The following is a 72089-nucleotide window of genomic DNA, read 5'->3' on the forward strand; positions in this document are numbered from 1 at the left end:
CTTCCTTCCCCTCCCTCCCCTTTGCCCTATCTAAAGCTTCTCCATTTTTCCTATGCTCCTCCCCCATCACCATTATGAGTTAGCATCCTCATATCAAAGAAAACATTCGGCCTTTGTTTTTTGGGGGTTGGCTTGCTTCACTTAGCATTATCTTCTCCAACACCATCCATTTACCTGCAAGTGCCATAATTTTATTCTCTTTTAATGCTGAGTAAAATTTTATTGGGTTATAAATACCATATTTTATTTATCATTCATCTACTGAAGGGCATCTAAGTTGGTTCCACAATTTAGCTTTTGTGAATTGTGCTGCTATAAACATTGATATTGCTGTGTCCCTGTAGTATGCTGTTTTTAAGTTCTTTGAGTATAAACTGAGGAATGGGATAGCTGGGTCAAATGGTGGTACCATTACAAGTTTTCCAAGGAATCTCCATACTGCTTTCCATATTGGATGCACCAATTTACAGTCCCACCAGCAGTGTATGATTGTGCCTTTCCCCCCCCACATCCTCTCCAACATATATTGTTGTTTGTATTCTTGATAGCTGCCATTCTGACTAGAATGAGATAAAATCTTAGAGTAATTTTGATTTGCATTTATCTAATTTCTAGAGATGTTGAACATTTTTCATGTTTGTTCAATGATTTTATATCCTCTTCTGAGAAGTATCTGTTCAGTTCCTTGGCCCATTTATTGATTGGGTTATTTGTTTTTTTTTTTTTTTTGGTGTTAATGTTTTTGAGTGCTTTATATATCCTAGAGATTAGTGCTGTATCTGATATGCTTCTAGTAAAGATTTGCTCCCATTCTGTAGGCTTTCTTCACTTCATGATTGTTTATTTTGCCAAGAAGAAGCTCTTTAGTTTGAATCCATCCCATTTATTGATTCTTGGTTTTAATCTTGGGCTATAGGAGTCTTATTAAGAAAGATGGGGGGCTGGGGATGTGGCTCAAGCAGTAATGCTCTTGCCTGGCATGTGCGGGGTGCTGGGTTCGATCCTCAGCACCACATAAAATAAAATATTGTATCCACCGAAAACTAAAAAATAAATATATAAAAAATTCTCTCTCTCTCTCTCTCTCTCTCTCTCTCTCTCTCTCTCTTCTCCCTCTCTCTCTCTTTAAAAAAAAAAAGGAAAGTTGAGGCCTAATCCAACATGATGAATATTTGGGCCTAGTTTTTCTTCCATTAGGCACAAGGTCTCTGGTTTAAGTCCTAGGTCCTTGATCCACTCTGAGTTGAGTCTTGTGCATGGTGAGAGATAGAAGTTTAATTTCATTTTGTTACATGAGGATTTCCAGTTTTCCCAGCACCATTTGTTGAAAAGGCTATCTTTTCTCCAATGTATGTTTTTGGTGCCTTTGTCTAATATAAGATAACTTATATGGGTTAGACTCTGTGTCCTCTATTCTATACCATTGGTCTACCAGTCTATTTTGGTGCCAATACCATGCTGTTTTTGTTACTATTGCTCTGTAGTATAGTTTAAGGTTTGTTATAGTGATGCACCTGCTTCACTCTTCCTGCTAAGGATTGCTTTGGCTATTCTGGGTCTCTTATTTTTCCAGATGAATTTCATCATTGCTTTTTCTATTTCTATAAGGAATGTCATTGGGCCTGCCCTTGCTTTCTAAAATTACTTCCTGTGCCTTGTGATTTCTTCACCGCCTTTTTTTCCCTTGGCTTTATTTTGCAGCCAGCCTACTCCACCAAAGAGAAACCTTCACATCTATCACTTGCGGGGCATGTGGACAGGAAACTAGTAACAAAGGGTCTCAATAGTAAATATGATTTAGAAAAAAATCAGTGGATTTGAAGATTACTGGATGCAGATTATGCAATCTAAATGACAGAGGGAGAGGGAAAAGTGAAAAACAAACAGAGCTACAATAAAACATGGAAGCCATTTAACACATTAATATAACCTTAACAGAAGTAGTCTGAACAGAAAGAATAGAGAGGGAAAGGAACAGGAAAACATCAATCAAAAATAGTATTTTGTCACTACAAAGTCATATATAGTCATATAGGTAGAGTTATTAGATTAAAAGTCCTTTAAAAATTGATAAAATGAGTCTCCAGAGACTTTCCATGAATAAAACTCACAAGGAGGCTGGGCGTGGTGGCACATGCCTATAATCCCAGCTGCTTGGGAGGCTGAGGCAGAAGGATTGTGAGTTCAAAGCCAGCTTCAGCAATTTAGCAAGGCCCTAAGCAATTTAGTGAGACCCTGTCTCAATAAGTAAGGAAGGAAGTAAATAAATAAATAAATAAAAATTAGAAAAAGAGCTGGGGAAGTGGCTCAGTGGTTAAGTGCCCCTAGGTTCAATCCCTAGTACTAAAACTCAAAATGAAAATGACTAGCACTGCTAGTTTATTTTATGTGTAAACTTGACAGAGCTGCAGGGTGCCCAGATTAAATATGATTTTAAATGTGTTTGTTGAGGTTATTTCTGGACAAGATTAACATTTGATATCTTTGAGAATCAGTTGACTGTTTATGGTTGTATTTATTTTTGGGATCTCTATTCTGTTCCATTGGTCTTTGTATCTATTTTTAATTAAATACCAGAGTATTTTGAATACACTTCACTGTCAAGTTGGGACATCACATCCCATCTTCTCCTGCCTCAAAATAAGATTTATATCATCACTCTGCTGTTTCTCAGGACTTCAGACAGAATTATACCAGCAGGTTCCCTGTGTCTCTTGCTTTCAGATGGCACATTGTGAGACTTTCTTGGTCTCCATAATCATGTAAATCAATCCCTTGAAGATACCAATTTATGACTCTCTCTCTCTCTCTCTCTCTCTCTCTCTCTCTCTCTCTTTCTCTCTCTCTGTTTGTTTGTGTGTGTGTGTGGAGAGATTATGAGGATTTGTGATCACAAACCCTCATAGATTTCTATTACTCTCTCCTCCTTCTCTCTCCTTCTCCAGTTGTGCTCACTGGTACCTGCAGAGCATTACTGGTTGTAGGACTCCTTTTGAATACCAAATTCTGCAGAAGCTTAATTAAGTCCCTTATATAAAAGAACATAATATTTGTATCTAACATGAACACATGCTCTCATATACTTTACATCTTCTCTAGATTACTTATAATAGCTAATATGATGTAAATTCTATGTAAATAATCATCATCAGATAGAAAATTGGTGATACAGAAAAAGAAAATGAAAAAAAACCTACATTGGAATACAGGAAACACCTATGAACCTTTGAAATGCAAATCAAAGTTCTAAGCAAACTGTCCATGTCCTTGGCCAGAAAACTTGCCCTCAGAAAGTAGCATAATATGGGTCATACACAAGTACAAGGAAAACTGGCTTGAAATTGAATAACTCTAGACCTCATTTGCTAGCAATTCTCTAGCTAAATATTAATAGACAAGACCAAAGAGTTGCTGTCTCTTCTGGAGATGGCCCCTATTCTCCCTTAAAAGTGAGTTCCAAGCTATACCAAAGCTTCTCTTTCTCAAGATGTGTATTTCTTGCTTTACCCCAAAAGATGTCTATTGAGAGAGCACACATTCTACCTTGAATTGTGTATTTGCTTTCCTAAGTAAATCTAGTTTTGTCTCTGACTCATGGTGCTGAAATTATTTTCCTTCACATATTCCAAGGACCTCACTAGTCTTCAGTCAAGGGCCCCTTCTTTGGGAACTCTTCCAGTGATAATCATGCTTTATTTTTTAGTGAATCAAGGATGCAAAATCTGCACATGTTCAGAACAGATGCTTCCCCCCAGCCCTAATATTTGTGATACATACTTGGATTGAATTTGTGAATGAAGAATGCAGATTTGCTTTTAATCTAAAAAAAAAAAGTCCTGGAACTGAGCTGTTTGTTGTTTTCTACAATAAAATATATCAGGCACTAAATTTATGGTTTGTTTTTAGGGTCTCCGTTCAATTTCTAAAACTCTGTCAACATTATTCATTCTTTGTGGGTTAAATGTTTCAAAAATTGAACACGTTAATTTTTTTCATGCATAATCTAACATAACTTTATACATGTTCTTTATTGGGATGACATTCTGTTAGGAATACTCCATTGTTTTGAAATTTTACAATTATTATTTAGTAGTATTTCTTTGTGATACCAGTTATTGAAATCAGGGGCATTCTACCATTGAGGTGCTTCTCCAGCCTCTTATTTTCTGAGAGAAGGTCTAGCTTGCCCATTCTAGCTCTGAATTTGCCATTTCCTGGCTCAGGCTCCCCAGTTGTTGGGGTTACAGTCCTGTGTCACTGGCCTGGCATACGTTTATTATATTCAAAAAATACTCTTAATCATGGCATTGTACTTCCTTGAAGCAGGTGCCAAACTATTTTAATGCAGCAATATTTTACATATTGCTATTTCTTAGGGTTTTTTTTTGGGGGGGGGTGTTAAAATATACTCGTTGTTAATTCAGGTTTTTGTTTAACACTGATGAAGTTGACAATGCTTTTGTAATGTCCACAATACACTAAGGAGAGAGAAAAACACATTTTGAGATTTTTATTGGAATTTTTTCAACGAATAGTCTTCCTATTAATTTCAGTATCGCAGAGGTACGAATCTGTACTATTTATTTTCTTCTTTCGCATGTGCTCGTTTTTTTTTTTTGATTTAGCTTCCATTTGCCTTTGAGTGATTTTGATAAGCTAGGTTTCTTATTCTGCTACCACTTTTTTCCTCCCAGACACAATCTCTGATGGTGTCAGATGAGTTTTTTATTGTATGGATTTATCTACTTTCCAGTTTCTAAAAAGTGAGATTGACAGACGGCTTTCCTTTCCTTGACAGTTCTGCGTGTAAACTGCACACAAGCCACACAAGGAACTAAGAATCCGTAGGGGAACCAGGAATGGTTGCTTGAGACACCCACACGGACCGCAAACCCTAGAGCTAAATCCACAGTTCCCCGCAATTCCTAAGAATTGGTCCCGGGGCCTCATGGGAAAGGTAGTTTTTCATTATTGCGCCGGGCTCTGCACCGCGTTTTGCGCATGCCTCATTTCGTCTGCTGCCTCTGGGACTCCGTCTTCCCTGGTTTTATTCAACTCCCCAGTTGGTCGGGTAGCAGAGTCTTCCTACTCTTCTGTGGTCAGTGCGACACGGCGGGGGATGGACCAGTGAACCCTGAAAGGCTGGGCAAGGAACGAGGGGCCCCGAGAGCGGTCAGCGGCCGGTATGCGGCGGTAGTAAGGAACCTCGTGACCCTGGGACTGCGGGGTCTTTGTCAGGATGTGAGGCCCCGTCACTACAGGTTTCAGGGGCGTGCTTGTGGAAGTTGTGTGTGGGGCCGCGAAAGGAGGAGGTGTGCACATGCGCGAAGTTTACTAGGAGCTCCTGGAGAGGGGGCGATGCTGCAGGGAGAGCCTGCGTGAGAGCTAAGGGTTCTTCCAACGCCTTGCGTGGGAGTTTGGACTCGTTAGTCACTACGGATTTCTTATCAACTTTGTTTAGGCAAGTTCTTTTTCCTTGGTTCTCCATTCTTTAGAGATTATGAACTGCTTCTCTATTATGTTCATCACTGCATCTTGATACGTGCTATTTTTCTGTCTTAATTCTCCTAAAGTTTAGGAAGGATCTACAAGAATTATCTTTTTATTTCATTTGAAAAGGAATAAGAAAAAAATCCTAAAGGTTTTTGCATCTCAGGATCATACTTTGTTAGTGGCCAAAACTATTTTGAGATCTCCTGACTCCCAAGCCAATCCTTTCTACTTTGTCATTTAAGTGAAAGGAAGTTTCTTATTAAACACATTTTGAGTAACAGCAACAAAGTTAAATTTAGAATTTTTTTTTTCTTCGTGAAGCATGGCTTTTTGTGGAGTCACTAATCAAAGGTTAAATAACACTAGTAGGAAAACTGATAGATATCAGTCCAGAGTATTATTTTACAACTGTGAAATGTTGATGTTACTTCATTAGATGTAGTAACGTAATTGACCAGTATTATTGTTTTAATTTTTTTTGTGAATCCTTAGTATTCACAAGAGAATTCTGTTGAGATCCATAGGAAGCAAATATTAACTTTCATTCAGAAAAAAAAAAATTGTGCACATGAGCTACATGATTATATTAGAGTCAGGTGGTCTTTCATCATTCCCCCTGATTATTCTGAAGGGTCAGTGGAGTGTTGGCATTATTCTAGGTTATTATTCATTAGGTCACTGGCATCAGTAGTACATTATTATTCATTGTGTCATTAGGCAGGTTACAGAGTTAGCAACATTATACAGCTACATGTTACTTCTCAGTTACATGTTATAGTTACAGTGTGCAATGTTAGGACTTTTGTGAAGCTCTTAAGAAAGTCCATTGTTTAAAGTTACTGTTTTGTGGACAGGTTCAGGCTTAGTGGAGCTTGGTAAAACATTGTGGTTGTCTAACAAGAGAGTTCCATTATTCCTAGGAGCTGTGTGCCTGAGATCAATTCTCCCACAGGAATCATTTTATCTAGTGAATGAGTGTAGTTTTTTAGGGCAGGAGAATTCATGAGCTGCTGAGCAGGCCAGATCTTTTATGATCCCATTCCTCTTCTGCTAACTAGCTGTGTCTTCAGAGTTGTCTACATCTTTCCAAGAACAGCACAAGATGAACAAGGTAAGTTGTATGTTTATTTGTCCTTCATGTTATTTTACAACGGATTTTGAAAGATTTGTAAGAATCAATGTGAAGATGAGAAAATTATAATAGATAAAAATCCAATTTTGCAGAAAATATAAACCAATAGATAGGTTGTCACATTGGTATGTTGATATATACTGACTATATAACCTTAAAATCACTCAGGTGAGCTGCAAAATGTCTCTTGGGTTTTCAACCATCAGGGCAGGTGAGTTTTGCAGCAGAAGACTGAATCCTATGAAAACAATGGTATCTTTCTGAAAGATACCTTTTGTTTTTATTGTTTGTTTATAACAAAGATACATAGTGAATACCTTCCAATAATAGCATTATATTAATGCAGTCTATTTCCTTAAACTGTTCTTCAGCAGTGTCATTAGGCAGGTTACAGGCATGGTTCAAGACATGGTTCAAATAGTGTCAATTTTCTGAATGGTCTTTTATGATTCTGGCATAAAACTAGAATGTTGAGAGGAAGAAATGGCCTGTTATGTATACCTGTAACATAAACTTTACATAGCTATCTTATAGTAGCCAGGTTTTGTATATAGGTTATGTAGCATACATTTCAAAGTTAACATTCTGGTAAATGTTTCTGAGTCTTAGTCACATTTCCTCTCATAGTATGTAGTATTGTTTCTACACTTTTTTTTTGGAGTTTATCTAAATAAAGGTCAATCAATGACTAGATTGTGGTTGCCTCCCTTGAATAAGTGCTACATTATCCTACTGATTTTTATCCTTGGATGACTCCTCTGTCGGTATCTGATACATTCTTTTGATGCTTTTTTCCTGGAGTCTTCCTTATCATGTTCAGTTCCAAGTTTTCATACTTTGTCTTATAGTCTTGTTTTGTTGAAATACGTACATTAAAAACATATAGCTGGTGGAGCAATACTGTTTATTATTTTGAGTGCTTTTAAGTGTCTTCAAGCTTAGATGACACACATTTTTCCTCCCACTTCACCAGTAGCTGTTAAGAAAACAAAAGGGGACAGAAGAAAGTTGCAAAGGCAGAATGAATGCCAGAATAGCAGGATGGCAGAATGGCAGAAAGGCAGAAAGCCCCTTATCCAAGATGCCAGCTTTATTTATATCAATAGGTTATATTAGGTCACTGGCATCAGTAATACATTATTATTCATTGTGTCATTAGGCAGGTTACAGAGTTAGCAACATTATACAGTTTATTTCTCAGTTACATACTACAGTTACAGTGTGCAATGTTAGAACCTTTGTGAAGCTCTCAAGAAAGTCCATTGTTTAAAGTTACTGTTTTGTGGATAGGTTCAGGTTCAGTGGAGATTGGTGAAACATTGTGGTTGTCTAACAAGAGAGTTCCTTTATTCCTAGGAGCTATGTGCCTGAGGTCAAGATTGAGGCTGATAAGACTCTAGCACAGAGCCTCCTCAGGAAGGGCATTGCCATAGCAGCTAGGCACTGCATATACTAGTTATCTTACTAGTTCCTGGGAGAAACTGCAGAATATTCCAAATGTGGAAATCAGGGTGCCTGTTACCCCCCAGGAGTTTGCTCACCAGAGGAACGCTGTCCTGTACATTTCCACAGCCAGAATCCTTACTAATAATTTCAGATCTGCCCATGTGTAGTTTATTGTTTCTTGTATTTTATCAATGTTGTGATTTTTGTACTTTAGTTGCCCCCTGCCTTTCTTGAAAAGATTGGTTCTATAAATGAAAACCTGATCATATAATATGCTCCTCTCTCTTCATTGGCTCTCCTCTTCCATAGCAGTATTTCCTAAAATAAAGAAATGATCCCTAGAGATATCCAAATCAATCCATTTGGATATTTTCTACTGAATATCCTACAGATGTTATAATAGATCCTAAATCTTCCCATTTTCTGCACATCCTAATTATAGTCTACATCTTGAAGGGTTAGAACCTGGAATATGTATTGCAGTGAAGTAAAATGTTAGACATTCAAATTTGTGTGTGTATGTGTGTGTGTGTGTGTGTGTGTGTGTGTTACCCCTGGGATTAAACTCCAAGAGCATTCTTCCTCCGAGTTACATTCTCACCCCTTTTAAAAATTTTGGGACTCATCCTCCCAAGTAACTGGGATTATAGGTGTGCACCATTACATCTGGCTATCTTTCTACATTTTAAAACCTAAATGAGAATTAAAGTGAAATTCATAAGAAATGAATTGACAGTTTCTGTAATTTGTGTTAATTGGTAGTGCTCAAAAATATTCTTGCAATGGTCATATACTGTGGAGACTATTAGTCTAAAATTACTTCATAATGAATTCCTTGAATACTTCCATGGCAGTATCTCATGACAGCACCAGACCATGTTCTCATGTCTTCCTCTGCCATTTGCCCTGTTGCTGATTTCTTCAGTGTGTAAAGTTCCCTGCCTTTGCTTGTGCCATGTCTTGTAAAGAATACTGTATTACTCTTCAGCCAAAAGCTGTGCTTCAAAATAGAACTCATCTTGCTCCCAATTTATATTAGTCTATCTTGTATGTACTTTCACTTTCACATTTACAACATATTCTGTATATATGTTTTTTTTTTAAAAATCAGGTTGTATGGTTCTTAAATACAAGAAGATTTTAAAAATTTTTTCTATTTCCAGCCACTATAATAGTTCCAGGTACATTGTGAGAACTTGCTAATTTTTTTCGCACATCAATTCATACCTTAATGCAATAGTAGAATATTCCTATTATTGTTTCTCTTTTCCTCCTGATATATAAAGCAAAAACAAATATTCTGTAAATCATCTTGGTAATTTGTAATCAATAAACACAGTGAGGATCAGTTCCATATGTCTTTTTCCATGTCAACTAATTATGATCATTTCAGGTTGAACAGAAATTCCAGGAGTTAGTGTCATTTAACGACGTGACTGTGGGCTTTACCCAGGAAGAATGGCAGCACTTGGACCCTAGCCAGAGGTCCCTGTATAGAGAGGTGATGCTGGAGAACTACAGTCACCTTGTCTCTGTGGGTAAGACCTATTTACTTACTGTGTAATTCCAAATAGCATTTATTTATTTCTTTAATTATGAAATATATGGGAATTCTATTTAGTTTAATAATATTTGAGATTGGAATTCAGAAACCAGTGTTGATTGATCACTTATGGGGCATCGAGGATAGTTGTGTTCATCTCTCTAGTAAAATGTTACAGTGGCAGTGGGTTTCCCTCTCTGTCAGAGGCCCTGACATCTAGGCTGCCAGCCAAGTCCATAATTATTTCCTGTTGATAGGGTATTGTGTGACCAAGCCAGAGGTGATCTTCAGGCTAGAGCAAGGAGAGGAACCATGGATATTGGAGGCAGAATTCCCAAGCCAGAGCTTCCCAGGTAAGTTAATCTCTATTGTATAGAGAAACATCAAGAGATTTATTATTTTCTTGTAGTTAATTCAGGGGTTGGCAATTGTGGAACATTTTTTAGAGGATTTAATCCTTACTGATTCTTAATTCAAACCTCCAAACACCATTCTCAAGTATTTTTTGATTAATTTAAAAACTAATTTCTATTTTTAGACCTGCCCATTGTCTAGTCTTTGCTTGTCTTATGTTTACTGTTGTTTTTCTTGGTTACTTTGTGCTTCTCAAAGCAGTTTCAGTTGCCCACTTTAACTTCCATTGTTCTATATTCCTTCTGTTGTCACACATTCTTTAATATACTCATTTTTTGACTCAACAAATATTGAATTCTTGCTATGTGTTACTCATTTTCTAAGAACTCAGTATATAGTAGTGAAAAAAACAACGTCTAAATGAATTTATACAAGTAGCACTAAACAAAAACAGATACTTATGTATAGTCAGTGTTCTGTGGTGATCAGAGGAAACCTTAGTGCAGTTAAAGTTAAAGCAAAAACTTTAATGAAATGATTATATGAGCTATGAAGACTGCGTTTTTTTTTTTTCAGTAAGGTGAAATAATAGCTGCTGAGCCCACGAACAGGAATGTGCTTATGTGTTTCTGAGGAATAATAAAAAGTCACAAGGACTTTGGGAAGTGATTGATGGAAGGAGAAATAGCTGATGATGTCACAGAGGTAGTCACTATATAAAAGATGAGAGAAACATAAACTCTGTTAAGTAATTTAATTTTATTGATGATTTTCTGCAGATGAGCAATGTGTGAAATATATTGTGTAAGATCTCTCTCAACTCTATAGAGAAAACATTGATATAGACACAAGGACAAAGAAAGTTCATTAGTTCAAAGTTCTCCTTATGAGTAATTATGGTGACTTAGACTAAATTGGAAGGCATGGAAGTAAGAAGTAATTTGATTCTCTTGATATATAGAAAGAGAGGCAACAGAAAAAGACCTCACAGTTGTAACAGTAACAGATGGAGAAGAGAGAGGTATTTAAAGTATTTGAGGAAGAAATGACTGAAATCTTCTCAGATTTAACAAAACCATAAAATTTTTCATTCAAGAATCTGAATAATATCAAATAAGATAAATCCGAAGAAATGCATGCTGAAGGCACATGATGATCAAAGTATAATTATTAATCATACTTAATTTATTAATCATAGTTAAATCCAAAGGAGAATTACCTGTAGGAAGTGACAGCATATTTCTCATCTGACACCATAGTGACTAGAAGAAAGTAGTATCTTTTTAAGTACTGAAAGAGAATAAATCAAACAAATATTCTGTCTTGTGAAATGGAACTGAAGGCATTATTAGACAAAAGCTAGCAAATCTACCTTTAAGAAAATGGCTAGTTTTCTAAATAGAAAGCAATGAGACTTGAACCTTCAGAAAAGAAATTGAAAGTTGGCAAAGATAGGGGTAAATGTAATAGAGTAACCCTCTCTTGAATTTCTGAAATTATATTTGAAGATTAAAGCAAAATTTATAGTCTCACATGATTCAGTGCTCTCTGTAGAAGAAATATGTAAGACAGTTATATTTAAGACATGGGGAGGGTGAAGTATTTTAAATGAAATTGAGTTTTCTACATTTCATATGAGATGATAAAATATTGATGCTGTTAAAAAGTTACATAGGTAACTAGATCAACTAACTACTAAGAAAAACTATAGAACATGAAATACTTAGTAACACCAAAAATGCATTGATGGAATATAAGAAAACAAGAGGAACAAATATGAGAAATATAGAAACCAAATAAAATAGGAGTCAAGTGACAAAATTTGTCTTAAATATCAATGATTAATATATATTAGAAAAAATACATATTGACGGTAAAGAAAACAAGAAGCGAGGGAAGGAAGATGGCGGTGAAGGGAGTGCATCATCCCAGTGCGCCGCGTTACTGAGTGGGAGAAAAACGAGGTGAAACGGCTGAAGGCTAGCTTGTTGGGAATTTCCAGTGAAATTGAGGTGCTCCAGAATCTAGTGGACGGATTTTCATTGCACGAGGTTCGGCTGCCGGAGCCCAGTCGAGGGCAATTTCTCCGCACGGAGGGTCGCATTGCCGGATCAGGGGAACGCCCTGCAGCTGGAGTCTGCGGCGCACGTGGGGAAGTGGCGAGGTGCCGGACCGGGGGTGCAGCGATGCGGATCAATGATAAAAGAAGGAAGGAAAAATCATGCATCACTTGGAGAATGAACAATAGGTTACTGAATGATCAATGGGTTTTAGAAGACATCAAGGAGGAAATTAAAAACTTCTTAGAGTTAAATGAAAACACAGACAGAACATATCGGAATCTATGGGACACATTGAAAGCAGTTCTAAGAGGAAAATTCATTGCTTGGAGTTCATTCCTTAAAAAAAGAAAAAACCAACAAATAAATGATCTCATACTTCATCTCAAAATCCTGGAAAAAGAAGAGCAAAACAACAGCAAAAGAAGTAGAAGGCAAGAAATAATTAAAATCAGAGCTGAAATTAATGAAATCGAAACAAAAGAAACAATTGAAAAAATTGACAAAACTAAAAGTTGGTTCTTTGAAAAAATAAATAAAATCGACAGACCCTTAGCCATGCTAATAAAGAGAAGAAGAGAGAGAACCCAAATTACTAGCATACGGGATGAAAAAGGCAATATCACAACAGACACTTCAGAAATACAGAAGATAATCAGAAATTATTTTGAATCCTTATATTCCAATAAAATAGAAGATAGTGAAGGCATAGATAAATTTCTTAAGTCTTATGATCTGCCCAGATTGAGTCAGGAGGATATAGACAACCTAAACAGACCAATAACAATAGAGGAAATAGAAGAAACCATCAAAAGACTACCAACTAAGAAAAGCCCAGGACCGGATGGGTATAGAGCAGAGTTTTACAAAACCTTTAAAGAGGAACTAACATCAATACTTTTCAAGCTATTTCAGGAAATAGAAAAAGAGGGAGAACTTCCAAGTACATTCTACGAGGCCAACATCACCCTGATGCCCAAACCAGACAAAGACACTTCAAAGAAAGAAAACTACAGACCAATATCTCTAATGAACCTAGATGCAAAAATCCTCAATAAAATTCTGGCGAATCGGATTCAAAAACATATCAAAAAAATTATATACCATGATCAAGTAGGATTCATCCCTGGGATGCAAGGCTGGTTCAATATACGGAAATCAATAAATGTGATTCACCACATCAATAGACTTAAAAATAAGAACCATATGATCATCTCGATAGATGCAGAAAAAGCATTTGACAAAGTACAGCATCCCTTTATGTTTAAAACTCTAGAAAAATTAGGGATAACAGGATCATACCTCAACATAGTAAAAGCAATCTATGATAAGCCACAGGCCAGCATCATTCTGAATGGAGAAGTATTGAAGGCATTCCCTCTAAAATCTGGTACAAGACAGGGATGCCCTCTCTCACCACTTCTGTTCAACATAGTCCTCGAAACACTGGCCAGAGCAATTAGACAGATGAAAGAAATTAAAGGCATAAAAATAGGAAAAGAAGAACTTAAATTATCACTATTTGCAGATGACATGATTCTATACCTAGCAGACCCAAAAGGGTCTACAAAGAAACTATCAGAGCTAATAAATGAATTCAGCAAAGTGGCAGGATATAAGATCAACACTTATAACACAGCACAACAGGATATAAATCAAATGCATTCCTGTATATCAGCGACAAATCCTCTGAAACGGAAATGAGGACAACTACTCCATTCACAATATCCCCCCCAAAATTAAAATACTTGGGAATCAACCTAACAAAAGAGGTGAAAGACTTATACAATGAAAACTACAGAACCCTAAAGAGAGAGATTGAAGAAGACCTTAGAAGATGGAAAAATATACCCTGTTCATGGATAGGCAGAACTAACATCATCAAAATGGCGATATTACCAAAAGTCCTCTATAAGTTCAATGCAATGCCAATCAAAATCCCAACAGAATTTCTTGTAGAAATAGATAAAACAATCATGAAATTCATATGGAATAATAAAAGACCCAGAATAGCAAAAACAATGCTAAGCAGGAAGTGTGAATCAGGCGGTATAGCAATACCAGACTTCAAAATATACTACAGAGCAATAGTAACAAAAACAGCATGGTACTGGTACCAAAACAGGCGGGTGGACCAATGGTACAGAATAGAGGACACAATAACCAATCCACAAAACTACAACTATCTTATATTTGATAAAGGGGCTAAAAGCATGCAATGGAGGAAGGATAGCATCTTCAACAAATGGTGCTGGGAAAACTGGAAATCCATTTGCATCAAAATGAAGCTGAATCCCTTTCTCTCGCCATGCACGAACGTTAACTCAAAATGGATCAAGGAGCTTGATATTAAATCAGAGACACGGTGTCTGATAGAAGAAAAAGTTGGCTATGATCTACATACTGTGGGGTCGGGCTCCAAATTCCTCAATAGGACACCCATCAATAAATGGGCCAAGGACCTGAACAGACACTTCTCAGAGGAGGATATACAATCAATCAACAAGTACATGAAAAAATGCTCACCATCTCTAGCAGTCAAAGAAATGCAAATCAAAACCACCCTAAGATACCATCTCACTCCAGTAAGATTGCCAGCCATTGTGAAGTCCAACAACAACAAGTGCTGGAGAGAATGCGGGGAAAAGGGTACACTTGTTCATTGTTGGTGGGACTGCAAATTGGTGCAGCCAATTTGGAAAGCAGTATGGAGATTTCTTGGAAAGCTGGGAATGGAACCACCATTTGACCCAGCTATTCCCCTTCTCGGTCTATTCCCTAAAGACCTAATAAGAGCATGCTACAGGGACACTGCTACATCGATGTTCATAGCAGCACAATTCACGATAGCAAGATTGTGGAACCAACCTAGATGCCCTTCAATAGATGAATGGATAAAAAAAATGTGGCATTTATACACAATGGAGTATTACTCTGCATTAAAAAATGACAAAATCATAGAGTTCGGAGGGAAATGGATGGCATTAGAGCAGATTATGCTAAGTGAAGCTAGCCAATCTTTAAAAAACAAATGCCAAATGACTCCTTTGATATAAGGGGAGTAACCAAGGACAGGGTAGGGACGAAGAGCTTGAGAAGAAGATTAACATTAAACAGGGATGAGAGGTGGGAGGGAAAGGGAGTCAGAAGGGAAATCGCATGGAAATGGAAGGTGATCCTCAGGGTTATACAAAATTACATATAAGAGGAAAGGAGGGGTAAAACAAGATAATACAAGTGGAAGAAATGATTTACAGTAGAGCGGGTAGAGAGAGAAAAGGGGAGGGGAGGGGAGGAGAGGGGGGATAGTAGAGAATAGGATAGACAGCAGAATACATCAGTCACTAGAACGGCAATATGTAAATCAATGGAAGGGTAACTGATGTGATACAGCAATCTGTATATGGGGTAAAATTGGGAGTTCATAACCCACTTGAATCAAACTGTGAAATATGATATATTAAGAACTATGTAATGTTTTGAACGACCAACAATAAAAAAATATAAAAAAAAAGAAAACAAGAAACATTACTATAAAATATGTTATCTGTAGAAAACTCATAGCATAGTTACCAACATAGTTTGGTTAAGATCTTGAAAAAATAAGTTATACAAAATTAATCAAAACAAAGTAAGAACGGTTCTGTAAATTTCAGATATAGTAAACTTCAAAATCTTTCTTCCTAATGGATGCCTTTATTTCCTTTTCTTTATTATTTTCACTGGCTAGATGTTATTCTACAATGTTGACTAGCATTGGTGAAAGTGGGAATCCTTGTCTTAGGAGGATATCCTTTATTAAGTTGTGGAACTTCTATAAATGCCCATTATCATGCTTAAGAAGTTGTCTTGTATTCCATGTTTCTTAGTATGTACCATGAAAGGGATTGCATTTTGTCAAAGCCTTTTCAGCATCAATCAAGATGATCATGTGTTTTTTTTTTTTTGTTTGTTTCTATTAGTGTAGTCTATAACATTCATTTTTTTGTGTGTGTGTTAAAATACATTTCTGGGGTAAGACCCATGTAGTTATAGGATATAATCCTTTAAATATATAGCTAAATGTATGGTTGAATTTATTTTGCTGGCATGTGGGTATGTGTGTGTGTGTGTGTGTATGTGTGTGTGTGTGTGTGTGTGTGTGTGTGTGTGTGTCGTTTTGAGGATGGATTGTATGTCCTTTAATTAAATGACCTAAAAGCAGCTAAACAATGAGAAATAACATGTTGCATATTTTCTTTCTTATAGGCTTTAGCAAAGATAAATCTAGAATAAGTATCTACAATTACATGCGCATAACATTGTTTACCAAATTGAGGAATATGAGTTACATCCATTTGCCATAATTAATTTGGCTTTAATCCATGGGGATTTACCCCAGATGGTAAAGATGGAGTGTGTATAACATACTGGGGGCAGTGATGTACAATTTGACAAGCTTGTTCTCTAGTAATATTAAATTTTTTATGTAAGCTTAAAACATTTTGATGATGTAAAGAATGCGAAGCTTGTGCATAGTCATACAAAAACATTTGCTGACAAACAGCAACTAATTTATCAGTCTTATCATTACCTGATGTCAGAGGCCCTGGAAGATTAGTGTGGGCCCACATGTGGCCTATAAAACATGGGTGCTTTCTCATTTACAACGTCCTTTGTAGGGTATAAAACAAATTGAATAACTCTTGTGATGACGTATATACAATAACTGAAGTTTCAATATTTTTTGATAACTCAAATTGCATATAAGCTGTCAGAATAAATATTAATAGGCTCATTTGTAAAATAGCTTAAAGCACAGATGAGAGCTTGTCGTTCTGCTCGTTGAGCAGAAGCATATGAGGTTTGTATTACCTCTGTATGGACATTATTATAAAAACCTGCTTTATCTGAACTTGAGCTATCAGTGAATACTGTTAGAGCACCATGCAGAAATTGGAATGATTATAATATTAGGTTCTGATCCAACTAGTTGTAAAATTCTTGTTTTGCCCTCCATCACTAATTGAGCAACAAAATCATGAAAAGGAGTTAATGACTTTTGAGGAGAGTGGGCTAAACTCCCAGTGTTTGCCATATTGCCCCTGTAGGAGCATGAGCAGTTGGAAATATCAATAAATATGTAGGCTCTTAAGGATTAATTATAGTAAGTTGAGCATTTTTAATAGCAATTTCAACTTTCCTTAAAGCTGTCTTTGCCTCTGCTGTGAGATGATGAGAAGAAGTTGAAGAAGGATCTCCCTGTAATATCTGGAATAAAGGACTTAAATTTGAAGTAGTTAGCTTTAAAGATGGCCTTAGCCAATTAATATCTCCTAATAATTTTTGAAAAATCATTAAGGGTGTCAAGTCCTTGACTCTTATTTGTAAGTTTTGAGGACAGATTGTGTGTCCTTCAATTACGTGACCTAAATATTGAAAAGGAGATATTTCTTTTGCACCTTATGAGTTGAAATGCCCAAACCCATTGCTGAGTGAAGTCTCTAATGGGCAAAAATTTTTAAAAGTACATTTGAATTAGCATGAGCTAAAAGTATGTCATCCATGAAATGAATAATATATGCATTGGGAAATTTTTCCCTTATAGGTGTGATAGCTTGTGCCACAAATTTTTGACATAGGGTTGGACTATTACGCATTCCCTGAGGCAACACCTTCTAGCAAAACCTTTTGACTGATTCTTTGAAATTAATTGCTGGGACACTAAAGGCAAACTTTTTACAGTCATCTGGATGCAAAGATATAGAGAAAAAACAATCTTTTAGATCTATTACTATCAAACTATATAATTCAAAGGAATAGTTGTAGGAGAAGGAAGCCCAGATTGTAGAGCTCCCATAGGTTGAATTGCACAATTTATTGCCATTAGGTTCTGTAATAACCTCCAATTACCAGATTTTTTTTCTTAATTACAAAAATGTGTGTGTTCCAAGGCCTGAGCATAGGCTCTAAATGATCGGCTTGGAGCTGCTCTTCAACTAATATATGAGCTATCTTAAGTTTTTCCCCTGTTAGAGGCCACTGACTAACCCAAATTGACTCTTTTGTGAGCCAATTGATCTTTTCTGCTGTCTTTTGGGCCACGGAAAAGGTCAGGGCCCTTCAAAAAATTTTGGTTTGGTGCATTAATTAATCTCTGTCGAGGAGATTGATTCATAAGTAGTAGGTGTATTCATCCTGTAAGTTTCTCTTAATATCCCTAGGAGTAAACCCTTGATTAAATTTCTCAAATGACCTGATAGAATTTGGAGATGCTAATAATAATCTTAAACTGCTTAGGATATCTCTTCCCCATAAATTTACAGGTAAAGTGTCTAAAACATAAATTATTTCCATCTTGGTCCTCTCAGCGAAGATATTGGGCACTCTGGGCAGCCTGAGAAATCTGCCCTATGCCTTCTAAATTGGTTTTGGTGCAGGATGTAGAGGCCAGGTTTTGGGCCAAAATCTGTGAGATAAAAAAGATTTTTCTGCCCCAGTATCTATAATTCCCTGAAATTTTTTTATGATCTATTTTAAGTTCCAGTAGGGGTGCTCATGCTGGACTAATTCGGCCCAGTACGCTCTGTGTGGCGACTTAGATATCGACATTTTTTTTTTTTTAAAAAGAGAGAGGGAGAGAGAAATTTTTAATATTTATTTTTTAATTTTCGTGGACACTACATCTTATTTTTATGTGGTGCTGAGGATCGAACCCAGCTCCCCATGCATGTCAGGCGAGCATGCTACCGCTTCAGCCACATCCTCAGCCCACGATATCAAAGTTTTAATTGGATTGTCCACAGAGCTGCAGGGTAAAAGTATTAATTGGGCTAGCATGCTTTAGTAGAAAGCCAAATGGCATATTCTGATTCTACAGTGAATGTTAGCTCACCTCTGAAATAGGATTAATAATTCCTGGATTGGATTGTCTCTTTAAAATTATTCCATCCCCAAATTAAGCCTATAGTGCCTGGGGGTAATGGCCCATGGATCCGATAGGAATCCGCTGGGGTCCTATTTCAGGTGTTAAATCAATTACCATGGCTGGTCTAAAAGTACTGTCTGGGTGATACTGGCCGATAAAAATGTTGGTCTGCCATGGTCAGCTATGATGACATCAGAGCCTAGGACTGTAAGTCATTCTCCCTATCTATTTGGTGGGCCTGGGGAAAGGCCCTCCCCTTGTGTTTTGGCACCAACGAAGGCAGAAGTGAAGGAAAAAATGGAAGTGGGCAGACTCCATATTGATTTACTTCTCCTCTTGCCGTATGGCCTCTTGCCCTGCAATGTCACCACACAAACTGGGAAAAGTTTCTGCCCAGTTGTGCAGGGACTTGAAGTCTCACACCATGTGGCCGTTTCTCCCACAATTAAAACACCACCTTCAAGAATGATGTCTCTGGGATTGGGGTTGAAGTACCTGCTTTAACGCCACAGCGAGCATAAATGCTTGCAATTGGATCAGGCTGATGTCTGCACAAAGGCAAACAAATTCTGAGACGGTCGGTCCCCTTTTTCTTAAGAGGCCAGAGGATGTCCTGGCCAACCTTATTTACGTTCTCAAATGCTAACTGCTTAACAATAAACTCACAGGCACCTGAGTCCCCAGTTGACCTGTTAGCTGCTGGGTACAAGCACACAACAAAGTTGAAGAACAGTTCTTCTGAGCCCTGTTTTATCTTAGCCAAAACTAGATTAGACTGATCCTGGGAAGAGATCTACTGCCATGCCTTCTTTGCACGTGAAGTAATCTGATTATAAACTCTCATATCTGATTATAAACTCATATCTGATTATAATCTGATTATAAACTCCTCTCTAAATCTGCGAATTCACCCGTTCCCATCAACATCTCCAAAGGGGTCTCAAAATTTTGTCTCCTGTTTCTCTCAGCCTGCTCAGTACAGAAATCAGTCCAGTAAGACCACCAGAGAAGGTAATCAAATTAAGACAAGCTCTGGTCATAGACACTCAGTCATTGGGTGGAAGAGATTTTGGGAAAACCAAGTTGAGCAACCTTTGTACAAATGGCAAATGAATTAGAGCCGTAACTACCACAAGCATTTTTTAATTCTTTTAAGGTTTTAAAAGGAATTATAGCATGCATGCAGATATGCTGGTTTTGCTTTTAAACCTGTTCAAAAACTGGAAAAAGCTGAAAGCCTGTAATATCTTCCCCCACTTCCTGTGCCCTCCTGAGTCCAAGTCGTAAGGGCGTAAGCATAGCTATGGCCAATTCAGAGTACTGATTAAAGCTTTTCTCCCATCTGAAAGTGGCTGAATTTGGATGGCGGGTACTGGTCCAGCGCAACCTAGCAAAATTCTTCTCCATTTCCTCTTCACCATTGGACTGAGTCCCCTTCGACTAGGACTCTTTGTCTGTCTTTTGCCCATACTGTTCCTTTCAATTTTGAATTTGCCTCACAGAGTTTCGCTCAGGACTTGTTTCCTCTCTGGAACATGCCCCTCAGTGCTCCTCTGAATTACTGATCTGTTCTGGTTCAGCTGAAACTTAACTCTTGGTTTTAGGTCTCTCCCTGAGGTGGTCTGCCTGCTGGATGGCAGATTGAGTGAAATTTGAATCCACTCTCAGCCATGATATGGAAAGAAAAAATTTTTTCGAAAAAACAGCCTGTTTTTCCTGCTTTATGTTCTTAACTGCTCTCTGAAGTCCTTTTAAAAGGTCTTCTGGGGGCCATTGACCTTGATCTAGATCATCAAAAAGACAGATTTCTACTGTACTCCAGACCTTCTGAACACTGTCTGTTGTACTTCTAGACTGTTCGGTAGAGAGGCAGCCTTTATACAGTTTTCTTCCTAGTCTCTCCCAACTATGTAAATCCGATAAATCTTGCTGGTAAAAACACGGACAAACCTTGCTAACTGTTCTCAGGAACTGGGCTAGCTGACTCTTTTTCACTTGCTTTCCTTTCTGGTTAATTATAGTTCCAAAATTGTTAAATACATCTCTTTATCTAAAGACATGGAACTGCCCATGATATTTCTTTAATGTCCTTGGCTCTAAAACTCTCTGCTTCCTCTGTGACCCTTCAAAAAATTTCATGGTCCAATAAGTTTCTATAGCATGCTTCCTCAATCAACCTGGAAATTTCCCTTGAGTAGCCCAACGTTCTGGGTGCCAATTACTGCTCCGGCCAGCGCAGGCAGCCAAACTAGGGTCGCTTAAGTGAATTTCCTAAGGTACCAGATAAAACACAGACACACAATTTACCTTTAATTCAAGCCCCGGGATGGCGCCTCTGCCCTCAGTCTTAAGCTCCCCAAATGGCAGAGTGAGGAATGTCATGAGAGGCTGGTGAGAGAGAGCTAGCATATTTGGGAGTGGCCTTTTATTGGGGGGAGCTCTCATTTTTTAGAAATTTCCAAGTTCAAGAGGGGCAGGGTAAGGACAGGTAAGGTAACTCGACCCCTGGGGCTGTAGGAAGGCATGCCTATGCATGAAGACACGTTTTGTGACATTTTACAACTTTCAAGATTGGGGTCGCTGTCTAGGGCCACTTTGATGTGACCAGATCATGGAAAGTGACTACAATTTACTACAATCATTTCAGAGCAAAGCCACATACATACTAATCAACCTTAGGAAAAATAGAAATTTATTGAAAAATATTACCCACTGTTCCTTTAATCCATGTATAAACTTATAGGAATGTTCGGGAATAGGTTGAAAAATTAGTTATTAAAGAGAGTGAAATTAGGCTGGGGTTGTGGCTCACTGGTAGAGCACTTGCTTAGCATGTATAAGGCACTGAGTTCTATCTTCAGAACCATATTAAAAAATTAATAAAATAAAGGTATTGTGTCCATCTACAACTAATTTTTTTTTTTAAAAAAGAGTGAAATTGCTATTATATTATCCAGGGTCTGAAAATGGAAGGAGAGAAAAATTAGGCAGAAAAAGAAATAGTAATATAAACCAAGATAAAAAGAAGAAAAGATGGATGGTAGATGGATTTGAGGAAGTATCAGGTAATATAAGAGAGCAAGTCAAAATATGAGCTAAGAAAACAAAAAATGATTTCAATTAAAGTTCAAAACATCTTGGGCTGGGGATGTGGCTCAAGTGGTAGCGCGCTCGCCTGGCATGCGTGCAGCCCGGGTTCGATCCTCAGCACCACATACAAACAAAGATGTTGTGTCCACCAAGAACTAAAAAATAAATATTAAAAAATTCTCTCTCTCTCTCTCTTTAAAAAAAACATTAGAAGAAATATGATCAAATGGGTCAGTGATATAATATCGAATATTAGGGTAACAACTATCCAATCAAAATGAAGAATTGTATATGTATATATGTATATATAAAATCAAAATTTACATTAGAGCTATTTATATATAGTCAATCATGCCAAGTAAGAGAAAATCCTTATTTGAGTCTTCCTGGTTTGGGTTTTATCAGGACTTGGGACCTTTAGAAGAGTCTGTGACTTTTCAGCTTTGGATCTTCCTAGATATGCTGGGGCACAGGAGCTACTTCCATGGTTGCTGTGGATTTCTCAGCAATCTGTTCTTGTTCCTTAACCCAGAAATAAGGGCATGAGGCTGAGTGTTTGGAGGATTCTAAGTGCTGTGTTTCATCTGCTGGCTGTTTCTTTTGGGTACAGGAGGATATGATGCTGTCGCTGTGACTGCTGTGGGGGTTGCTGTGTATTTACTTTCCTCCACAGGGCTGCCTTAAAAGTGGCAGACTGGTGGCTGTCTGCAAGTATGAGATTTGTGATTGCAGGCTTTCTGTGTGTGGTTAGTGGTGCAGAATTGTACCCCCCGATTGGTGTAGATTGCTGGGGTACCATAGCCGTGATCGAGAAAGAGAGTCAGATGGGTCACCTATGTCTGAGTCCTCATGCTTTACAATCTGAATTGTGGATGTTGGCTCCCACCTTTGCCTGAACACCTTGTAGCGGCACTGCCCCTTTGTTTTAGTTAGTTTTTTCACTGCTGTGACCAAAAGACCTGACAAGAACAGTTTTAGAGGAGGAAAAGTTTATTTTGGGGCTCACTGTTTCAGAGGACTTAATCCATAGATAAGTCCTCCTTTGCTCTGACCAAGGTGTGGTAGAACAAAAGAGTGTGGCAAAGGAAAGTGACAAAGGACATGGTACCAGAAAGCAGAGAGAGTTCTAAGGGACAACATATACTCCAAGGTCCCGTCCCCAATGATCTACTTTGTCTAGCCACACCATACCTTCCTTCATTGGGGAAGGTTCTCATAACCCAATCATTTCACCTGTAAACCTTCTTGCATTGACTTACACATGAGCTTTTGGAGGATACCTCACATCAAAACCATAATCTGTTGCTGAGAGCCATAGCCAAGTAGGAATGACGCATGGCAATTTCCTTGTCAGCCTACCCAATGTTGCTTAGAGGGAGGACTCTCCATTGTGGAAATGGGCTTGCCTTGGACCCAGGTCATTTGCAGTGACATTGCATGAATGTTTGAGAGTTTTGTTTTGAAAGATGATCTTGCTCAGGGATTAGGGCGGATCTGGGTTTAGGGTGGATCTGGGTTTAGGGAGGATCCTGCTGGTTTAGGGCAGTTCCAGGTTTAAGGTGTATCCTGCTAGGAACAGGGTGTATCCTGCTGCCTCCAGGCGCCCGCTCCTTGAGTTCCCGTTGAGTACTTGCGGGATTCAGAGAGTATTTAGGATGCAAAGCCTGGTGGAGGTAGAGAATTCTCCCAGAACGTGTGTGTAGAGTCCTGGTGTAATTTCCCCAGAATGTGCGTGGAGGGTGCTGGTGAGAGTTCGGGAATAAAGAGTTGCTGTTTGAATCTACAAGGTTTTTGTGGTGGCTCATGATTTCGTGCCCAGCCAGACTGTGGCAATCTGTAAATTCAGAACATCATATGCCTATTAGGTTAGAAGAATCATGGCTCATTTCTCTTGGAGACTTGGACCACCTTAGGTACTCTGAAAGTATCCAAGAAAGAGTAGTAAGTTGAGTTTTGGGGTCCAGAGGACCAAAATGCTAAACAGTGCTGGTGTTTTATTACTTTTATGAGGAGCAGTATAGCCTCAGGCCTATACGACTCACAGAGAGGGCCCTAACTATAGCTGCTGCCCTTAGCCCCCACTTGCAAGCTGTGGCAGCTCCACATGTACTGAGCCACACCAGTGTTTTTTTTTTTTTTTTTTTTTTTTTTATTTTGAGATGGAGGTCTCAATGAGTTGTGCAGACTGGTCTTGGACTCATGAGCTCTATGTATCTGAGACTACACTGTGTATCTCCATTTCCATCTTTTATAGCCTTCTTGAAATGACAGCATACAGTTGGAGAACAGATTATTGGTTCCTGGTGTTTACAAAGCTAAGTAGGGTAGGAGGTAGCTGTAGTTATGAAAGGGTAGCATGAGGGATCCTTATGAAGGAACTGTTTTGTAACTAAACAATTATGGTTTTTATACAAATCTCTATTGTGGTCAAATTCATTTAACTAACTACACTCAACTTTAATGCATGTAAAAATTATGAAATCTAATTGAATGAATAAATGCAGTTCTTGACTGATATTGAAACTTAATAAAGATATTAAGTTAGGAAAAAATTAGATGAGGAATATATGGAATCATCTTATTTCTTATACCTAATATCAACCTAAAAATTATCTTCAAATAAATGTTTCTATGGGATAGGGATATAGCTTAGTTGGTAGATTGCTTGCTTCACACGTACAAGGCCCTGGGTTCAATCCTGCACCACCAGAAAAATAAAAAAGTTTCTATAATTGTTTGCCAAATAAGAATATAACTTCATAGTCTTTAACAATAGCTCATAGTAAAAAACAGGATATTCACACTGTGATTCATGAAAAATTAAAGCATTCTTTTCTACCTGGGAAATGATGGTTTTACTGTATCATGAATTTTGCGAAATGCCATAGAGTCCATTACACAAATGGAAAAAAAAAAAGTGAAGATTGGAAAGATAGGTTGTAATTTTGTAGATTATCTTTTCACATAAAAGTAAATAGTCTGTACACAGTAATTTAATGTTAGGTTAAATAGGTGGTTGGTTGGCTATAAGAACAGTGCATAAATATCAGTATTGCACAAGATCTTACTATCAAACAAGAATGTAGGGAACAATATTATTAAGTTTTATGGAGGCAGAACTCACTGTATACACTTCACCAACTTAACATGTATAGTTGAATCATTTTTAGAAAATTCACAGAATTGTGCAGCTGTTACTACATTGATTTATTTAGAACATTTCCTTGGCCCTAAAACAAAGTTAGTATTCATTAGCAGTTACTTTCTTTTTCTCTTTCCCATAGCCCTATAAACACTGTATGAATTTGCTTAATCTGGTTATTTTACATAAATGGAATCATATTGTAGCATATATCAGTAATTCACTCATTTTTTATAGCACTGTTCCATGTTTAATCTGTCTATTTCTCAGTATACTGATATTTGCAGGTTTTTTCCCCCCTCACATATGAAGTAGAATGCTGGTATGTTAACATATTTCTGGAAAACTTCCAGATTTTTTTTTCTTAATCATAGCACCTGCAATATACCTTCCAGCAATACCTGATTTTTTTTCCCCTAAATGTTTGTCAATACTTGTTATTATTCTCTTTTTTATTATACTTTTCTAGTAGTTATTAAATATCTCATTGTGGTTTTTATTTGCATTTCCCTTATGTCTAATGATATTGGATATTTTAAATGGGGCATTGGTATATCTTTGCATATTTTAAAAATTTATTTTATTTCATGGCTTATGGAAAAATTGAGAAGATAGTAGAGACACTTTCCATGTACCCTGAACCCAGTTTATCCTATTATTAACATATCAGTATGCTACATTTGTGACAGTTATTGAACAATATTGATACATAATTATTGACTAAAGTCATAGTTTCATTTAGATTTTGTTAACTTCATGTAATGTCCTTCTCTGTTCTAGGATCCCCACCAGGATACTATGTTACATTTAGTTGTCATGACTCTTTAGGCTCCACTTGGCTGGGGTAGTTTCCCAGAGTTTGCTTGTTTTGTATTATCTCGACAGTTTGTAATTTATGTATACCAATAGGAGTCCTATTGGTATACATAAATTACACTTACTGGAATTTGTCTGATGGTTTTCCTAAGACTGGGATTATGGGTTTGGGGGAGGAAGGCCACAGTAGTAGAGTGCCATTTTTGTCCCATTATATCAATCATGTATACCATTACCATGTTTTATGAGTGAGTATCGGGTTTAGTGACTTGACTGACAGTGTTTGTAAGATTACTCCACTACAAAAATTCCCCCCCCCCCACTTTCTATACTGTACACTTTGGAGCAGTGTTATTATGCTCACACCTAAACATTAGATATTTGTGCATATTTTGAGCACTTTTTTGCTTTCTGGCATTATAATATACTCTAGGCTCATCTTGTATATTTTTTTCCTGGTTTTAAATCAGCCATTTATGCAATTAACTCCAGCTCCCTTTTATCGGAAAATGGAATTAGAAGTGCAAGATCTGGCCATTGGTATGCTTGTTGCTATTAGAATGTTGACCCTTTCAACTCTCTCTCTCTGTGTCTCTCTCTGTCTCTGTCTCTGTCTGTCTGTCTGTCTCTCTCTCTCTCTCTCTCTCTCTCTCTCACACACACACACACACGTATAATCACATATACATATCACTAACTCCCATAAACATACTTATCTTTAATATTTTTTGTATTTAACCATTTGTATATTAAGTTAATCATGCATCTATATTATCTCTCCAACTCTTAGTTCCTTTATCACACTGATTCTAACTTCTTTCCCCACCTTAATTTAACTGTAAATTAGCACTTACAACAGTAATAAATACATCTCTATCTACCTACTGTCCATTTTCTTTAATTGTTCTTTAGTTTGGTACCCGAGATTGAATCCAGGGGCACTCAACCACTGAGCCTCATCTCAGCTCTTTTTTAGGTATTTTATTAGAGACAAGGTCTTGCTGAGTTGTTTAGGGCCTTACTAAGTTGCTGAGGCTGCCTTTGAACTCATGATCCTTCTGCCTCAGCCTCTTGAGCTGCTGGGATTCCAGGCATGTGCTACTGCACCTAGCTTATTGTTCTTTCCCTTATAAATGTATCGTACATCAGACTAGTCACACTCATATAGAAAATACTTGTGTAGTTTTATCAACTAAAGTATAGTATTTTATGCAGATTTGCCTTTAGTCTTATGGACTCACTTATTTTTCAGGTTATTTAGGTCAGCATGTTTTTTCCTACTCCTTTCAGTGATTATCATTTGTAAAACAGATTGTTTTGTTGTATTCTTTGTTCATTACTTGGGTGAAATGGATATATATATATATATATAGATAGATAGATAGATAGATAGATAGATATATTAGTTTTAGGTGGACACAATATCTTTATTTCATTTTTATGTGGTGCTGAGAATTGAACCCAGTGCCTCACTCATGCTGGGCGAGCGTGCTACCACTTGAGCCATATCCCCAGCCCTGAAATGGGTTATTCATTGAAATGGACAAACTACTATGTCTTACACAGGAGAAATAGATCATTTAAATGGGCCTATATCTGTTAAAGAAACGGAATCAATAATTGAAAGCTTTACAAAAAAGAAAAGAAACCATCATCAAGCTTTATTTGTTTTCACCATGATTCTTATACAACATTTAAGGAAGGAATGTACCAGTTCTTTTCAGTTTCTTTCAAGAAAACAGATTCAAAGGAAGCCTCTTTAACTCTTTACAGCTTTTATTTCCCTAATCCCAACAGCTGTTGAAGATATTATACAGAAAAAAGAAACAGACCAGTATCTCTCATGAATATAAATGCAAAAGTTCAAATAGAATCCAGCACTATAAAGAGACTTAGACATCTTGATCAAATAGGATTTAACAGGAACTAAAGGCCAGTTTAACATTCAGAAGTTAATTACTATAATTCATCACATCATTAGGTGACAGAAGAAAAATCATGATCATCTTAGTTGATGCAGAGGAAACATTTAATAAAATCTAAAAGCATTCATGATTAAAACTCAAGAAATTAGGAATTAGATGGAACTTACTCAATTGATTTAAAATATCTATGAAATACCTATTGCAAGCAATATACAAAATGTTGAAAAACTGGAACCTTTCTTGTTTAAAGATAAAGAACAAAGCAAGGATGTCTTCTCACCACTCTTGTTCAGTATCTTACTGGAAGTCATAGTTAATGCAATGAGAAAAGAAAATGAAAAGTATGCAAATGGGAAAGAAGAAATAAAATTCCCATTGTTTGCAGAGGCGTCATTGTCCAAGTAGAAGGCATCATTGTCCAAGAGGCATCATTGTCCAGAGAATTTGCAAACTCCCTAAATAAATCAGCCATAGTGAAATTGAAGGATACAAGGTTAATATACAAAAAAATTATATAATTACTATATAATTTTATTATTATTTTTTCTTGTTGAGTTGTAAGAGTTCTTTACCTATTGTGTTTCAGTCTTGTAATGATTTGAATGTGAGGTGTCCCTGAAAAGCTCATGTGTGAAACGATGAAGAACATTCAGAGTTAAAATGATTGGGTTAAGAAAGCCTTAACCCAGTCAATGAATTAATCCCCTGATGGTAACTGAAAGTGGGTAGGGTGTGGCTGGAAGAGGTGTGTCATTGGAATATAACTTTGGGGTATATATTTGGTCAGTTGAGTTTAGTATCTCTGCTGCTTGATCATCATGTGAGCTGTTACCCTCTGCCACACTCTTCTATAGTGTCCTGCCTCACCTCAAACTCTAAGGAAAGTAGTAGCTAGCTGTCTGTACACTGAGACTCTGAAACCATGAGCCTCCGAAAAGTTTATTAAAAAGTTTATAAAATGTGTATCAATAATAACCAAAAAATAGAAATGGATTTTTTAAAATAAACTTTTCCTCCTCTAAAATTGTTCTTGTGAGGTCTTTTAGTAAACAGCAGCAAAAAAGCTGACTAAAGCAAATCCTTAATGTGCTAATAATTTCTTCCATTTGTAGGTTGTCATTTCTGCCTTGACTTTATGTTCTGCAGTGTTTGTTTTGTTTGTTTTTATTTCATTTTGACTTGTTATTGTTATTGTTATTTATTCCATTTTGTCTTGTTATTGTTATTGATTACCAAAATGTAATAGAATTAAAAGGGAAAATATACAAACAAACAATAATAAGTGGAGACTTGAACACTATATCTGAAATGGCACAAAGATTCTTTAATTAAATACCTCTTAAATTTAGGCCTGTAATCCATTTTTATTTTTGTGTAGTGTATGCAGAAGGGAATTGTTTTCATTGTTTTTCATGTAAGTATCCAGTTGTTTTGGCATCATTTCCTGGAAAGGCTATTTTTTATCATTGAGTTGTTTCAACATCTTTGTGGACTCTGAATTTCATTTTATTCTGCATATATCTCTTATATCTGGTTGATTTACAGTCTCTTCTGTTTTCCTAGTTTATATTTTGCCCAGTTTTGCATTACTGGAAGTGGAGTGTTCAAGCCTCCACTTACTACTGTTTGTTTGTATATTTTTCCTTTTAATTCTATTGTTTATTGCTTCATGAAGGCCTTGAGGTTCTGTTATTGTCAGCATATATGCTTAGAGTTGTTATGTCTTTTATTGACTGACTTTTAAAAAAATCATTATAACATTGCCTCCCTTATCTTTTATCTTTTTTGGTACTGGTGATCTGACTCAGGGCCTCATGCATACTAGCCAGATGCTTTACCAGCTCTTACAGTGTATTTTATTTGATACAAAGCTAACCTCTCCAGCCTTACAGATGCCATGTGCTTTTAAAAATGTTCAGCCTTTTATGTCTTTGAATCTAAAATACATCTTTTATTGACAGTTTGTATTTGAATTTTTACAACCTGAGAATTTCTATCTTTTGATTGAATTTTAAAATCCATTTCTATTTTTTGGTTATTATTGATATACATTTGGTCCTCTATATCAGTGAATTCTGCATCCATGAGTTTAACAAACCATCAGTCAAAAGTAGGGGAAAAAATCATGTCTGTACTGAATATGTACAAACTTTTCCTTTTCATTATCCCCTGAACAGTACAAATTGGTGACTATTTACATAGCATTTTCACTGATTATATACTATATGCAGTTTAGTAATGTTTTAAAGCATATGGGAGGATGTGTATTATATGTAAATACTAAGCCCTTTTATATAAGGGACATGAGCATGCACAAATTTTTGTATGTGAATTCTTAGAGATTCTGAGGGATGACTTAGAATGTACAAAATGTTTTGTTCAGTTGAATTTACAGCTACCATTTTACTTTTTGTTTTCTATCTCACAACTTTTGAATCACTCTGTTTTATTTCTGCCTTTTGCATGAAATTAATTTATTTAACGTTTTAATTCTTCCAATGATCATTTCATTTTAAAAGTTATTTTCCTGGTAGTTCCTTAGGACTTACATAGTGAGTCTTATAATCTATTTTAGATTTAGACTTTATTAACTCCAATAAAATATGGACAGGTTATTCATATAGCCCTGTTCTCTTTCTCCATTTTTGTCTCATTTTTAAAATACATATCACTTTTGTATTTTGTATATTTTTTGCTATATACATTAATTTATTTTTTATTTTTTAAATTTATATATGAATGTATTACAATTCTTATTACACATATAGAGCACAATTTTTCATACCTCTGGTTTTATACAAGTATATTTCATACCAATTCCTATCTTCATACATGTACTTTGGATAATAATGACCATCACATTCCACCATCATTTCTAACCCTATGCCCCCCTCCCTTCCCCTCCAACCCTTCTGCTCTATCTAGAGTTCATCTATTCCTCCCATACTCCCTCTCTCTACCCAACTATGAATCAGCCTAAGCATAACAATGTGTTGTTATAACTGTTACTTTATATAATATGTTGTCTTTTAAAGAAGATGAGACAGAAAAAGGTAGCAAGTATATATTTGTAGTTGTTATATTATTCAGTAATGACTTCTACTTCATTTCTTTTATTAACTGTTGTCATTTCCTTACCCCAATATAGATTTGTTCCTTTGTCTCACTTTGCTTTCTTGTTAAAGGTATATTTCTGTATGCTACAGGCAGGCCCAGTAATACAGTTATATATAGATGGAATTTGTACTTTTGCTTGTCAGATTGTTTGGGAAAAGAAAGGAAAATAATTTTGCCTTTTTATTCTCTTTTTCAATTACCTAATTGCCTTTACCCACAAATTTTATGCATTTGAACGAGTGTTTGGAATCACTTGTCTTCAGCTTAAAAAACTTGTATGTCTTTTATGGCTGATGTACTAACAATGGAAACTTGAGTTTGTCATCCTACTTCTTCTGGTCTCTACTGTCTCTGATGAAAAGTCTGTTGTTACTCTTATTCTTTGTATGTGATGAGGTGTATTTTTCTTGATGTCTACAGTATTTTTTCTTTGTGAACAGATTTGTATGTTTTGGGGCTTTCATTTCTTTGAATATTTTTTCTGCTGCTTAGTTTTTCCTCACTCCTGATACTTCCATTATGAATATATTGGGGGAGTTAATGAGATTTCTCAATTTTTTGAGACTGTTTTGACTATTTATTCTCAATTGTTCCACTTTCAAGTTTACTGATTCGTTGTTGGTTTGGTTCAGGGACAGCCTAGAAGTGGACGGTCTTATATTTAGAATTTGATTCTTGGATAGATCTGACACTACAACTAGGAAAGGATAGGAGAGTTTTCAGAATTACAGTTAAAGAATATAATGTATTATTTACATGTATTGTTCATCTCTCATTCCACATGGAATGCAGGTACAATAAAAACAGAGATTGCCTGTTTTTCTCACTGTTGAATTTCCATTTTCTTGATCCAGGCTTGTCATGAAGTAAACACTCAGAAATGTGAAGGATGTTGGTGTTGTAACAAATGAAAACAAAAAATAAAAATAAATTAGCCCAATTAAAACAAAAACAGATTAAAAGGGGTGAACAAACATTTTTCACAAGTGTATATACAAATGGATATAAAAACACTAAAAGATGTGAAATTGCATTTTTAATAGAGAAATATAATAAGATCAGAGTTAACTACTACTTTGTACTGTTGTTGATAATATGGAGTAGTGGGAATTCTTATATAATGTTGTAGCTCAACCACTTTGGAAAAACAATTTGGAAAACAATTTATTATCTTGAATAGTTGAATAGTGTTTTAGTGAGCCTTTTTGCTGCTGTGACCAAAAGACCTGACAAGAACAATTTTAGAGAAAAAGTTTATTTGGGGCTCACGATTATAGAGTTCTCAGTTCATAAATGGTTAACTTCATTGCTCTGGTCCCCGAGGTAAAGCAGAACAACATTGTGGAAGGGCATGGAGGAGGAAGGCAACTCAGAACATGGCCACCAGAGAGCAGAAAGTGAGTTCTCTCATCAAAGACAAACATGTACCCCAAAAACACATACCCCCCATGACCTACTAACACCAGCTACACCCTACTTGACTACAGTTACCACCCAATTAATCCCTATCAGGGGATTAATGCACTTATTAGAGTAAGTCTCTCATAACCCAATCACATAGATAAATTCCTTTTGATTTAGTTTTATACTTTATATCTTTGGGAAAAGCTTTTGCATCAAACTATGAAGAACATTGCATTTTTTTAAAAAGTATGTCATTGTTAATCTATCATAGATACTTTTTGAATTATAGTGAAAACATAAAACTACCTTAAGATTTCTGTTAGAATATAGTTTTCCCTGTTCAACCAAGAAGGAAGAGCAGGTAGATTAAATTTATCCTTCCATCAAGTCTGTCAGACATCAAGTTGCAGTTCAAGAATATAATATACTATTTACATATATTGTCATCTTTCATTCTGCATGGAATGAAGGTATAATAAAAACAGAGATTGTGCCTGTTTTTCCTACTGTTGAATTTCCATTTTCTTGATCCAGGCTTCTCATTCAAGTAAACACTCAGAAATATGAAGGATGTTGTTGTTGTAACAAATGAAAACAAAAAATAAAAATAAATAGCCCAATTAAAACAAATATATGAAAAAAATATATGAATCAATGAATGATTTTTCCAAGAAAGTTTTTCCACATTCATTATACTAAAAGCATTTATCTCCTGTGTGTACCCTCTTGATGTTAAGAAAGGTGAGACCTCTCCCCAAAAACTTTCCCATATTTATTACATTTCAAAGTGTTTTTCTCCTTTTTCTAAAGTTATAAGAGACATAACTTCCTCCCAATATTATTCCCACGTTCATTATGTCCACAGTATTTACCAGTAGCCCATTTATGTTAGAAAGAGGGTAGCATCCCACAAGATTTCTCATAAATACTTAAATCTACTGTGATTCGCCTCTGAGGTAGATATATGAGGAATTATCACAAAAAGTTTTTTTTTTTTGAGAATGTGGATGAAGTCTTATTTCTAGAAAGTTTTCTTAGATTGAAAATTTTAAATATTTGGTGTATTGTGTTTTTTTCCTCTTTAGGGACTCCTATGTATATATTTAGTTGCAAACTATCTTATTCATCCTGGCTTATTTTTTTGATCCAGTTTTCTTTCTTTAGACTTATTTTGATAATACTTCTCTTTTTCCTCTCATTTCAAGCTCTTTTTCAATATTATTTATTAAAATTTCAATCTTTTTTCCTTGGTATCTGCATTAATCTTCTTGGGTTATTATTTGATTATACCACAGATTAGGTATCTTAATCTATTTTTATTTTTTCACAACTGTAGAAGGTTTCCCAATATGAAGGTGCCATCAGAATTGCTTTCTGAGGAGTTACCTTTCCTTGGTGCACAGATGTCATCATCTTGGTGTGTCTTCTTGTACACTTTTCTCTGTGTGGTAGATGGAGTGTGTGAGAGAGACAGAGAAAGAGAGTGCATGTGCACTGAAGGCTTTCCTTGTCTTGGTCACCAGCACCATCAGGTTAGGGCACCATCTTTATGACCTCATTTATATAACCTTGATTACTTCCTTAAAGGTCCTTAAGGAAGTAAAGATAACCAGTTACATTGTAGGTCACCATAATTCAGTCCATAACAGGTTTCTTGTAATTTAAGTGATAATTTCTCTAATCACTTTGTCCTTCATAAAGTTTTATTCTTGACTTTAATAAACCCTTGCCTCTTTACTTTTTATCCACTCCATGTTCATTCTCTTGGATTTCCTAGTAGTTGAAGCTCTGATCCACCTGAACTCAGACATTTTCTTATTATTTTCCCACTCACTGAAGAACTTTACCTTTCTGAGAGTAATTATGATTCATTACTTCTGGGTTCTCTGTCCATCTTTACTTGTGACTTTCTTCATATATATGGGCTCTCAATTATTCTGTTTTTGAAATTTCCTTTCTTTGTGGTGAGTTGAAGGAACTAGCGTTTTCTCCTAGTTATGCTAAAATCATGCTGTTATAGCTATGATATAGGTAAATCATGCTGTTGGCTCTGCTTGTGTCATATATGTGTTTTAGAGAATGCATGCAGAGATTCAGATTATTATTAAAACATTGGAAACCAAATGTATCTATTCAAATAGCCAGATTCTTTTCCCTTCTTCTGCTTTACCAGAACTTTTGTTTACTTTTTTCACCTCAAAGCCATGTAATAGAAGAAAAATGTATTGCAGTTATATCAGTCCCTGGAAATAGGGCAAAAATCCACAATCAGCATTAACATAAAACATTTATATAGAGATCTTGAGGTCTTGTTCCATCAAAAATGTATTATTAGAATTTAAGTGGTAAGTAAGATTAATTTTCCTTATTTCTAGAACTTTGGAAAGCTGATTATCTGAAGGAGCAGAGCCAAGAAGATTTGTGGAAAGTTGTATTCATCAGTAACAAAATGCTGACAAAGGAACAAGGTAATATAATAGGAAGGCCATTTGACTTGGACATAGATTCTTTTCCTTCCAAGAAAATACTCTGTCAGTGTGACTCAGACGGAAGAAGTTTCAACAATATTTCCAAATTGATAATTAGTAGGAAAAAGTACTTAACAAAAAAGCCTGATGAACTTAATGCCTGTGGGAAATTGCTATTCAAAATTAAACATGAGAAAACTCATACTGGAGAGAAAATTGAATTTTTTAGAAATAGGAGTACTTTCAGCCATTACAAGGGTCCTATTCAGCAAGAGAAGATTCAAACCTTAGAGCAAACTTCTGAGTATAATATATATCCGGAAACCTTCCTTGAAAAGACAATATTCAACACATACAAGAGAGAGAACATGGATGAGAATTACTGTGAATATAGTGAATATGGGAGAATTTTTTGTGGTAATTCATCTCTCTTGTTCCCTCACATACCTACTTCAAAGGAGAATCACTATGGATTTAGTGATTATGAGAAATCCTGTAGGAAGCTAACCTCTTTCAAGTATGATGGGCTACCTGTAAAATACTGTGATGAATATAATCAAAATGGGAATAACTTCAGGAGGAAATTATGTCTCTCACAACTTCAGAAAACTGATAAAGGAGAGAAACACTTTGAATGTAATGAATGTGGGAAAGCATTTTGGGAGAAGTCACACCTCACTCGACATCGGAGGGTACATACAGGAGACAAACACTTTCAGTGTAATGAATGTGGAAAAACTTTCTGGGAAAAATCAAACCTCACTAAACATCAGAGATCTCACACTGGAGAGAAACCCTATGAATGCAATGAATGTGGGAAAGCCTTTAGTCACAAATCGGCCCTCACACTACACCAGAGAACGCATACAGGGGAAAAACCCTATCAGTGTACTGCATGTGGGAAGACTTTTTACCAGAAGTCAGACCTCACTAAACATCAGAGAACACATACAGGACTGAAACCTTATGAATGTTATGAATGTGGGAAGTCCTTTTGTATGAATTCACATCTTATAGTACATCAAAGAACTCACACAGGCGAGAAACCCTTTGAATGCCTGGAATGTGGGAAATCCTTTTGTCAAAAGTCACATCTTACTCAACATCAGAGAACGCATATAGGGGATAAACCCTATGCCTGTAATGCTTGTGGGAAAACTTTCTATCACAAATCAGTACTTACCAGGCATCAGATAATTCATACAGGATTGAAACCTTTTGAATGTTATGAATGTGGGAAAAACTTCTGCTTAAAGTCAGACCTCACAGTACATCAGAGAACTCACACAGGAGAGAAACCCTTTGCATGTCCTGAATGTGGCAAATTCTTCAGCCATAAGTCAACCCTTTCTCAACATTATAGAACACATACAGGAGAGAAACCGTATGAATGTCATGAATGTGGGAAAATTTTTTACAATAAATCATACCTAACTAAACATAATAGGACACATACAGGGGAGAAACCATATGAATGTAGTGAATGTGGAAAAACGTTTTGCCAGAAGTCACAGCTCACTCAGCATCAGAGAATTCACTTAGGGGAGAAGCCCTATAAATGTACTGCATGTGGGAAAGCTTTCTGCCATAAGTCAGCTCTAATCGTACACCAGAGAACCCATACAGAAGAAAAGCCCTATAAATGTAATGAATGTGGGAAGTCTTTCTGCGTAAAGTCAGGACTTATTTTACATCAAAGAAAACACACAGGAGAGAAGCCCTATGAATGTAATGAATGTGGGAAATCCTTTAGTCACAAATCATCCCTTACAGTACATCACAGGGCTCATACAGGGGAGAAATCTTGTCAGTGTAATGAATGTGGAAAAATATTTTATCGTAAATCAGACCTTGCTAAACATCAGAGATCACATACTGGGGAGAAGCCCTATGAATGTAAGGTATGTGGGAAAACCTTCTCTCAAAAATCAAACCTCATTGTACATCAGAGGACACACACAGGAGAAAAATCTTATGAGATAAAATAAATATTTGAAATATTTAGCCACAAATCAGTTGACAATACAAAATATTAAAACTGCAGAAAGCTCTGTTGACATCCTAAATTATAGTAACCTTTATCCACAAATTGGCTTTACTTTATTCCAGAGTAATGATGGAGGATAAACTCAACAAATTTAGGATGGCCTTTGTTAAGAAATGACATCCTAAGGTAATGGTAATACAAAAACTCATAGATTCTTTTGAATTTTGAAAAATTTTTAGGTAAAATACAAACTAAATTATGTCAGAATTTATATTGAGAAATTTATGAATCTGAAAAATAAAATGAAATTTTACTTAGAAGTAACATAGTACTACAAGTTGTATTTTGAGTTTGATACATTAATTGTATTTAGAAAAGTAATTTATGCCTATATGTTGCAGAATATAAAACTTTAAATAGCATATTTTAAGTACTAAAAAATGTATATTCACAAGAAGATTCAGTAAGAGTACAGAGAGAATTCCTATGTGCTTTTAATCAGCCTTACTGTAATGATGATATGTTATATAACCACTGTGTGTTCTATAATACAAGAGATTGGTATGCTAATCTTATATAGACTTTATTCAGATTTTGCCAGTTTTTACATGTACCCTGTGTTTTCTATGTAGTTCTATTAAGATTTAACGTTAGGTTACAAAACTGAAAAGGAATCTGGGGTCTGTATGGCATCAGGATTATACAGGATTATGCATCAGGATTTAATCTCAAGAATTTTCCTCTTGTTAAAAATACTCTCCTTCTGCAACCATTGAATATTAATCTTTTGAAAGTATAGATCATTGAGTAATCTGGGCAACAGGGTTAAACACATGTGAGAAGTGTTCCTAATGTTTATAGACTTAATATGTGTCTAAGTGTTAAGGTATATAAGGTATGTATGTGTTTCATATGCATAATGGAACTTAATGTAATTTTGAAAAGGAAGTAGGTATCCTTTCCTTAGTGCTTGTTACATCAGGTCCATGTTCAATGTTTATAAAACCAGAATAACAGTTTAAATGAATGCCCACATAGCTAATGTTTAACCATTCAAAAACTACAGATCAAAATAAAATGTTAACAAATGATTCCATGCATGAAGAGCTCTAGGCCCTACTCCATATCACTCCCTTTCTTTTCTCACCTAAATTTCATCCCATGCCATGGAGTGCCCTGGTATAAGTATGTAAACTCTTGTCCAAACCTTCTGTAAACAGCTGCCCAGCAAGATAGGAGCCATAAAAGAGGCCCACACATGTACACTAGATGCCACTCAGGGCTTATTGGGCTGTAGATTCAGAAATCTGATATATACAGGTAGGAATCTGGGCCTTCAGAGACTTCTGACAGTATGAAGAGGAGGGTTGCAGCTGGAACAGGGCCTGAATGGAGCTAGAGTGGGGTTTTTTATTGGCAATGTAAAGGTCATATATTACTTATTATAATATAAAAGTTATATTATAGTCTAATAATCCTAAAGTACACATTGCCGCAGTCTGGCTGGGCACAATTCAGGAGCCACTTATCAAGCAGAAACGAACTTTATTTTTAGAACACACACGCCACACCACATGAGCTCTTCAGGAATTCCCTCAGAGCCCAACTGCCACCACCGGCTTCCCACAAGCCTCTCGACCCCCCACTCCTCCTGCTCTTGAGGCCAATTGGCTGGGTCGCATGGGTGGAGCCAAAAAAAGTCCCACAATGAGCAGCTCCATGGTCTGAAAGGGCGGGGAAACAGCCCAATGAGCATCACCGTAAAGGAGCCAATCAGCTGGCAGCTGGAAGTTTGCTGGGGCCACTGTGAGCCAATCATCAGCTGGCAGCTGGAAGTTTGCTGGCAGCTGGAAGTTTGCTGGGGCCCCTTTAGCTGTGGCTCTCAACATCTCCCCCTCTCTTGTTTAAACAACAAGCATGTGGCTTAGGGACCGTGCCTGCCTTAGGTTGTCCAATAGTACATATGGTCCTTACCCGTCATCGGATGAGCTGACCTCAAGGTGTCAGCCTCCTGTCTTAGGTTGGTACCATTGTAATTGGATCTTACCTGTCATTGACTACCGGTCCAGCATACAACTACACCTGTGGATAGGTCTTTGTACCAGCGGGAGGGGGGGGGTGAGGTTCTTTGCCTCACCTCTGTTGGCCCCCAAATTTTAGCTGAACGACCATCACAAGCAGAAGGGAGGAGGATACACCAAGCCAATTGACAGCTCCTTTTGGAAAAATTATACCATTGATGACACCAGCAGCAAAAATACCCCAACACTACCACAATTCGCTGCACCAACAGATGGTTCACAATGCATACAAGTGAGTTCACAATGCATACAAGTGATACATAGTCCAGGCAAGTTCTGCAAGCAGTTCAGTGATAGCTATTGCAGAAGCTGTAGATTAGTTTTATCTTTGTCTTCACTGGCACTGGGATGAATTCTGGCAATAATGGCTAAAGAAAAAATTATGTAACATTCCAGAAGGCACTAAAAGAAAACAATTTTCTGAACAATTTACATTATATCTTGAACAGAATTATTAAATATAATGAAAAGGAAAGGTGAAAGTAAACAGATCTGTTAACCTCCTTTTTTGTTCACATATTAAAACAATCCTCAACAGCTGTTTAACCAATTTAAATTAAACCATTTAAGTCACATGAATAAAAAAAAAATTTGGATCCATTTTTTCATGAGCGCTCATCATATATGATATATGGACATAGGTACATACAAACATACAACACAAAACACAAGTGTGCACACATAATACATACAACACATAACATAATAGTAAAGTCCTTATAACTTTTTACAGGTGAAATCTCCATTGCAATGTTTAAAAACTCTATAGTCAAAAAATATGACTGATCAGCAAAACATTAACCTAGGTCTGTATGAGCTCAAAAAACAAAATAGAACTTCATGATGTGGGAAAGGGCAATAATAAAATAGATATTGAAAAAAGCATCCTGGTTCTGTCGCAGATGTAAGGGTAGCCAAACTGGAGTTCTGGATATCAGCTGTTATGGATTTGTGCCAAATCATCTTATTTTTGGTCTGTAGAAATCGCTTTAGTTAATCTCTCTGGAATCCAAATCAGCTGCTGTTCTCCCTGTGGAAACACACAAACAGACCCCTGACTCCAGACAATCACTGGGTCAGGACCTTAGTTAATCTCTCTGGAATCCAAATCAGCTGCTGCTCTCCCTGTGGAAACAAACAGACCCCTGACTCCAGACAATTACTGGGTCAGGACCTTTCCATTGTCCTGTTAGAATATCCTTCCAAAGTACCTTGGGCTTATGCACATTTTTTGGACACATATGCCTTTCTGCAGCACTAAGTCCTGATGAATCCAAATTTTAAAAGTTTAGAGTAAAAAGGGTTATTTTAAGTTAATCTTTGGGGAATATATACCCCTTCCCAATTCCCTCTTTTTTTGCTTTAATGAGTACATTTTAATAGTTTGATGAGCTCTTTCAATTATGCCTTGTCCCTGTGGATTGTATGGGATTCCTGTTATATAAGTAATGCCAAATGATGAGCAACATTGTTTAAAAGAGGTAGAAGTATAACCAGGGGCATTATCTGTTTTTAACTGTTTTGAAACGCCCACAGTGGCAAAATTTTGTAAGCAATGAGCTATAACATCTTTAGTTTGTTTCTACAGCATGAAGGGAGCCCATCAAAAATCCAGAAGAAGTATCAACTGTAACATGCAAATATTTTAATTTTCCAAATTCTGGCAAGTGTGTGACGTCCATCTGCCAAATATGGTTAGGTATCAATCCTCTAGGATTGACTCCAAGATTAACTTGTGGTAAAAAGGGCACACAATTTTGACATTGTTTTATTATTTGTCTAGCTTGTTCCTTAGTTATTTTAAAATGCTTTTGTAAAGTATTAGCATTGACATGGAACTTTTTATGAAAATTTGTAGCTTCTTCTAGTGTAGAGAAAATATGTATGTCATGTGTAGTTTTATCTGCTAAATCATTGCCCAAACTAAGGGCTCCAGGCAATCCTGTATGTTCCCTGATAGGTCCTATAAAGAATGGATCTTTTCTGTCCCAGATTAGACTTTGTATAGTGGAAAGCAAAGAGAAAACAGTAGAGGAAGGGGAAATCCTCCAGCATCTTCAAGGGATACTATAGCATTAACTATATACTGACTATCGGAAAATAAATTAAATACAGAATCTTTAAACATCACAAAAGCTTGTAATACTGCATTAAGCTCTACCTTTTGAGCTGATTGTTTGGGTACTAAAAATGTAAAAGTTTGATCAGGTGTAACTATTGCTGCTGTACCATTATTTGACCCATCAGTGAATATATTTGGAGCATTCATGATAGGTGCTTTTCTTGACATTTTTGGAAAAATTACAGGATGCAATGACCAAAAAGACAATAAAGGATTAGATGGTAAGTGGTTATCAAATCACATAAACTACTCTTCTGTCTTCTGAAACTAGAAAAAGAACAAATTAAATCCAGTATAAGGGGAAAGAAAAGTAACATTGAAAGAAAAGCAATAAAATCAAGAAATGATTCTTTGAAAAACATCAAATCACTTGATAAATTTCTAGCCTAGTTAACTAATTTTAAAGAGAAGAGGCCAATTGCTAATATCTAAAATCAAAAGAGAAGCCATCCCATGGACATTCAGAGGATTATAAAGGAATATCATGGTCAGCTCTGCCCATAAATTGAATAACATAGCTGAAATGGACCAATTCCTTTAAAAAGGTGTATTCTAACAAATTCATGAAGGGATAAACTGTGAATGGATACATTTAAAAATTAAGCATATTGAAGAAAGTGAATCAATACTTAACAACCTTTCAGCACTGACAGTACTAAGACTGGATGGGTCCAATGGTAAAGTATACCGAACATGTAAGGTAGAAATACTACCAATCTTAACAGCTTTTTACAGCATTTAACAACAGATGGGATGTTTCCTAACCCAATACATGTGGCCAGCATTACACTAATAGCCTAACCATATATGACAGGAAAGGGGAACTACAGACCAATATTGGTCACAAATGTAGATGTAGAAATTCTCATCAAAATATTGATTAATCAAATTCAACAATATATAAAAAGAATTGTACACCATGACCAATGAGGCAGGTTCAATATTCAGAGATCAGTGTAACCTATATCAGTGGGCCAAAGATGAACTGTTATCACAATCAGTAGTTGGAGAAAAAGCATCTCATAAAATCCAATATCCATTCATGTTAAAACATCTCAGTAAACTAGGAATAGAAGAAACTTCATCAGTGTGGTAAATAATTACTTCAAAGGGTCCTTCAGCTAACCTTATATTTAATGTCTTAAATATAGGTGCTTTCTGGTTAAGATCAGGAACAAGGTAAGGATGCCCACTCTCGCTACTGTTTTTCAGCATCCTTCTGAAAGGCGTGGTGAATAGAAATAGACAGGTAAAGGAAAAAAAAAATACAGAGATTTTGAAGGAGGGATGAGTAGACGGAGAGGTGTATTTTTAGGGCTGTGAAAATATTCTGTAGGATACTTACAATGGTGAATATACATCAGTTTACATTTATCAAAACCTATAGAACCTAATCTACAGAGAATTAACCAAATGTAAACCATGGATGTTAATTAATAGTTATATTAGCTAACATCTTTTCTCACCCTAAAATGTAGTATCAGTATGGGCTCATCAATTGTATCAAATATACTATACTTATGCAGATGTTAATAATAGTTGTAGTTGTGGGGAGAGATGAAGGATTATATGGGATTTGTCTATTTTTTGCTCAATGTTTCTAGTATCCTAAAACTGCTCTAAAAAATGATGTGTCTTAAATAAATAACCAAGCAAATCTGCTTATGTATAGCAATATAATATAGATGGAATCTATATAAAGATGCTTACATATTTTGCAATATAAAAACAAACATTGCTAGTTTTTCCCTGTAGTGTGGTGAGAGGCATGAGTAAGGGAACACAGTCTCAGAATTCTCAGGTTGACAACCACTAAGCCTATTTCCAATTATACCCCTTTGTTTTTCTAAGCCTTATGGTTTTTTGAGAATTATATTTTGAGAAGTATTTTAAGTTCCACACCTCCCTTCAGAGCATCTTTTTAAGTCTTTTGTCAGTCTGTTTACACACTGAAACTACAGTCACCATATTTAAATTGTATTAGCTGGCCTGAAATTATGGCCCAATGTTATCAGTTCATTTTGACATTTGAATCTGAGATAACCTTGAATACCCAAGTCATAAGTTTCCCTCTGTACTCTGCCCTCAAAGTAACATCTCATAGCCAGACAACTGTTTTTATCAAGGGGCCCAGTTTCTGTTAATCCCTCAGAAGCAATTTTACTTCCCTGCCAACCCACAGTTATTCATACAAACCCAGGATATCCCACAGTAGCTAAGGGCCAGTGTACCCTTTGACATTACAAAGAAAATACTTTATTTTATACTCCTTCTTTATTCTGCTCCAAAGTGGGACCCTTGTGTGTATCTTCATGGCATGTTGTATCTTCCTCAGGCTGGTTTAAGAGTATGTGTAACTAATAAACTCCATTGGATCTTATCTGTCTGGGTCATGTGTTCAACCATTCCCAAACTTCAGGATCAGAACCCCCTTGCCAACACAGTGAATTTGAAGCAATTAAAACAGTTGGCATCAGAAGCAGAATGCCAAATCCAAGAATGAGACCATCTAGTTAGGATTTAACTATTCTTTGCTAACTAACTGGATCCATATTGCAAAGCTTACTTGAGTAGAATCACTGATTGATGGCGGTCTTGCAGGTTGGCCTGCATTGAATGTCAGTTTTTGCAAGGTGTTGCATCCTTTCCCTCACCCTAAAATACTCTTGTCCTAAGACAGTAATTATTAATTGGCTATTACTTCACTCCATTGGGTGTAGTCTTTTTGGCAGATACAAAGGCCCTTTGAGGCTCCTTTCTGTAAAGGTAGTGACAACATGGTACCTTAACTGATCAGTACTGGAGCTAGAGCTCTCCAGTACACATAGCCATCACTGACAACTTGGGGCACCCTGCATACTACTGCTTATATACCTATGTGATGGACATGTAGGTTTCTGTTTGTGAGGTCTGTGGAACGATAGAAGAGAACCACTGAGGAAAATCAGCATAACACTATGGTTGGCTAACAAAGTGTTCAGGTTAAGAGTAGCAGTCTTAACTATTTCCTGTGCTGCCACTTCTCTTGGTGCCAGCAAGACCTCCAGGACTATTGAGGTGCAAATCCATAGTGCCAGAATTGATAAGAAAAGGGGATCAGCTCCTCTTCAGAAGTAACTCAGAGAAGTAGCTTAACTACTCTGCTAATGCAAAAGCCATGAGAGAATGTGCTTGGGTTTTGCTCAGCACTGCAGTTTACCAACATGCCAAAGGACTGATGTTGAAATCATGGGACTTGACTTTCACCCAGGCCACAGGCAAAATGGCATAGTGTTTGTGAATCCTGACCACAGATTGACTAGCACTCCTTGCAGGAAGAGGCAGCTACCTATGAGGCTGACTGGTGGGCTGTCATGCTTTCCTCATAACAATCTAGGAACTCCTTGCCACAGGTAATTGGATAGAGACAAAAACTGAAAAATGGAACTTTACAAGACAAGGTCCAAAAATATTCTCAAGAAATTTCTATAGAATAACAAATAATCCAATCAACAAATGGGCCAAGGACCTGAACAGACACTTCTCAGAGGAGGACATACAATCAATCCACAAGCACATGAGAAAATGCTCACCATCTCTAGCAATCAGAGAAATGCAAATCAAAACCACCCTAAGATACCATTTCACTCCAGTAAGATTGGCAGTCATTATGAAGTCAAACAACAAGAAGTGTTGGCGAGGATGTGGGGAAAAGGGCACACTTGTACACTGCTGGTGGGACTGCAAAATGGTGAGGCCAATTTGGAAAGCAGTATGGAGATTCCTGGGAAAGCTGGGAATGGATCCACCATTTGACCCAGCTATTGCCCTTCTTGGACTATTCCCTGAGGACCTTAAAAGAGCGCACTATACGGATATGGCCACATCAATGATTATAGCAGCACAATTCGCAATAGCTAGACTGTGGAACCAACCTAGATGCCCTTCAATAGATGAGTGGATAAAAAAATTGTGGCAGCTATACACAATGGAGTATTATGCAGCACTAAGAAATGACAAAATCATAGAATTTGCAGGGAAATGGATGGCATTAGAGCAGATTATGCTAAGTGAAGCTAGCCAAGCCCTAAAAAACAAATGTCAAATGTCTTCTTTGATATAAAGAGAGCCACTAAGAATAGAACAGGAAGGAAGAGCATGAGGAAAAGACTAACAGTAAACTAAGACGAATGGGGGGAGAGAAAGGGAGAGAGAAGGGAAAGCATATGGAAATGGTAGGAGACCTTCAGTGATACACAAAATTATAAGAGGTTATGAGGGGCAAGGGGGAGGGGGAAAAAAGGGGAGAGAATTGAACAACAGCAGAGGAGGTAGAGAGGGAAGATGGGAGGGGAGGGAAGGGGAGGGGAGGGGGGATAGTAGGGGATAGGAAAGGTAGCAGAATACAACAGTCACTAATATGCCATTATGTAAAAATGTGAGTATGTAACAGAAGTGAGTCTGCATTATGTATTTGGGGAGTTCAAAACCCAATTGAGTCAAATGTATGAAAAAAGATGATATATCATGAGCTCTGTAATGTTTTGAACAATCAATAAAAAAATGGGAAAAAAAGAAATTTCTGTAGAGAAAAGAGGAAAACTTACATGGTGGGGAGAAAAAAAGGCAAAACTCTTTCAAAAGATGATTATGGACCAAGCATGCTTTTGCTGCCCCACTGTGGTGTTATACTTCTGAAGACACAACTGTCCTGATCTCTATGGTTAGAGGGAGAAACACCCACTGTGAGGCACAGCAGAAGTTAATTCAAAATATGAAGCAAACACTGCCTAAAAGCATCTATCCCAGTTGATACTAAGTTGAGACTCTCTATAGAATGACAGAAATATGATCAGAGACTCTCCCACTTCTACCCCCTCATTCAAGAAAGTATAAGAAGTGGCCAAAAATAATGAGAGAAGTAACAACAAATAATGAAAATATCCACGTTTGGCCCAATTGAAATCCAAAGTTTACTAGATAAAAGGCATTGGTTGTTTTCTATACCTCTATAAATAGTTTCTGAATTGTGGTACCTCCTAAAATCTTAAGGATGTTGTAGAATATAAAATAAGATCAAATAGACATACATGTTTAACCAGTGGAACTGTTATCCAAGTTCTTCATGGTCATAGCACTCATCAACTTAATTTTTACCACAATCCATAGTAGGTTTGACCCAATAATTAGTAAAACTTTTTGATACTTGCAAACTGGCTTAGAAAAATGAGATCCTGTGCATTGTACACCCTAGTTATAAAACCTGCTTAGAGAAGAGGTGATGATCAGCATTGTTAATCCACTTAACAGTCCAGAGTACATTGTTCTTAAACCTAGAAATGTTGCTAGCATTCACATTGGGTTATTTTAGAGTCATTTATCCTTTGGCCCATTTATTAAGGTTCTAATTACCAATACTTTTTGTTTCTGAAATTAGTGATACTATCCAATTAGCAGCCAGCAATATTTTATTAGAAAGTTGGCTAATGTGATCTACTCTGTGCAAAGTTGGCTAATATGTTCTACTCTTAGCTCATTTCAACAGTATCTGTGCCAATCGCTTCCAGAGAGAAATAATTGCCCTTTACCAGGCTACCCATGGGGTTATGTCAACACCATCATTTCATACTACCTTTGCAGGCAGTATACTTTATATCTTGAGCGTAAGTTAGGAATTTACAATGATGGTTTTCCTCTGAGGAGATTGATTTGACACCTCATTAAGGACATGTAGAAGGGCTCACAAATAGGAGTTTGGTCATTTTCCCACCACTTCAGTTGTTTCTAAAAGTTATTTGGTGAATCAAGGGCTGTTCCATCCTTGATATTGTCAAGTAACAACTATAGACCCTCTTAGAAACATCATGTTAATACATATTGAGTTCTGAAGGTAACATATTGCCCACTTAGCAGTTTTTCCTTAAGCTTGTTAGTAATATTTTTGTTATTGCAATAAAATACTCAAGACCAGGTACCTTATTTTAAAAAAGAGGTTTGGTGTAATCCTGGAAGCTGGAAAGTCTAAACAGCATGGCACCAGTGTTTGCTGAGGGCCCTGTGGCTACATTACAACATTATGAATGTTAGGAGTTAATGGGAGAGCAGTGAGCTTCATGAAGAGGAAATCACTTGGCAAAAAAAAAAAAAAAAGGAAGCAAGAGAATATGGAGGTTGAGTCTCATTCTTTGATGAAAACTACTTTCAGAAACTAACCTACTCTAAGACACCAGCATTAATTCATTCAGTATGGTAAGGCCCTAATTATCTCTTTTAAAGGTCCCAGCACTACTGTTAAATTGGAGACCAAGCCTCTCATACATGAACCTTTGGGAGACAAACCATATCTTAATCATAATATTCCACCCTTGTCCCCAAAGTTCATGTCCTCATAATGCAAAATGCATATATTATACGGTAAAAGACAACTCATTCCAGCACCAGCTTTAAAGTCCAAAATCTCATCTGAGACTGAAGGAAAATTTCTTCCAGCTGTGAGACTGTAAAAATCAAAATCTTGCTTTCAGGTTACATACTCGCAAGATCAAGCATTAAACATTTCTATTCCAAGAGAGTAATAATCAACTACAGTGGGTTTATATGTCCCACAAGTCTGAAACACAAGTCTGAAACCAAACAGGGCAGAGATTAGATCTTAAAACTAGAGAATAATTTCTTTTGACTCTCAAGTCTATTATCCTGTGTACATTGGGGCCAGGGTAGACTCCTAGGGTCTTTGGCAGCCCTACACATGTGGCTTGGCTGATCTCAAGCCCATGTGACTGTTTTTATGGTTTGGAGTTGGGTGCCTGTGTTTTTACCATGCTGCGGTTCTCTGTTGTCAGTGGCTTTCCCTTGGGGTCCTGAGGGTAATGGTTCTGCTCTCTCAGTTTCATTAGAATTATGCTATGGATTTCTCCCTGGGTGCCCATGCTTTTCTTTGAAATCTTGGTGGGAGCCCCTGTAACCCCACAGCTATTATATTTTGTTTGCCTGCAGAATTAGCATAAAAGGCTATTTAGCTTGCAGCCTGTTATGTCTAGAGTGTCAGTATGAGCCATACCTGAGACTGTTGAGCTACTGCTGGGGCAGACAAATGCTGCAGCAGAGTTCCAGGAGCAGAATTTCCAAGTGATCCTGGGCAGGGGGTACATGGAAAGCATCCCAGGGCATTCCTGCAAACCATTCTGCCTTTCTTGTTCTCTGGTCTGGGAGGGGTAACCTCATATATTTCTAATAATGCCTCTAAGGCTTTTTTCCCATTGTCCTAATGCACAATACCTGGCACCCCTTTATCCATGCTAATCTCTTTAGCAAGCAGTTGCGTTGCTGCACCCTTACATGTTAATTTTTGCTCATTCCCAGGCTGCAAAATTTTCACTGTACTTTCCTTTGTCCTCAAATCTCACTATAAATCTCATTGGATATGAGCAGTAGTACATAGAGAACATCAAATGTATTTTGTCAGATACCCTGTGTTATCTCTTTTTGTTTCAAAATATAAAGATTTTATTTTATTTTTATTAGTTGCTCATGACAATACAATGATCTTGACATATCATACATTTGAATACAATGGGGCATGAATTCTCATTTTTCCAAGTGTACAGGTTGCAGGATCTCATTGGTTATACGGCCACATATATACATACAGCAATACTAGTGTCTATTTTATTCTTCTGCCCTTCCTATCCCCCCTTCCCCTTCCCTCCCCTCCCTTTACCTCTCTCTACCCAATCTAATGTGACACATTTCTCTTTTTTTCTTCCCCCTCACATCATCATACCTGTGTTATCTCTTAAGTTTAGCCATCAGCAAAGCTCTAGAGCATTCACATTCTTTGAAGTTTACAAGGATGGTTTTTACTCCAACTTACAGTAGAATATTTTTCATTTCCATTTCAGACCTTCTCAGAATCATCTTTATCGTTGACATTTCTATCAGCATTCTGGCCATGACCACTTAAGCAATCTCCAGGAAGTTGTAGCTTTTCCTAAGGCTACTTGTCTTCTGAACCTTCACCAGAATAACTTATAACATTCCATGTGCAGAATTCTAAGCTATTTTCACATTTTCAGTTATTGTTAAAGCAACAACCCCACTCCTCAGTATCAATTCTATCTTTGTTAATTTTGAGTTGCTATCACAATACCTGAGTCCATGTACTTTATAAGAAAAGAAGCTTATTTACCCCCTGATTCTAATGGCTAAAAAGTCCAAATAGCATGGCCCTGACACCTGTCAAGGGTTCCCAGGCTACATCACAATATGGCAGATGACATCACATGGCAGGACTGACTCCAAGAACAGTGAGCCACATGCAGAAGAAATCACATGGTGAGAGAGGAAGCAAGAGAATGAGGAAGGGTTAGGTTCACTTTTTAATAACAGCCCATTCTCTGGAGAAGTTACCTACTCCAAAACCAGCATTAATCCTTTCAAGAAGGTAATGTCCCTATCACCTAATTATCTTCTTTAGCGGGCCCCCACCTCAGTGCTATTACATTAATAGCTAAGCCTCCAGAACATGAGTCATTGAGGTAAAAACCACATTCAAACCATTGCAATATTACTTTTAAATCAGATAACCTTATATAGTCTTATATGACTCCCTGAAAAAAGCAAACGAAATCACTCAACTCTGTCCACATTGCAGGGAACAGGCAGTCCAATTTGTTTGCACCCTCAGAGATTATATGGTTTATGTAATTCCTACCCTGTTCATGTTGTGATTGATATGATGTAGTAGATACCTGCTGTCTAATGCTTGATCTAATTAAAAGGTTTTTTAAAATTATCAATACCATTTTTAAATGCCAACCCACCAATCCTATGTAGTTGGCAGTTAGTGTTATACATGTCCAAGTAGACACCAGACATTCATCTTAAAGCTATACATCTGTCACTAACATTAGTACTATTCATAGCTCCTCCTTTCGTCTGAGGATCTCCAAAGTGTTTGGGACACTTCAGTGAAATTTGACAGAGCGAAGATCCTACTGCAGAGCCAAGTAATAGCAAATCTCACCTGACACTTTGTAGGCCCACCTGAACCTCAACATTACTTTACATCATAGAACTGGGCAGGCAAAAACCCAAACCAGTGACCAGGCCCCAAGGAACAACAATCAGAGGGGGTCCTCAGATTACACGCCTGGCCATCTACTGATATATCAAAAACAGGTACTAGAACCAAAAAGATAACCACACACAAAAGGATGTGAATGTAAAAAGAGGAAGGGAAATTCATCTCAATCGTGCAAGTTCAAGACCTCTGAAAACATGAAGAAATAGGCAAACAAATCTCCCCCAAATTCACAATTCCCCAACAAAGGATTCCCACAAATATAGAAGTGGATAAAATTCCAGAGAAAGACTGTAAAAAATGATTATTAAAATGTTCAATGGACTAAGAAGATCTAAGGAATGGATTAAGAGAACAAATAGAGTAAATGACTTATCTCAGTAAAGAAACATTAAAAAATAAACCAATCAGAACTCTTGGAAATGAATGATACAATGAATCAAAAAATTCACTTGAAAGCATCACCATCAGATTAGATTGCATTGAAAGTAGAATTTTAGCCTTGAAGACCGAATTTCAAACCTTGAAGACAGTGTGTATGAACTTGAATACTCAGTCTGTAATAAAGGGAAAAAAAGAGACCATGGTCAGACTATACAAGAACTCTAGGACAACAGCAAGATATCAAACTTGAGAGTCATTGGAATAGCAGAGAACATGGAGATACAGGCTAAAAATATTAAGAACATTTTCAATGAGATAGTCACAGAAATCTTTCCCCATATTATAAGTTGTATAGACATCAACTTACATAACCCCAAATAGGATCAGAAGAAAACTCCAAGACATAATCAAAATGCCTAACGTAGAAAATAAAAAAAATATTAAAAACTAGAAGAAAAATATCAGGTCACATTTAGAAACACACCAATAAAGCTTACCACTGACTTCTCAATTCAGACCCTAAAATCAAGGAGAGAATGAAATATTCCAAGCTGTAAAAGAAAACAATTGCCTCAGAAAGTGCACACAGGAGAGAAATACTTCCAGTGTAATGTATGTGGAAAAACTTTCTGGGAAAAATCAAACCTCACTAAACATCAGAGATCCTATACAGGAGAGAAATTATGAATGCAATGACTGTGGGAAAGCCTTTAGTCACAAATCAATCCTTTATGCTATACTGGAGGAAACATAGAGAGGGAGAACCCTATCATTGTACTGCATGTTGGAAAACTTGTACCAGAAGTCAGACCTCACTAAACTTCAGAGAACACACATGGGGCTGAAACCCTATGAATGTGGCAAGTCCTTCTCTATGCATTCACACCTTATAGTATATCAGAGAACTTACATAGGTGAGAAACCTTTGAGTGCCTGGAATGTGGGAAATCATGTTGTCAAAGTCACATCTTACTTGGCGTGGGAGAACCCATATAGGGGATAAGCCCTATGCATGTAATGCTTGTGGAAAAACTGTGAGAATCATAAAGTATTAGATAGTTCAAACAGGGTTAGAACTTTTTGAATGTGAGAAAAACTTCTGCTTAAAGCCAGACCTCACAGTATGTCAGAGAACTCACAAGGAGAGGAAACCCTTTGCATGTCCTGTGTGTGGCAAATTCTTCAGCCATAAATCAACCCCCTCTCAACATTATAGAACACATACAGAAGAGAGGCCATTTGAATGTCATGAATATGGGAAATTTTTGTACAACAAATCATACCTAACTAAACACAACAGAACAAATTGAGGAGAGAAACCTGAGGAATGTAACAAATGTGAGGAAAAACTGCCAGAAGTTACAGCTAACTTAGCATCAGAGAATTTACTTAGGGGAGAAATTACATAAATGTGCTGAAGGTGGAAAACGTTTCTGCTATAAGTCTGCTATAATTTTATATCAGAGAACGCATGTAGAAGAAAAGTCCTATAAATGTAATGTAAAATAAATGTAATGTGAAAAACTCTTCTGCTGGAACTCAGGATTTATTTTGTATCAGAGAAACACACAGGAGAGAAACCCTATGATGAATATGGGAAATCATTTTATGCAGATCATCTCTCAGAATGTATCACAGGGCTCATATGGGAGAAATCTTGTCAGTGTAATGCATGTGGGAAAGTCTTCCCATAAATCAGAACTTGCTAAACTTTGGAAATCACATGTAGTATACATTTGAAAACACATAGCAGAGGAAACAATATTGCAAATTAAGTGAATATTAAAAATACACTAGAACAGGGTCCAAATGGTGCTGGAGTGGGGTTTTTATTGACAAAGGTAATATCTTATATGATCAGAATATACATGTAATCCAAGTTTATTTACTTTTTTACTTACTTACATTTTGGGTACTGGGAATAGAACCCAGGGGCACTCTGCCACCGAGCCACACCTCCAGTCCTTTTATATTTGAGACTGAGTCTTTTAAGTGCCCAGTGTGGCCATGAACTTGAGATCCTTTTGTGAATAGCTGAGATAACAGGCATGCACTGCCATGCCCAGTGCAAATGATCTAAGTTTTTGCAAATAATTTAAGCTTTCAAATTCAGAAACTAGAAAAGAAAAGCAACAAATTAAATTCAAAGCAGAATATATAAGAAATAAAAATTAGTGAAAGAAAATCAACAAGCCAAAAGTTGAATTTTTTTGGAAAAGATTAATAGAATTCATAGGCCTCTAGTCAAGATAATGAAGACACAAACTACTAATATGAGAAATGAAAGAGGTACCATCATTACTGATCCATGAAGATTAAAAGGATTATAAAGGAATCTTAAGGACAACGTAGGTCATAAATTTGATAACTAAACTGAAATTGACTAATTATTTTAAAAATATATTCTGTGTCAAAATTCACACAAGGATAAACCTGAATAAGCAAATTAAACAGAAAATACAAAGAGCAGATGAGTTCAGTGGTGTATTTTGCCACACTTTATGTAGAAATTATGCCAATTCTCTATAATCTCTTTCCAAAAGTAAAAGCAGAGGGAGCGTTTTCATGAGGCTAGCATTACTGTAATACCAAAGTTAGGTGAAGATATATCAAGAAAGGAAAACCATAGACCAATATCTTTCATGATCACAAATGTAGAAATTCTCAACAAATATTAGCAAATCAAATTCAACAGTATATTTAAAGAGTTATACATCATGACCAACTGCAATTTTTTTTCAACTATGCAAACTGACTCAAAATTTGATAATGAATCTAACCCAATTAGAGATTAGGGATGAAATTTGATCATAGCAATAAGTGTAGAAAAAGCATTTGATGAAACCTAATATTTGTTATGAGAAAACACAGCAAAGTAAGAATACAGGGAATTTCAACTTGGTCAAGAAGTACATTGTGTTAAAACTAGATACTTTGCTGCTAAGATGAGGACAAAGCAAGGATGTCTCTCACCACAGATTTTCAAAATCTGTCTGAACATCCTAGACAGGAAGGTAAGTTCTAATGCAAGAAGATAAAAGATACACAGATTTGGAAAGAAGTAAAAAATTGACTTTGTTTTCAGATAACAGGATTCTCTTTAAAAATCCAAAGACACAACAACCAAAACCTCCCAATGCTTATTAGCAATTATAGCAAGGATATGATGCTCATGTAGACAAAGGAAAAAAGTATGATCTTGCCCATGTCCCATGCAGGCAGTGGAATTTGTGTTTCCTCTGCCTGTAACAGGCTGGCTGTGAAATAAAGCTAAGAAAAAGAAATATGGCAAAGAAACCACAAGACACAGGTAGTAATTTTAGAAAGCAGGAATGAGACAACTCTTCGGCATTAGAGATCAAGCTTCCATGCTGGAAGGAGGGTGTGAGAGCCCATGTTTGCTTTATTTATATTGGGAAAATTGAAAGGTTTTCCCTGGAATGTTCTTTGCCAAATAAGGTGGGGAGTGGGCTGTCTAGTTCTCAATGGGTTATGCCCAACTCCAGAGCTACTAGAGTTGTCCCACTAGTAGAGCAAGGGGCAAGATCTCACATCTTGGGCAGTCTACACACAGAAATGCTGGGATTGTTCCCAAGGAGAGACCTAAGTCCCCCATGTCTCAGTACTAGTAAAAGACCACTCAGTTAGCTTAATTGGTGAAGTATGAAGCTCCAAAAGACAGGAAGTAACTTTAAAAGCATATTTTTATTTGAAGAAAGCCAATCTGAAAAGATTTTGTACCATAGGATTCTATGGATATGACTTTCTGGAAAGGAAAACTATATAGAAAGTAAAAATATGAATGGTTTCCAGGGATTCAAAGGGGAAGGAGAAAGGAACAAATGGATGGTGGTGATTTTTAAGGCAGAGAAAGTATTCTGTAGGGTACTGTAATTGTAGATTCATGTCATTATACACTTGTCTGTACCTATGAATGTAAACCACAAAGAATGAACTTTAAAGAAAACTATGGGCTTTAGTTAAGAATAATGTATCAATATTGATTCATTAGTCATTACAAATTACCACACTAATGCACGATGATAGGATGGACCAGTGAAGGGTTATGTGAGAAGTTCTCTGTATTTTTGCTCAATTTTTCCTGTAACTGTACAAATGCTCTAAAAAATATAATATAATAAGTGAATAAATAATAATAACCAGCCAACCAATCCTCCCTGTATATATAGTGTGGTAGTTGAGTCTATGTGAGGATGCTTTGTTACACATTTTACAGAATAAAAACATTGTTCAGTACCTATTTTTCCCATATGGAAGGATGGGGTGGGCAAGGGAAATCAGTCTTGGAATTTCTTGTTTGACAGCCACTAAGTATATTTTCAGTTATACCCTTTTGATGATCTAAGGCTTACTCTCTTAGAAAATTATATTAAGTTCCTTACCATATGTTGGATACTGTTTCAAAATACAGTCTTCTGGAGAACCTTGCCCCAGTTGCCATGTAGCTGGTACTGTAACTGAGTCTTCAAAAGGATATCACAGTCCTTTCAAATGCAATGCTTGAGGATGGTAAGCAACATGGTAAAATTAGTGAAATACACGAGAAGGGGCCCATTGCTACACTTTGTTGGCTGCAAAATCAGTTCCTTGATTAGAAGTAATGTTGTATGGAACACCATGACTGTTTGGCAGAATCATTGAATGCAGGGAAGGTAAATTCATATCTCGAATAACTGTCTAATTCTAGTAAGGATAAAATTCTGCCTCTGCCTTGATGGACAGAATTCATTTTGATCCACTTGCCACCAGGCAGATCTCCCCAGGAATGGTGCCATATTAGGGACTCAGTGTTGGATTCTGCTGCTGCCTGACTGGACACAGTGGTGTCCATAGCCAGATCCACCTTGGAATATCACATTAGTTAATTCATTTATAATTTTCATTTCTTCTACTATGGCCACTTTGTTCATAAACCCATTGGGCAATGTCAGTGTCAAATCTAATCCATTTGATTCAAATCTTTCAATTGAAGTTACCATTTGGTGTGCATTCACTTGGGTATAAAATCTTCACATTTTTGGGCCATTCAGAAATGTAAGTCCACATTCATCTTCCCTAAATTTCTTTTCAGTTTTCCATTATGTTCCCTCCAAGTCCATGACTACTCACTGCATCAATTTCACTTCTGGCAATTTCTCCTTCCAAGAGAGGTGCACAACAAAGTGTTCTGTGCAGAACCATGCCTACCTGGAAGATTTCCATTCACCGCTCTTTTGGAGGATGTCCCAGAGATGGTATGCCTACTTTTTGCAGAACAAACTTCCTGAGCTACACAATTAAATGCAAATACCTCTGCTTAGTAGGCCCAGATCAATTAATTGGACCTGACCCAAGTTTATCTGTCTTCTACCATTATCACACACTTTTAATATCCATCCTCACTGAAGTTCCCTGGATTTCTACTTATATACATTATAAAATGTAGTTGTCTGGTAGTACCCTTCTTTATGAGTCTCACTTTGTACATCACCTTTATGGGTCTCCTGAGACTTGAGTTTAATTATAAGTTTAGAGGTGGTCAATAATTTCTTTCACAGAAACTGCATCAGGGGAGACATTTTCTCAAGAAATATTTGGTTAATTTCCTCAGAGATTGTTGCAAAGGGGAATACCATTGTGGTTAGAGAAAGTACTTCTACTGGGTTTGAGGAGGCCAATTCTATTGGGGTTGGGAGATAATTTTGATTAGCAAAAAATTCACCATGTACTTTAGCATTGTCATTCATAATACTGTATAGTAAGTATTTCTGTGGTTTTTGAGTGGTACTGAAGCTCTAGAAATATATATATATATATATATATATATATATATATATATATATATATATATATATAAATGAAAGGGCACACAAATACAAAATTCTAGAAGATTGAGAAATCCTTTCTAAGAAACTTGTACATGTCTCTATTTCTCAAGAGTCCCCAAGACCACCCCAGGTTTCATGAGGAACTCACAGGACTCAGTATATAGTCTATTAATGACAATGATTGCAGTAAAACAATACCAAGCAAAATCTGCAGAATGAAAGGCACATGGGACAAAGTTCAGCATAAATCAGACTTAAGCTTCTAAGGGTTCTTTCCCACAGGAGGACATGCTCACTTCACCTAAGGAAAAGTTGTGACAATGTGCATGAAATGTTATCTGTCAAGAGCACTAGACCATATTGTATCACTAGACACTTTGTGCTCATTGTTTTAGTTGTATGTTGGCCAAGTAAATAGCCTTGGCACATTCCAGGATTCTGCAAGCCCACAAAGAAAACAATTATTCATCATGATTGCACTATTTGTATAGTTTGGGTATAGTGAATTTTTGGAAGTGGTGGAAACACTCCTGAAATCCAAGTTCTTATATGCCAACCAAAACCAACCTTAATAGCATGCTTGTGTTATTAACTTTCTGTAATTTGGCCAAGATATTATTACAACAAACTTGTTTCCAGGAGGACCCATACAGCATGGTGAGACCAACCTAAACTGAATGCTGTTTTCCTTCTGCACCTTCCCAACTGCTGGGTATGAAGAGGAGACTGTGCCTTGCTTGGAGTTACTCCACGATGTATAGAACAGCTGGTCTCAGGCTGTGCCTAAATCTGATTTACTTCATTTTGTAAAGCAGTAGTTTGTCATAAGCTACTCCATTTTAAATACCAAGGTAGAAGTGAACAACTACATCTATCTGCCTGGCACAACCATGAGGCACAAAGTGATAAACTAATCATGCTCATGAGAATAACCACCTGTGAACTTTTCAAATTAATCAGAAGCACAATTAATGTGTGGATGTATCAAATTTATATAGGAAAAACCAGGCTCATGACCTTTTGAACACACCAGACCTCCCAATGATTCAAATCCCTTAATCAAGCCCCATAAAAGGAGGTACATTCCAATCCTGGATATAGTGGTCACGTGATCACTTGTCAAAAACCTTGCCCACAAAAATTGCCACAGTGGGCAGGGGATGTGGGTCAAGCGGTAGCCTGCTTGCCTGGCATGTGCAGGGCACTGGGTTCGATCCTCAATACCACATAAAAATAAAGATGTTGTGTCCACCGAAAACTAAAAAATAAAAAAAAAATTTTAAAAATTGCCACAGTGACAAACCTCCAAATCTCTGTTCTTGTGCTTTGGCAGAGTGTGGTTTTTCCTGCCTGTTATGAATGTACAAGTCTCACTCCAAACTGACATCTCAAGATGACACTGAAACTGCTGAGAATGTCTGCCAGACCTCAGCATAGAATAAGTTCTTCTGCTTTGATAGCTCTGTACCCTGAATAAGTTCTTTGGCTAATTTTATCTAACTACCTATGGTGACTCTGCATTCATATCTGCTCTCTGCTTTTGCTCTCAGTTCAGCCTCTTGAACCCCTATGGCTGCCTTAATTAAACCTTTTTTAGCTTTTACATCATTTTAGTGGAAAAGATGTTGGATATTAAGACTGGAATAAAAAAACCTGTGCTTGCCTAGCTGATGACTACTAGATAATCCACAAGTATTCAGTGAATCGCCACTTATAAAAGTGGTATAGCCTGTGAATTTATTGTTATTCAATAAATTCTGATATTGTGGAAAGACAAACATGTGTCTTATGTTAATGACATAGCACTCTTATAACACTGGCATTCTGGGATTTTGTTTTTTTCTTGGTTATTATGATAAGATCAAGATATCTTATTCAGTAATCAAAATTTTATATTTTTCCCCTTAAAATTTTTCTTTTCCTTCTTTCCTCAGAATATTTATTTGGAAGTGTCCTATGCAAGAGACAAAACAAAACAGAACATTTTTGTACAACTAAGGCAGTTGTATAAAAAACTCAACATGTTCAGGATAAAACCTGCATTTTGAATAATTTTGAAATGGGTTTCCATAAACTTCTACCTCTTTTGTCCTAGTCACTTATCCAGTGAGCACCCTAGAAAAGATCATTTGAGGGATGATAGCTGCATTTAATGATCAGTTGTTGTGCAACTAATCCAAAAAAACCCAAATGCAACAATCAGCAGCAAAGCAGGAGACACCCCTCATAGGGGGTCGGTAATCTGATCTGCAAGAACTTGCTGAGAGGTTACAGTCCCCATCTTTTGCCATCTTCCAACTTGTACTTTGGAGAATGAATCACAGATTAGAAACATAATCCTGTTCATTAGAAATGTAGAACCTTATAGCTTAAGATCATACCATTAGGCACAAGCTCTTTGTTGGGGGCATCTCCAAGTGACCTTGACAGTCCAGCCAATATGCAAGATGTTTTCACGGTTTATGTGCTCCCAGAGGGGTGTCCTAACTGGTACAGACCAGTTGCAGAGTTATGAAGAATTATTCCTTGGGGCTGGGCCTGCTTTCAGTTTTACCCAGTTTGTTTCACCTGAGTCAGGTTCAAGAATTAGGGTCTGTGAAACAGGATTCCAGAAAAGCCAGCAGCTTTTCTTGGGAAGTAGCACAGAAGATATGCTGCAGGACCAGACAGCTATGTTCCTAGTTCAAGTGACAAGTAGGGCTTTGCTGAGTTTTTACCTTATTTGCCTTAGAGTCGAAGTTGATCTACTAAAAAGTAGACACATGGATTAGAAGCCATCAGCCTCCAAGGTTCAGATCTTTGACCTTATAAGATCCCATTAGAAACTAAGAAATGCTTTTTAAAATTCCAAACTACATTTCTATCTTGAAATTCTCTCTCATTTCATGTTGCCTCCCTTTGACCCAGAGCCTGTAATAAGTAATTGTGACTTTTGGAGATTGTTCTTTTTCCAGTGTTCAGATTTTAAATTTCAATGTGCCTATATCTGGAAAAAAAATAAGGAATTTATGTTCCGCTAAGTTTTCTTTGCATCTTCCACTGATTGGGAAGCTAGAATTTATAACATTTAAAAGCCTTAACATTTAATTCCAATTTTACCGTACAACCAGATATATTAGCCACAAAACACAAAGCTATTGTCCTAATCCATTTTCTATTGGTATAATGGAGTATCTGAGACTGGGTAACTTGTAAAGAATAGAGATTTGGAGCTGGTGTCTAGCTCATTGGCTGAGTACTTGCTTATTAAATTGAGGTTATGGGTTTGGTTTCCAGTAGAGCGTGCACACAAAGAATAAAAGCTTATTTTGACACAGTTCTGGAGGTTTGGATCTAAGAGGATAGCACTGGTATCAACTTAGATCCTGGTGACGGTCTTGTGTTCCTTCAACTGGAGGGAAAAAGCAGAAGGGCAAGTGAGCGTATGTGAATGAAAAAAAACACAAAGCGTAGCCTTGCTTTATAACAACTGGTTTTTGTTTTAACTAATCCAGTTCCCAAAGAGAGAGAAGTTACTATAATGAGAGAATTAACTAAATCCTGTGAGAAAGTCACTAATTCCTCTTCCTGACCTAATTACCTCTTAAAGGCTTCACCTACTCTCAATACTGTTGTTTGATTCTTCGGAATCTTACATGAAGTTTTGGGAGACATATTTATACAATAGCAGCTATTAACTCTTCTCGCCCACAGCATATTTAAACTCAGCATTTATAGTGTTAATGTTTCTGCTGTGAGGAAATCCAGGACAGAAACCAGGGTTGAGGGGAAGGCGCCTACTGTCACACTGTAGCAGCTAAGCTGAAGAAGGAGTGTCACACTGACTCGTTTCTTCAGCTCTGTGAAGTTTAAAATGTTTTGGTGCCTCTCAAAACTCACCTTGGGAAATTTTCACCATTGGCTTCTTTCTATCCCATCTGTGGGGGAGAACAAAACCTAAAAGTATTTACATATTCACACCATTTACATATTCACATTGTTTACTCAGTTACATATTCACAGCATCTATACTTTATCCAGCATTGCCAAAGCAGCCATCAAACCATGGATGGCTTCATGGCTACCCAGGCACCAAATTTTCATTATACTTCACCTTTCATTCTTCTATTTCCCAGTGCTTTGGGAATATTTCAATGTGTCAGGGTTGTTCTAGCATATCTCACTTCTGATGCCAACTGTATCAGGAATACTCAGGACCACCTCTGGGTTTGGTGAATTGTTAGGAGGCCTCAAAAGACTTAGTACATAGTCGTAGTCCTGGCTATCATTTGTTTTGCAGGACTGGAGATTGAACCAATGGGGTTTATAGCATTGAGCTAAAATACTGACAGTACCCACCCCTTATTATTTTGAGACAGGGTCTAAGTTGCCAAGACTGGCTTTGAACTTTTGATTCTTCTGCCTCAGCCTTCTGAAGAACCTGGATCACAGGTATGTGCCACAACACCTGGCTCATGGCTATCATTTATTATAGCAAGATCAGTAAGGGGAAGAGGCATGGGGCAATTTCCAGAGGAAATCAGGCACTTTCTCCCAAGAATCTTCTCCCAGTGACACAAGTTGTGACAATACATGTGAAATATCACAGAAACTCATCAGAGATTCAGTGCCTAGTCCTTTTGTTGGGAGTTAGCCAGGTAAGCACCCCCTGCCTATCATATTCCCAAATTTCAGACTCCCTGAAAGGAAAGTGGGTGTTTAGCATAAACTCTACTATTTAGGCACGGGGAGCCACTCTGATTAGTAAAGTGGTGGGAAGCCTTCAGCAATCCAATTCCTACACCTTCCCCAAATCCAAGTTCCCAGGCACCAGCCTAGGGCCAACCTTGCAAGCAGGCCTGTAATCTCAGTGCACTAATATGACCACCCTATTTCAACTTATTGTTAGCTCAAAGGTTTGCAGTGCTTTAAATGGTTCAACCCACTTGTGTAATAGACATACTAATGCAGCCATGAGATTATCAAATTCAAACAATTTAAAAAATTGTTTGCCGTGGTTGCTAGTATTTACTTTTAATCATATATTTGCATCCTAAATTCCAAAATACAAATGTAGACTGTGATAATTTTTCTGAATTATTGAACAAGGAGAAATGCCAGGGTCCAGCCCCAGCAGGGATCCAGGGATCCTGAAGGATGAGTGGTGTCGGTGAAAGAGAAGAGATAGATGGACAACAGCTTGCAAGTTACGAGCAACCTTCAGAAGGATCTGCTGCCCCAGAGGGAGTTTTATTTTTTTATTTTTTTAAAAAATATTTGTTTTTTAATTGTAGTTGGACACAATACCTTTATTTTTTTATGTGGTGCTGAGGATTGAACCCAGAGGCAAACATTCTACTGCTGAGCCACAACTCCAGACGAACACTCTACTGCTAACCCACAACCCCAAACTTTTAATTTTAAAGCATACCTATCATTATTGGTAAGCTTTCTTACTTCTAATCTAAAATTCCAGTAAAACACACTTAAAATAGTGAAAGCCTATTATTTAAAAGCCTACTACTCTGCATTGCCTCTAAAATATATCTATGCTAATTTTATATTATTTTAATCTTCAAAGTAATTTTTTTTCATGTGACCTACTTAACCGCTTTCTTAAAGAGTTTCTTTGATCCTTTGTCAAAGTACACCAAGTCTTACATCTTCGTATTCTTTAACTAAAGGGCAAGCTCTGCACCTCAACCCATTTGCCATTAATATCAACTATATGTTTCCCATTTTCATCATATATTCCTGTGTAAGGCAAAGGAGGGTCTGTTGTGGGGGGGGTGTATTTTTATTAGCCTCTTGTCCTCTAGGGGGATACCATAATCTTCCTTTAATTAAGTAAGCTACATACAGTGGTCCTTGTACTGTTGGCACAGCAATTGTTTTTCTGTAACTAGGCTGTTGCACAGGTTGTGGCTTTAGACTGGGGTGGGGGGGGGCCTTAGTGTAAATTGTTAACTGTCGGCTAAACATTTCTTGCTGCTTAGGCTTGAGAAATAACACTATTGTTTGTATCCTGAGAGATACTGAAACATACCTCAGAGCATGTCTTAATTGTATCTTTAGACTCATTTCTGGGAATTTTCCTTCAATCTCAGGCAACTTTTATTATTGAATGAAGTATGTCCTGTTATCCATATCATGAGTATCATAAACAAAACACTTAACATTCCCCATGGTTCTGGTTTCCAGAAGGTGTGGCCCTGCCACAGCATCCCTCAGCTAAGACCCTCTCAAACAGTGGGTGCAGGAACTCCTTTACCAAAGAAATTTCTTATGAAGCTTTTTTTTTCAGTATGTAAAAATTGTAGAATCAGCATATACTAATAAACGAAATTAAGAATGCATAATTTCCTCAACTAATACTAAGAAAATCATAAGATTTCTGGTAATTCAGATTGAGATATAGTAATTATGATGGAAGTTGCAAATAGCACTGTATAACACTCTCATTCTTTCAGATCAAACCCATACCCATAGCTTCCCCAATCCTCAGCCCTTCCCCCCCCCCTCCCAGCCAGGGATTGAACTTTAAAGGTTTAACCACTGAGCCACATCACCAGCCCTTTTTTTAAAATTTTGAGACAGGGTCAAGGATATTTTTGAAAAGTCATTTATCAAGAGATCCAATGTAATCCTGAAGAATGGAAACGAGAAGTTATGCCATGAAAAGATGGTTCAGAGTCAAGCTTGTAGAGCGATTCCCAGAACATTTAACACTGATGTACAAGTTTGTTACCATTGTGTCTCCTTTCTTCTTGATAAATGTTCAGTGGACAAGAAATGAAATAAGTGAGATGCAGCTACTGTAGAAAATAACAATATCAAAGGAACACAGACTGTATTTGCAAGAAATACTGTAATATTCTTCAAAATGAGGAACTGTTTAAGATATTCAAATCACCAGGGAAATATATTTAATAAGAGGTACGTAATTTAGATACTTGTGGTTTAGCTTAGATGAAACAGAAGTATTTGTTATATCTGGCAATCTATGGAAGGAGCCAGAAACCCGATAGCTTTTCCAAGGGAGTGGGCGGAGGGCTTTTAGGAAACGTAGCCCGCACTTTCTGGCTGCTGACGGACCACAGCGGAGCCCTGGCGGACCTGCGTGCTTTCTGCGCATGCGCTGGTGGCACGTCAGGGTTTCTTGCGTAACGTCCCTCCCGGCGGCCCGGTCTGTGTACTGTGGAACCGCCAATGGGAGGAGCCAGACTCTGGCGCAGAGGGCCCCTGGTGAGCGCCTATGGTGGTGTCCCGGGCATACCCTGCTCCTGGAGATGTAGGGGGTCAAGGGAGCAGGAGCCAAGCCTACGACCTCGGGTTTAATCTCTCGTTTGTGCTCTCCTAATGCGATCCCTCCAGCGCTTGTCACACAGCGAGAGAATTCTCTTGAGTTGAAGGATCCAGGAGACGCCGGGGGACCGCGCGGAACCTGGCACTTCTGAGCTCAGCAGAGGTTCACATCTCTCCTCACTGGAGAACTTTATTTCTATTTTGGACGTTGTTTCATTCTCCCAACTCTCTGTAGTCAGTGCCTTCTCCAAGAAATCCTCCAAGAAATGCAAGGTGGTGATCAGAGCAGAAGGGAGTGGGAGGTGCAGATTCCATACCACATTCTTGGCGCTGTGTTATCTGAAGCCTGCAACTGTCACAGCAGTTAGCAACTTCCTTCCCTAGTGTTTCAAGGCAGTAGTTTTAAAGTCACTGTGGCTTTAGATTTGAGAATTTTTTTTTTTTAAAACGATAGTTTCAGTGAAGGCGCCCAGGCCCATCCAACACTGCCTGGCCTTGTCTTGTATACCCAAGTAACATTTATGAGAAAGGTCCAGTTTATGACTCAAGTGACCCAGAAAGCCAAGAGCTTTAGGGTCTTGGATGAGGATGCTAGGTGAAATGCTTAGGTCCAGCTTTCTGAGAATAAAGCCCCTTTTGTGAGGTCACAGGAGCAACAATCCCTGCTAGGAGGACACTTGGCCAGTTCAAGATCTCAGCAGAGATGCAGAATTGTGGGCAATTGGGCAGAGACTCAATTTATTCAGACAGAAACAACGTGGGGTTCGCTTGCCCAGAAACAGTGTCACATCCAAATAAACTGGGTGATGGTGGAAACCGTCCCAACTCTCAGGAGAGATGTAAGATGTGGCAAGAGACAAGGGCAAACAGAAGGAACAGAAAATAGCACATATCCACTACAGCACAACTAGAGATAGACTGATTCTGCCTCACTTTGATCTTACAGAATCGGAGGGGATACTTCATGAAGGTCTTTAAGTGTTTAAATACAATAAAATCAGCTTCATTTAAAAGAAAATGACTGGAGCTAGCGATATGATTCAGTGGTAGAGGGCTTGCCTGGCATGTGTGAGGCCCTGATGTCCCCCCACCTCCACCCCCATCCTACTGCTTGGGCTTGGGCAGAGGATGGTGAGATAGGGGCTGCAATAGGCAGACAATATACCTAAAATGTCATCATTGATTACAGTGACACCTTTTGTGATAGCAGAGTCAAGAGACCCAGGCATGTGTTTTCTGCTGACAACAGATATTTCTAATTAGTTAATTAAATAATTTATAATCAAATGATAGTTCTGAGAATCTAGAACCAAGCTAGAGCAATTTTTCCCTTCCAGAAAAGACTAAACCTTAAATCATCACACTACCATTTTCAAAACCTTGTTGAATCTTTTTTTCACATTCAATGACATTTTAATTATGTAGTTTACAGAATATTATGTGACATCAAATTCTATTACACCAGTAATCTAAATTTTCTAGAGACTCTATACCACCAAACCAATTATCACCACATCTGTTTTTTTTTTCTTTTAGTAGTTTCACTTATAATTCACATGAAGAGTTTCTGGTTTATAATAAACATAAACCTGAGTATTTTTGCTTATTATAGGTTTTAATGAAAGTATTATGTTCCATTCTTTGGCTTTATACTAATTTACTTAATTAATATAATTGTTGGTTTGCATCTTTCTGTGTTAGATCATAAATTATTAGAAAACAAATAGTTTTACATTTGAAAACCAGCATGTCCAAGTACTACATAATTATTCCAGAATCGTGCATGGACATGTGGGTGCTCCCTTTCTCGCTGTCATTCTTTCTGTCTGTTCTCAAGGAATCTCCCTTCAGAGAGAGATATTTTGCCAGCTGTGATGGTCAGGCAGAACAAGTGACATATGTCTTCTGATTTTTTTTCTAACTTATATCCTCACAGTTTTCTACAGTTTTCCAACACCAATGGAAAGTGATCATATGTGGCTAAGTTGTTCATGTTTTTTTCAATTTTATTTAATAGTGATATGAGGTTTATAAAATGTCTATACAGTCATATGAAATAGTGGAAATAATACCAGGGAAAACAGAGCAGTGGTCAGCAAATTTTAGTTCATGGGCTAAGTGAAGCCTTCTGCCTGTTATTTTATGGCCCACAAATTGATAATGGTAAGTTTTAGGTCATTAGAAAAATATCAATTAGGTAATATGAAAATTGTATGAAATTTATATTTCACTCCCTATGAAGTTTTATTGGAATATTACCATAATCATTCATTTATGTATTGTCTGGGTAGTTTGTCACTGTAGGGACAGAGTGTGACATGGATTTACTACATTTTGTTAATCCATTCATCAATTGACAGATGTTGGGGTGATTTCATGTTTGGCTGTTGTGAAAAGTACTACTGTGAACACATATGTATAAATATTTGTTTGAATACTTATTTTCAAACTCCTTATTCCCTTATGTTTTTTCTTTCCCAATTTTTTATCTCAGTTTTATTGGTTCATATGCTGCTTGCTTCATCTATTACCCCTTTCCTTATGCAGCTGTGGCCAATATATTTGCCTTTAAATACTTTCAACAAAACACCACCTGAAAGTCTACTTGTTGCCCTCATAAAGTTTCAAGATGGTCAAAACAAAGGCAAATATCTGAACTTGAGAAACCCCTTGCCCTAGTTGAATTATTTTTTTTTACCCCAAGGATTCATTTGCTAGAGGCTTGGTCCCTAATGTGGCAGAATTTTAGTAAAAAGTCATTAGGTCACTGGGAGTGGTTCCCTCAGAATGGATTAATGCTGAGCTGGTGGAGTGATGAAGGAAGCCAGCCCATGTTCTTGGCCTTTTCCACATGCAGCTGTTTCTCTTCCTGCTTCTCTGCCATGTTGTGATTCAGCCAAGGAGGCCCTCACCAGGGAATAAACAGGTAGAGCTGCTTGATTTTGGACTTTTTAAAACTGTGAGTGAAATAAACTTTTCCTTATAAAATATCAACCTAAAGTATTTTGTGTTAACAAGAGAAAACAGACTAATACACTCTTATTAGTCAGCTTTCCATTATTACATTGACATATGATTTTTAGAGGTTCCAGTCCAAGATTGAACAACCCCATTCTCTGGGCCTTTGGTGAGAGCAGCACATCATAGCAGGGGTACATGGTAGAGCACACTGTTTATATTAGCCACAAAGCAAAGAGGAAGACAGAATAGATCCAGAATGCCATAGTCCCCTTCAATAACCTAACCATCTCCCACTATGCCCCATCTTCTTAAGATCCACAGTATCTCCTAATATTGCCACCCTGGGAACAAAGCTTTTTTTACTCATGGGTCTTTTGCGGGGCATTCAATATTGAAACTATAGCACATCTCCATTGACAGATCAAAATGCACAACCATAATTCTTTCAGAACAGGGTTCATATTGTCCATTCTAGAAGGCTATATTAGGAACGCCCTGGTTGTTCCAAGTTTTTGATTAGATCTTAGAGTTCTGAAAAACTTGATTCTAAGAGGAATTTTTCTTGGATTAATCCTTGTCTTGGTGGAGGGATAGAGTTTGAGAGCTCCATACTCCATTTTTAACCTGACTCCCATATTAGTTTTTAAGCACTTACTTTGTAGCACAAGAGGTTTGCCTGGCCTATCTTGTCCTTTTACTGCACCACCCCTGCCATTTACCCCAAAGGCACTGTACTTTTTAGTGGATGGTGGAATTTAAAAACCAATATCTGAATCCTCATTGAGCTTATCAATGCCTAAGACTTTCTCAATTGACAGAGTTAGGAAATCCATGAAAGTATGTATGCATACATGCATGCACACACACACACACACACACACACACAGAGAAATACACATATATACATCTATTTTTGTATTTATATATATCTATCTATATGTTAAAAATTGTGAGTTTACATAAATATTTCTAGTTAAAATCTAACTCCACAGCTTTTCTCTTATCTTTTTTAACTCCTTTCTCCAACAGCAAGAAACCAGGCTATACCATTATCTACAATATAATATTTGATCTTTCTTCCTGTTTGTAACCAGTCTCCCAAACCTGCCAGCCTGACTGTCTTCTAGCTCTGGGTTGAGCCCTCATATCACAATTCTGGAATTTCTCATACTTGTTATATTAAGTATTCAAATTAGATTTGATATCTTATGACATTTTAGAGCTAAAAGGGGCCATTAAGCTGTGACCTTTTGTTTTATTTTTGGAGAAAAAAAATATCATTGATTATTTGATATAAAATTTATCAAAAACAAATGTCTGGTTATAGGCAGCATAGAATCTAAAACCTGGCTTCCCAGTTTGCTAAGCCAACGTGTTGTTCATTAAGTTAAATTTATTCATTCTTATTTACAAAATCCTATAATATATGTAGAATGTGTATGTATTTGTGTGTGTGTAGGCTTTCTCAAAGTAACTGGGGGAGTTGGTTAATATTAGCATGCTGCCAACAATATTTAAATGTGTTCTTATAAAAATAATGGAAGTATAGTTATGTCAAACTTCTCTTTCCCAGTTTAGCTTTACTTTTGATGTAGTCTTCCCACATTTGCTATGGAGTCCTTTATCCTATCTATCTGTATTACCTGCTATTGATTGTGACTGTTTACATAATTCCTTCACTAAAAGGTAAATTAATTTGGAGCATTCCTAATTAAGTAAATTTATAGCTTCAAGAGTATTTTGTGTTTATGAGTTACATTTTCAACTTAAAGGAACTAATTTTTCTCTTTAGACACATTTTTATTGATTTTTTAAAAAAATAAATGACAGTGGAATGCATTACAATTCTTATTACACAGTTTTTCATATCTCTGGTTGTATATAAAGTATGTTGATACCAATTCATGTCTTCATACATATACTTTGGATAATGATTTCTATCACATCTACCATTCTTGCTAGCCCCCTGCCCCATCCCTTTCCCTCCCATGCCTCTGCCCTATCTAGAGTTCATCTATTCCTCCCAATCACCCTCTCCCTACCCTACTATGAATCAGCCTCCTTATATCAGAGAAAACATTGGCATTTCTTTTTTTGGTTTTGGCTAACTTCATTTAGCATTATCTTCTCCAGTGCCATCCATTTACCTGCAAATGCCATGATTTTATTCTCTTTTATTGCTGAGTAAAATTCCATTGTGAATATATGCCACATTTTTTATTCATTTATCTACTGAAGAGCATCTAGGACAGTTTAACTATTGTGAAATGTACTGTTATAAACATTGCTGTGGCTGTATCCCTGTAGTATGCTGATTTTAAGTCGTTTGGGTATAGACCTAGGAGAGGGATAGTTGGGTCAAATGGTGGTTCCATTCCCAGATATCCAAGAAATCTCCATACCACTTTTCATATTGGCTGCACCAATTTGCAGTCCCATCAGCAATATATGAGTGTACCTTTTCCCCCACATTTTCACCAACACTTATTGTTGTTTGTCTTCATAATAGCTGCCATTCTGGAGTGTGATATATCTTAGAGTAGTTTTGATTTGCATTTCTCCAATTGTTAGAAATGATGAATATTTTTTTCATATATTTGTTGATTGTTTATATATCCTCTTCTGAGAAGTGTCCTATTCAGGTCCTTGCTCATTTATTGATTGGGTTATTTATTTTTGGTGCTTAGCTTTTTGAGTTCTTTATATACCCTAGAGATTAGTGCTCTGTCTGATGTATGAGGGGTAAAAATTTGCTCCCAGGATGCAGGCTCTCTGTTCACCTCACAGATTTTTTTTTCTGAGAAGAAACTTAGCTTGAATCCATCCCATTTTTGATTCTTGTTTTTAACTCTATAGGAGTCTTATTAAGGAATTTGGGGCCTAATCTCACATGAAGATTAGGGCCTACATTTTCTTCTATTAGACAAAGAGTCTCTGGTTTAATTCCTAGGTCCTTGATCCACTTTGAGTTGAGTTTTGTGCATGGTTGTTGAGAGCCACAGCCAAAGGGGCCCCAGCAAACTTCCAGCTGCCAACAAACTTCCAGCTGCCAGCTGATGATTGGCTCACAGCGGCCCCAGCAAACTTCTATCACCAGAGGGTGTAAGTGTCCAACCAACAGTGCCACCTCTACAGGAGACTGCTACTAACACCTTTCTATCACCAGAGGGCATAAGTGTCCAACCAACAGCGCCACCTCCATATGCTGGGAGGCCCCCAACCCCCGCAGTTGATAGTTGATATCCTGAGACAGGATCTCAAGTATTAGCATGCCCTGTATTTGAGGCAGGAGGGCAGCGAATTCACCATGCTTTAAATTTCAAAGCAGTGAAGCAGCTAAAAGAGGCTGTAACAACCTATGGTCCTCAAGCACCCTTCACTGTAAGCATGGTTGAATCCATTAACAACTTGAACATGATATCAGCAGATTGGGCTAATATGTATAAAGCTGTGCTAAATGGAGGACAATACCTGTTATGGAAGGTTGCCAATGAGGAATTTTGCAAGGAGACGGCTAGGTGAAATACAGCAGCTGGTTATCCTCAGAGAAATCTAGATATGTTGTTAGGAAAGGGACCGTATGAGGATCAGCAGCAACAAATTGCATATGATCCTGGCATATACGCACAAATTGCTGCAGATGCAGTTAAGGCATGGAAGACTTTACAAGGACATGGAGGTTTACAAGGTCAATTATCTAAGGTAATACAAGGAGATAATGAACCTTATGCTGAATTTGTAGATAGGCTTATTCAAACAGCTACCAGATTTTTTGGGAATACAGAACAAGCAATGCCATTACTAAAACAACTGGCTTATGAGCAAGCAAATTGTTGGTGCAGAGAAGTCATTAGACCATGGAAACATGAAGATTTAAACACATATATTAAATTTTGTAGAGACATTAATGAACAAGAGCAAGTCGTGGCAGCTGCAGGAAAACAGGCTTTAGAACAAGGGCAAGTCGTGGCAGCTGCAGTAAAATAGGCTTTAGATGCCAGGCCAAGAACATGCTACAATTGTGAACAAACAGGACATTTTAAAAGGAATTGCCCCATAGGAGGAGGGTTTAACAAAACTAGGTATCAAAGGAGTAGAATACTGGATATTTGCCCATGGTGCCATAGAGGGAGACATTGGGCTAATGAATGCCGTTCTCAAACCACCATAGAGGGTACTCCATTATCAAAAAACGAACAAGGACCAGCTGTTTATCCATGATATCATGGAGAAAGGCATCAGGCTCCGTTGCCAAAAAATGGACAGGGGGGCCCAATGCTCCAGGGTCCCAAACCACAAATATACGGAGCACTGGAGGAACCCAGCAACCCCATCAGGGTAGTGCCGAGGACACATTGTCTATCAGATCCCTCATCAGACAAACCAGAGGGAGCACAGGGTTGGACACCTGTGCCTCCGCCAGAGCAGTACTAACTCCAGAGTTGGGAGTTCAAATCATTCCCACAGGGGTAAAAGGACCTCTTCCCAAAGGAACAGTAGGCTTATTATTGGGACTCAGCTCTTCTACTCTAAAAGGACTTATGATAAGTCCTGGGGTAATTGATCCTGATTATGAAGGTGAAATAAAAATTATAGCCAGTTCTCCAAAGGGTATATCAGTAATTTCACCAGGAGATAGAATAGCACAGTTACTAATAATACCCAGCCTACATGATAAATTTTCCAGTTGTACTGTAGAAAGAGTATGTCAAGAATGGCCAAAACATTGGCCATTACAACAAGCCACTCAAACGCTTCGAGGCCTAGGAGTGGCAACTAATCCCGATAGAAGTGCAATGGTATTAGATTGGAAGGATCCTGAAAGATGTGAAGGAACTATACAGCCATATGTATTGGATCATCTTCCCATAAATTTATGGGGACGAGATGTCCTAGATCAATTAGGTTTGACATTAACAAATAACATCAACCAAAATGCATCCACTATTATGACTAGACAAGGTTTTAGGAAAGGAAAAAGATTAGAAAAACAAGAACAAGGTATAGCAGCACCAATACAAATAGATCAAGGAACGGACAGACATGGGTTGGATTTTCAGAAAGGGCCACTGAGACAAAAAAAATTACTTGGAAATCAGAAAGACCAGTATGGGTTCCTCAGTGGCCCCTGACTAAAGAAAAGATACAAGCAGCCCATGACCTGGTCAAACAACAATTAGCGGAAGGACATATACAACCTTCTGTATCTCCCCATAATACTCCCATTTTTGTCATCAAAAAGAAATCTAGTAAATGGAGATTATTGCAAGATTTAAGAGTCATTAATAATGAGATGGTTATTATGGGACCTGCTCAATTGGGGATTCCTCAATTGTCTGCTTTGCCAAAAACTTGGTATGTTTTAGTTATACATATTAAAGATTGTTTTTTTTTCAATTCCAATTCATCCTGAGGATAGTCCACGTTTTGCATTTACTATCCCTGCACTAAATCATGAAGGTCCTGATCAGAGATATGAATGGA

General features: G+C 37.2%; 1 protein-coding gene across 1 annotated transcript; it reads left to right on the forward strand.

Annotated features, from left to right (window-relative positions):
* The first annotated feature begins 4981 nt into the window (after positions 1 to 4981).
* On the forward strand, positions 4982 to 37000 carry Znf33b (zinc finger protein 33B). Its single transcript, XM_078043088.1, has 5 exons — positions 4982 to 5098; positions 6552 to 6604; positions 9465 to 9609; positions 9872 to 9967; positions 34805 to 37000. The coding sequence occupies exons 1-5, from the start codon at positions 5002 to 5004 to the stop codon at positions 36883 to 36885; spliced, it is 2472 nt and encodes an 823-aa protein (XP_077899214.1). The 5' UTR covers positions 4982 to 5001; the 3' UTR covers positions 36886 to 37000.
* Positions 37001 to 72089: the final 35089 nt, after the last annotated feature.

Source organism: Ictidomys tridecemlineatus, chromosome 1, assembly GCF_052094955.1.
Source record: "Ictidomys tridecemlineatus isolate mIctTri1 chromosome 1, mIctTri1.hap1, whole genome shotgun sequence".
Lineage (NCBI taxonomy): Eukaryota > Metazoa > Chordata > Mammalia > Rodentia > Sciuridae > Ictidomys > Ictidomys tridecemlineatus.

Coding starts and splice junctions, on each gene's coding strand:
- Znf33b (XM_078043088.1), top strand. CDS start 5,002: ATGCCTCATTTCGTCTGCTGCCTCTGGGACTCCGTCTTCCCTGGTTTT. Junction 6,605..9,464: donor AACAGCACAAGATGAACAAG/GTAAGTTGTATG, acceptor TGATCATTTCAG/GTTGAACAGAAATTCCAGGA. Junction 9,968..34,804: donor CCCAAGCCAGAGCTTCCCAG/GTAAGTTAATCT, acceptor CCTTATTTCTAG/AACTTTGGAAAGCTGATTAT.